The sequence below is a fragment of the Pieris napi genome, chromosome 18 (assembly GCF_905475465.1).
Source record: "Pieris napi chromosome 18, ilPieNapi1.2, whole genome shotgun sequence".
In the NCBI taxonomy this organism is placed as follows: Eukaryota; Metazoa; Arthropoda; class Insecta; order Lepidoptera; family Pieridae; genus Pieris; species Pieris napi.
In genome coordinates this window covers 2,178,485-2,236,298 of record NC_062251.1, presented here as the reverse complement: position 1 = coordinate 2,236,298, position 57,814 = coordinate 2,178,485, and the positions used below count along the sequence as shown (strand labels likewise).

The 57,814-nt window shown below is 34.5% G+C and overlaps 1 protein-coding gene across 2 annotated transcripts; it reads left to right on the top strand.

Annotated features, from left to right (window-relative positions):
* The first annotated feature begins 837 nt into the window (after positions 1-837).
* Positions 838-43,061, top strand: LOC125058607 (eukaryotic peptide chain release factor subunit 1). 2 transcript variants are annotated; one of them, XM_047662713.1, is made up of 9 exons: positions 838-1,291; positions 3,801-3,976; positions 4,691-4,929; positions 6,427-6,657; positions 9,128-9,283; positions 10,499-10,599; positions 11,253-11,346; positions 13,146-13,293; positions 42,598-43,061. In XM_047662713.1, exons 1-9 carry the CDS (start codon positions 1,209-1,211, stop codon positions 42,681-42,683), a joined length of 1,314 nt encoding a protein of 437 aa, XP_047518669.1. In that variant the 5' UTR covers positions 838-1,208; the 3' UTR covers positions 42,684-43,061. The 2 variants fall into 2 exon arrangements, with proteins under 2 accessions (XP_047518669.1, XP_047518668.1); XM_047662712.1 differs by lacking the exon at positions 42,598-43,061 and adding an exon at positions 33,419-33,871.
* The last annotated feature ends 14,753 nt before the right edge of the window (positions 43,062-57,814 follow it).

Here is a 57,814-nt window from a genome sequence, read left to right as displayed (position 1 = left end):
ATTTTACTTTTTTTTGCATGTTCTTCACATGTTATTCTAACGAATAACGATCCACTATTTTTCTTCAATCATTCCCACGGTATTTTTAACGTATTTATATAATGCACAAAAAGTGTTATACTTTTTACTTTTGAGCAAATCACACAAGTGGCGCGGCGGCAGGAGGGATCACTAATTTCCATTAATATGTAACTTGCTAATAGTTGTCTATGAAAAATGAACAAATGGTTTTGACATTAAAAAAAGATTCGGTTCATATTTGCGATCTTGTTATTACAAAGAGTGCAAACATTCTTATCTATAATAATAAGCTAATAGCTCTTACGAAATTTTAACATAAGAAAGTGTTCAATAAAACTACTTACAGTCTCTATAAAGGAAAAGACTCTCTGTTCTTGGGGACGATTTTTTCAACTTTAACCACTGTTTAGCACTTAATAATAAGGTGTATTGACACTAGTTCAGTAATTTAAATTGTGTTTTTTCTTTTCAAAGTTCGCATAAGGCAGGTAATGTCAAGAAATTAAATAGCCTCGGCCCTCGAAATTTACGGGATGGTGAAGTCTTCGATCATAAGTTCCAGCAATATTTTTTTGAATTCTTCTATCGACGTCCTTTACATTCAGGTACCAATGGAGCTCCTCATTACAGTTAGTGATAAGTTATTAATCTCATGTGACAACGGTTTTTAAAAGATAAGCTTTAACAAAATACATACCTTTGAGCTATTTTATTTCTATTATATATCTACCATATCCTATTTTATATCTACCATAAGATTCCTACTATAATCTTAAGCCGTTTTTATTTGCTGCAGTAATTGGCAACACCAAGTTGTTTCTTTCATTTCCTCGATCGACAACGAGCGAAGCGAAGGCGTTCGTTCGATCGCTTGGTCAGGTTCACGTCATCTTTTTATCTTCCAATGTCTGATTTTTGTATCCCACATGCTTAGGGGTAACCGAAACAAGAAAAAATCAAAGAATCCTAGAACGAGAAGAAAAGTGCGAGTGAGATTGGCCGTATTAAATGTAAACTAGAAAGTGTGTGAATTGAGTTGAAGTGTTCGAAGTCCGGTTCTATCTGGTAAAAGTCGGTTCAAGAGTTCGACACCCTTTCTTTATTTTAACTTTAGTGGTGTTTTAAATACTTTTTGTCCTTTATTCGGCAATATTTTAGTGTTAATAGTAATTACATAAACGTCAAAGATGTCTGAAGAATCGTCTGCTGACCGTAACGTAGAAATATGGAAGATCAAAAAGCTGATCAAGAGCTTGGAAATGGCTAGAGGGTGAGTTTTTTTACTTTACAATGTCATGTTATATTCCTTTACAACCTCATATTCCTGCAACGTGTTCATCTTTATAATACCCGCGTAGAGTTTGATGTTACGATTGGCCAAAAATGCCAACTAGGCTGCGTCATTCTTTACATGCGCGTGGTATATGCGCAAAATAACCTCGAAGTCACGCAGTGCATGAAAATATACGCAAAATTCATTGACCTAACAACTTTTACCACTTGCATTATTCAAGTTCGAGTAGTCGGTCCAAAATCAAACATAGACGTCACGGAAAAATCGTCTCTAAACACGTCACAGTGCTCGTGTTTCAATTTCAATGGATTCTTGTCTGCATTATTAATGAGATCATAAATAAAAAAATTCTATACATAAATTTCATTAGTTTAATGGCGATGTAATCGTCTAAATTATAGTAGATATGGTAGAGATTTTCTCACCAAGATGTCTGAAATACTAAAGGATATGTTTGTTATTACACTTTCTTGTTTTTATTTTACTTATGACTAATTATTCATATTTCTGAATGTGCAGTACTTATATACCTCCCTATTACTTATAAAAGGAATAAATTGTTTAATATATAACATTACCCCACAACATAAGCATTATTTATGAGAGATCAGTTCTTTAGTTATCCTTATGACAGCTAATGATAAATATTTGAGATTATTGAATTGTTATACTATTAATTTAGAATGATTAGTGCAGTTCTATCAATAATTTATGTATTTGGGAAGAATTATGAGCCAAAATTGACAAATTACCTTACATACTGAATCAATTTGAATAATAATGAAATATATAATCAATAATTATTCAAAAAGTAAAACATAATAATGGCATTAAAAAGTTTTATAGTAGAAGTTTATTCAATTACATAAATGTAATAATTAAGAACATAATTGGATCCTATCCATCTATGTTCTAATAGTTACCTAATGTGTAAACATTATCTATTCTTGATATTGTGTACATAAGTTATGTAAGTTTGTGTATTAGGCTATAAGATAGATATTCTCTTTATAATCTTGCGATAATTTGCCATGGCCTCGAAAATAACTGAAAATGATTACTACAATAAAGAATTAACCTTCAGCAACACATTAGCATATTAATGTAAAGGTTTGTTAGTTTCTACTGAAATTTAATCAAATGAAAACATCAAGTTATTGGATTGTCATAGATAATGGAAATATATGGTGTTTAAGAGATCAATAATTTTTATTTATGAAATTTATCAAAAAATAATCTACCATGTTAAGTGAAACCCAACTTCAAGTATGTGATGCCAACATTTACATATCTACGCTAACAATATATGCTACAAATATGTTGTTTCTCTACTTATGACACTAAGTATAGGTTTATAATATAAGGAAACTACTTAAGTATAATAACATCGAACAGCTAATAAGTATATGTGTTTGCTATCTATTGCTGGGTATTAACTATTAAATAGGTAGTAAATTAGTTATTTTTATTAGAAATATAATATAAAAAAAGGGTGCGTGTACTTATGTATTTATTATTATTCCCTTACATTAAGTGTAACGTAAATTGTATTATTATTCGAATGTTTTTTTTAAATTATGTCTAATGCCGTAGCATCTTCCGTGGGCAACATCAAATTTCACTCTCATCAATTTTTCATAATGCGCCTATAGAAGTATAACTTCAAAAAGATTAGGTTGTGTAAAATGCAATAGAAAACATTGCCGAGTTTCATTTGATTGCAATTGAATTATAGATTTTCAAGTCTCTTTATTCAACTATCACAATCACAGACAACATACCCTTGCTTTATCTGTTGTTTTACCTTCTCACCTTTGGGAAAGCCATTTTTTATATTTTTTTTTTTTGGTAGTAATATGAAATTGTTGGGAAGTAAAATTAATCTGTAATTGACCAAAGAAGTTTGAATGATAACTAAGTTAGTGTAGTGCAATCTACCGAATAATAATACGTTAAATTGTAAGCAGTACGCTGATGTTCACAATCTTTCGACAGTTTATAATCTCGCGAGATAGATTACAATCTAACGGTTTTTACAATTTTACGTTAACATCTTCACTAAGACATCATGGAATATTACGATCTAGCCTAACTTAAGACTAATTTTAAAATAAAGTAATTTAAGTCTGACCTAATTTATTAAAAATGATATTTAACATAAGAAAGTGTCCAATAACACTACTTACAGTCTCTATTAAAGGGAAGACACTTTGTTCTTGTGTTCTATTTTTTCACCCACTGTTAACACTTAATACTAACATGCACTAACACTAATTCACTAGTTCAAACGGTTTTGTCCTTTTCAATCTTCTCACTAGGCCCGTGGTGTCAATGAGTTGAATAGTCTCGGGAAAGAATGCATATACTTTCAGTAATTTTTTTCATAAAATAACCCATCTACATCTTAATACAAACAGATATCATACCTACCTTTATACATACCGTTATCTTTTGTTCATACCCTTATAAGCACAATTGTTTTCAGAAATGGTACATCAATGATATCTCTTATAATACCACCAAAGGATCAGATCTCCCGGGTATCAAAGATGTTGGCTGATGAATTTGGTACAGCGTCTAACATCAAATCCCGTGTCAATCGGCTCTCTGTACTCGGAGCTATCACCTCTGTACAGCATCGTCTGAAGCTATATACAAAAGGTAATTCATATTATATCAATGTCAATTAATCAGTCTTTTTTAACTTAAAAAACTCATGAAACAGGCAAGATCCTGGAGACACAACTCTAAAATGAAAAAATTCTGCTTCAATTGTCCTCTAATTAGTCTATTATCCTCATGAGACAAACATATTTCTGTTTTCGGCTAGTTGTACTATGCTAATAGTATAAAGAGAAAAACCTTTTTAGTAACTCAATAACTACTGGTTTGATTACAAAAATTACTTCACACATATAATGTTACGTTATCCTCAAGTAGACAAAATATATGAGTCCAACATTCAAAGCAGGGACAGCTTTCTTTAAATATAATATGGCATTATTACTTAATTAACTACCTGATATTTCTTTTGGAAGTGCCATAAATCGATTGATTTGATCGAATCGATTGAATATTTGGAGATTATTGACCCCCCCCCATGTAACTAGCCGTAACGTTTTTCAGTACCCAAGTACAGTACTGTACCCAAGTATAGTAAAACGTTTCGTGACCACCTAGTGACTCTTTAGTTACTATTATGTGGTGTAAGTTGAAAAAAATATTAACAATAACGCGTAATTTAATCCCCGCCCCGCATCGTAACGTTTCTCAAAAGGACGCCCCCTCCCCTCCCAAAATACGTTACGTAATACTTGAACGCTCCTTAACTAGACTAAATTTAGTTATTTATCGTTTTAATTAACCCATTTTCAGTACCACCAAACGGCCTGGTTATATACTGTGGTACAATCGTGACAGAAGAAGGCAAAGAAAAGAAAGTGAACATTGATTTTGAACCTTTTAAACCAATTAATACATCTCTATATTTGTGTGACAATAAGTTTCATACTGAAGCATTAACAGCACTACTCGCTGATGATAATAAATTTGGTTTTATCGTAATGGATGGTAACGGAGCCTTGTTTGGAACACTTCAAGGAAATACAAGAGAGGTGAGTTTTTTACACTTTTATTACTAAATCTTTGTGTATAGAGGACATATAAAGTGAGATTCAGTGTAAAGATAAATATTTTTAAACTCCGCTTTTAATCATGTGTTATGTAAATAAATATGATTACTTTAAATTCCCTTTTATAATACAACATTGGCAGCTGATGGTCTCTTATTGTCAATAATAATAATATACAGTGTAAACTCTTTATAACTTCAAAAGAGATAATAATTTGGTTTAACACAAATACAATACATTCACTCTTTATAACGCCACCATTAAAACTGTCCGGCTATTGAGGTAACACCACTATGTGGAACCAGCTGCCCACTGAAGCATTTCCGAACCAATTAGACTTAGGGTCCTTCAAGAAAAGAGTGTACCAATTCTTGCAAGGCCGCGACGCACTCGCGAGCCCTCTGGCATTGAGAGTGTCCATGGGCGGCGGTATCACTTAACATCAGATGGGCCTCCTGCCCGTTTGCCCCCTATTCTATAAAAAAAAAAAACATTTTTTCCCCAAGTTACATATATAAAATTTAGCTTTTATACTCGAAAGTATAATTATAATTTATTAAAGTTTAGGGGTGTCTGGCAGGGGGTAGCAACTGTCATAAGTGGGCAATGGATGACGAGGTTTCTAAAGTTATCTCTAATATAATATAAAAAAATTGAGCTTTATACTTTAACGAATTTAAGGTACTATTTTATACACCTTTACTACCTGTTACCTACCCAAGTCACCACTACCCAAACTCTATAGTCCCTGGTCGTTCTTACCTGTATAGGGGGTCGCGCACAGAAGAACTTTCAGCTTTTATTAAATAACGAAGGTCTGGCCGTCGGGGGATCTCAGGCAATTATAATTAAAGTCTTACAAGTGTCTGTAAATAACTGTCTTATAAACATTTATGAATTTAATTGATAGCGTATTTTAATTTCTCAATACAAAGAGGTGGTATAGAGAAAGCGATGTTTCTTTTCATTGGTCAGCTCTCGTCCAATACGAGTTGACCAGCACATGATGCGTCATATAACGTCCGTTTCTCTAATTATACGCACTGTTTCGCCTCTCGTCTGACAAACCGATTTAACTGAAAATTGTATAACGTCATTGTACCATTTTCTTAATTAAATAAACCAAATATGTCATTACGATAAAGTACAATATCAATTAATAAGTATTAATAGTAAAGCAATCTTTATAATTGTGGAGAGTCTCCGAGTTCGTAGTTTCGTACCTGGGCTGCGTACCTATGGGCTTTCTATGCCCGTATGGTGAAGGAAAACGTAAGGAAACTGACATACCTCCATAAAGTTGGCGTGTTGGCACAAAACGCTGATCATCCACTTGTCTATTTAGAAACATACAGAAACCTGAGGCCCAGACCTCAAACATTGTTTATTTATGATTGTGGTGTGATAATCTAAAACCCTATAAAATAACTAGGATACTTTATATTGCCTTATTTATTATTGAAATATAATTTGTTCCAGGTGCTACACAAATTCACAGTAGATTTACCGAAGAAGCACGGTCGTGGTGGTCAGTCAGCGTTGCGTTTCGCGCGTCTTCGTATGGAAAAGAGACACAACTATGTCCGGAAAGTGGCTGAAGTGGCCACACAGTTATTTATCAGTCAAGATAAGCCGAATGTGGCCGGTTTGATCCTTGCCGGTTCTGCTGACTTCAAGACTGAGCTGTCGCAGTCTGATATGTTTGACCCGGTAAGTTTTTTAATGTTAAACAAATAGTTTGACCCAGCAAGTTAATGTTAGACAATTGCTTTGACCCAGCAAACTAATTAAGACATACTTTGACCCGACAAGGTAATTTTAGACAAATACTTTGACTAAGCAAAATGTTAGACAAATACTTTGACCTAACAAGTTAGTGTTAGACATATACTTTGACCCAACAAGATCAATGTAAGACAAATTCTTTGCCTCTGCAAACTAATGATAGACAAATGTTTTGACCCAACAAAGTAATGTTAGAGAAATACTTTGACCTACAAAACTAATGCTAGAAAAATGATTTGACCCAACAAGTTAATGTTAGACATATACTTTGACCCAACAAGATCAATGTAAGACAAATACTTTGCCTCTGCAAACTAATGATAGACAAATGCTTTGACCCAATAAACTAATGTTTGAGAAATACTTTGACCTAGCAAACTAATGCTAGAAAAATACTTTGACCCAGCAAACTTATGTTAGACAAATACTTTGACCCAACAAACTAATGTAAGACAAATACTTTGACCCTGTTAATTACTGTTAGACTTTTGTTCCATGGGTCTAATAGAATGAGTCTTAACCAAATACTTCACTTATTGAGTCACGAATGTTTCATTCTAGTTATACTCGACTATTTTTAACTTATTTTTTAGTTAAGTGTATGTCAATTTGAAACTGCAAGTATTTACTTAATTCACCTGTGTTTCTAGATTTCAATCCTAAAAAATACTCGCTCATTACGAAAAATATCTGTTAGACCCTGTTATTAATAATATGAATTGGAAAATGTATCACATTCCTAGGTGCTCCCATCAATTGCAATGGTTGAAAAAAATTAATACAATTTTAAAACCAAATTCTGTCAATAACATTAAATTATAATGTATATAAGCATGCAGTTAACATTACAATATTCGCGTACAATTAATAATGGTTGTCTGTGTGCAGATACGACGTACGCACACATACAAGCCGAAATTGGTACCTCTGTATGAAGATGACCTCCTGGTATCTTTATCTTTTGGTACGGCTGATTTGATTCAGCTGTCACAGTCTGATATATTTGACCCTGTGAGTATCAGCTCGTGTTTATTAGCGCCTGGTACATTTTTATTAATCACTGAGTAAATAACATCCTATTAATTAAACAAAACTGCATGTTTAGGCGATATTAATTAATATAAACAGGTAAAGAAATACATATATATATATCTAATATATAAAATTCTCGTGTCACAATGTTAGTTACCATACTCCTCCGAAACGGCTCGACGGATTCTTATGAATTTTTTTATGGATATTTAGTCAATCTGCGAATTCGGACAACATCTGTTTTTCATCCCTCTAAATATTAAGGGTGGTCCCCTAAATTTTTGTTTTTATTTATTAGACAAAACTTTTTGTATTTATTTTTTTATGATACAGCTTTAAAAAATACATGCAACCCCTAACTTTCACCCCTATTTTTCTATTATAAATGATATACATACGACGTTTGCCCGGCTAGATTTTATCTGAGCTAATTAGAAACATTGGAGAACATACAGTATGGATATATTTGCTCATGTTTATTAGCGCCTGGTACTTTTTTTACTCATTTTTTGAGTCAAAAATCACAAAACTAGGTTTAGTTTAGCTTTTTCTGTGGAGATTTTTTATTAATTAATTTAAAATACATTATTTAAAAAATAAATAAATCTAAAGACAAATTCTAGGTACAACTTAAATAAATAAATTCAAAAATGCACTTTCTAGGGATGTGATCACATAAATCAGACTAAAACATGTATTACTGAATTATATCTACTATCTTCTTTACGAATATAAAAGCTTTCTATGCCTAGTGATTAACACGTTTCGAACCACGTTTGATTCTTGAAGAATCTGTCCAAAGAAACTCCTAGACTAAGGGTATGTTTCACAATGTATGGATAAGTACCAAATAGCTATGCAACACATAATTATTTGGAAGATAAATTGTGCTATTTGACACTTCATGGGACTCATAACTTATGAGGAACTTTATGTGACAAATAGCGCTATCTGACAGTCGTGAAACGCAACAATAGTGTTTCTCCTACCAATAGCGTTCAAGTATTACGTATCGCAATTTTTGGAGATTATTGCCCCCCCCCCCCATGTAACTCTTCGTAACGTTTTTCAGTACCCAAGTATAGTAAAACGTTTCGTGACCACCTAGTGACTCTTTAGTTACTATTAAGTGGTGTAAGTCGAAAAACATATTAACAATAACGCGTAATTCAATCCCCGCCCCGCATCGTAACGTTTTACAAAAGGACACCCTCCCCCCTCCCAAAATACGTCACGTGATACTTGAACGCTCCCTAAGTAATAAATAGCTAATTTGGAACTTATGTAGAACTTATCCGTGCATTGTGAAACAGACCCTTAATGATAAAAATGCAATTATTGATATATTATGTTTGTGTTTCAGCGTCTACAATCGAAAATCATCAAGCTAGTCGACGTGTCGTACGGTGGCGAGAACGGATTTAACCAAGCGATCGAATTGGCCGCCGAGTCACTGCAAAACGTTAAATTTATACAAGAAAAGAAATTAATCGGACGGTACTTCGATGAAATTTCTCAAGTGAGTAACAAACTTTTTTTTTAAATTCTAATTTTAAGAAAAAAAATATATCTTTAATACTAATTTAAAGAAAAAATCGGTTGTCTGTAAAGTCGGTTTACTGACGATAGTTGAATGTCACGAATCGCTCTCACTCAAGTAGGAGAGACAGATGTCGAACACTGAAGAGCGCGGAGTCCGATTGTGCCTCTCTGTCGCTTCGCGCTCTCGCTTGCACTTCAAGCCTTAAATGGAACGCCTCAGAGCGAGGTAACGCCGCATGAGTCATGTTTTTTCGTGCGTGCAGCCGGCTCCATCGAATTATAAGACGTTGTCACGTCAATAAATTACATTCACACAAGTGAGTATTTTTTAAATATGAGGGTAGGAGAAAATTTATGGTTATATGTAGTTTTCATGACAAATTATTTAAAAAAATATGGATTTATTATTAAAAAAAGTGCGTGCATACAAAGTACACATGTCTGAAGTGAAACTTCTTTGGCAAACTAATTTTTAAATCTTGTTCATATATATACAAATCTGAAACTTTAGATTTCCGAGACTTAGATGGAGGGAAAAAGCATGTTAGGAATTAAATGAATTTAATTGTCACTAAAATAATGTGTGGAAACAAATTATATATATTTTTTTTAAATTTATTTCTTAGATAATAATAACACGTAGCATTTTAATTTACAAATCATTTGAGATTTTTATTTTAAAAATAATCACAATCGCTCTCTCCCTTTTCTTTGTCAAAAACGCTGCACATTTTCGTGACGCTAATATTACTATTGCGTTTGCGAAAATATACCGTAAAAAAAATCGTGAAGCCAGAAATAATATATATGTATATTGTATATATGCATTTGAATATTGAGAATTATTCTTGTCTTTGATTAACATAACTCATTTAAATAAAACACTATTTTGACCGGATTGAAGTTATGTATTATTATAAATTTACAATTATTTAACATAATTTTAAATTTATCCGACGTTTCGCGTGCTTTACAGCGTGCGTGGTCACGGTGACAGAAGACAAAAGATGTTGAATGTCAAAAAGTATCACAGCTGCAGAGAAAGTTGCATTATCTGTATTTATTTCCCCGGAGTTGGTATCGACTAAAAGATGGAGGGTTTTATAATAATACATAACTTCAATCCGGTCAAAATAGTGTTTTATTGAGAATTATTTCCAAAGATACTAAAACGGGACTAAAATTATTTCAGGATACTGGAAAGTACTGTTTCGGAGTTGATGATACGCTTCGCGCTTTGGAACTGGGTGCGGTCGAGACGCTCATTTGTTGGGAGAATCTTGATATTCAAAGGTATTTTTTTATATTATTTTCGTGTTTTTATTTTAGCAGTGATGCCTTCATAGTTCGACTTTTATCCCTCGGTGGGTTGGTCCAAAGCCCAGTGAACTTTCTATTTTGGCATTTAACACTCGTAGGGTAAAAACTGGCATACCTTTGACCCAAAAATATATATTTCAGGGTCTGAAATTCAGGCACAGAAGGCGGATCGACTATTTAAAAAAAATCAATCAAATACAGAAATTGTAAAATATATAAATCTAATATATAAAATTCTCGTGTCGCAGTGTTTGTGGTTAAACTCCTCCGAAACCGCTTGACCGATTCTCATGCAATTTTGTGTGCATATTGGGTATGTCTGAGAATCGGACTACATCTATTTTTCATCCCCCTTAATGTTAAGGGTAGTCCACCCCTAATTTTTTTTTTAATTTTTAGATTTATTTTTATTTTTTTTATGACATTCGTTCAGTGACAGTCGTTCTTCTTAGCTTTCTTAAAACAGTAAAGATTTCATCTTTAATAAAAAAAAATATCTAATCTGAGCTGGGAGTCAATTTTCAAAACTGACATATGTCATGTGATTGTCAGCTGTCATAGAGAACAATTGGTGTGGTATGAAGAAGGTTTACATTTGTTTTTATATGTTTAATTTAAATTTTCAGATATGTGCTAAAATCCCACGCGACCAATCAAGAAACAATTCTTCATTTAACACCGGAACAAGAGAAGGACAAGTCGCACTTCACTGATAAAGAGGTAAACTAAAACTAAAGCTTAGGTTTCCTAGAAAAGCGGTGCCGTTAACTAACGGCCATTGATGCACACTCAACGTCTAAAAAACCTCAAAAAATGAGCGCAACATTCTAAATTGTGCGCTCATTTCAAATAGTCTCGCGTCTAATAAGTGGAGTCGATGTTATTTATTTGTGTTTTTTTTTATAAATAAATTTATGTACTTTTGAACTTTTTTGTGTGTTTTGACAAATATATTTACGCTATATAAAGTGTAGGTCAGGAGGTAGCCAATTAAACATTTTTTTTAATGTAAAGAAAAAACTTTTTAACCGGATTAAAGTTATGTATTATTATAAATTTACAACTATTTAACATCCAACACCTTTTGTCTTCAGTCACCGTGACCACGCACGCTGTAAAGCACCCGAAAAGTCGGATAAATTTAAAATTATGTTAAATTCTGTTTTCACTGTGTTGTAATAACAACTTTAAACAATTCGCGTAAGGTTGATTTTGCAATAATATATGTTTGTAACTTATAGAAAGAGACAGAAATAGTGTTTCGGGACACTTTCGAGCGTTACTTTTATTCGAGACTGTGCATCTTGGGGTTTTTGTATATCAATACTAACGGCCGTCATTTTACGGTTGTTAATAACGTCCGTCTTTACTTTGTAACATAATGCAAAAAAGCAATCATTTTCGCTCGTCCAAGTCACGTTTCCACTCATTGTATTAATTAAATATGGGCGACATTTTACGATGCGCGCGCACCGTGACACAAATTTAACAGAATGAAGTTGCCCACGGAAGATGCTACGGCATTGGACATAATTTAAAAACAACATTCGAATAATAGAATTTATGTTACACTTAATCTAAGAGAATAGAAATAAATATTTATTTATTTAATTTTTCAAATGTAAACTAAACTTTATTGACTATAATGACTCCTTTTCCAGTCTTTGATTATTTAATTGTAATTAATTATTTGCATGTAATCAAAAACTATTTTTAATAATGCCAAAGAAGTATAACTTCTTACGCGCGTACATAAGGACACGCACCCATTTTTTTCTTGATGGCACAAGATTTGTTAATGGTCTACTGGAGACATAACTAAATAACTATATAAAAGGTGAACTTTTATCAGTTACAGCGAGTGCTTGTAAGCTAAGCTTTCTATAATCAATCCCTATCCAATTTATTATATTAGAGATTGATATTTCAGTCCATTTCTCATAAAATGTTTTTCCATAACTGATAGATCGTTTTTGTAAAATTTTTGAATTCGACAGATCTAATTTTGTAATTTATCAGTCTAAATTTGGGAAAATCTGGGTTGGAAATAATTTTTGATAAAGATTTTTATAATTTTACTAGCAGACCGGCCAAGCGTTGCTGTGGCTAAGGTTTTAGTTATATTACATAGTAGTAACCTATTCAAAGGAAACGGTAGGAGAACACCAGTCATGGGGACCACCATGCTTTTTTGGTGGTTATGCCATTAAATTGTAGCTTATGTGAAACGTTGGTACTTTCAACACAGTGCCATCTGTTAGAATTGTGACTATCAAATAATAAACAAATATTTTTCAATAAAATAATAATGCGGGTATAAATTGAGATGTAAGCTACCCTATCTTTTAAGTTAGATCAAACTGCACACGGTGTGCAAATTTGATTGATATCGGTTCGGTAGTTTAGGAGTCCATTGCGGACAAACAACGTGACACGTAATTTATATATATTAAGATGAAAGTACGTTAATAATTTATTAATTTATGTTTTTAGTGCTTAATGTTATTCAATTATTTCAGAGCGGAGTCGAACTGGAATTGGTGGAATGTCAGCCCTTGCTCGAGTGGTTGGCGAACAACTACAAGTCTTTTGGAGCTACACTTGAGATTATCACCGACAAGAGTCAAGAGGGGAGTCAGTTTGTACGCGGTTTTGGTGGAATTGGCGGTAAGTAACTTATAAGCTTATAAGTACCTCTCAACTAAACAGCTATATTAACATAGTATAAGATCCCGATATACAACGACCTTCACCGAGATGCTTATTTAATGAAACGTATTTTATATTTAATTTAATATGTCAATAAATATAATCCATATGGGTTGCCTAGCAAATTTCAGTCCAGAGTATGTTTAATTAATATTTAAAAAAAAAAATATTTTTTTATAATTCGCATGTAGTAAATTTTTAAAAATTGTTTCAATCAATATTTTTAATCAGGGTAGTATTATATATGTATCACTATAACCTTCTTTTATACTAAAGATGTATATATACTTTAGTGTCACATAAAAAATATACACATAAATAATTAATTGATTAAAAACAACCTAACGTTTGCATATTCTATGGGCTTCATACTTTCGATTGGTATAGAATTTATCTAATAATCATACCGGTGAAATGTTGAAAATTTTTTTTTTTTTAAATATTAATTAAACATACTCTGGACTGAAATTTGCTAGGCAACCCATATGGATTATATTTATTGACATATTAAATTAAATATAAAATACGTTTCATTAAATAAGCATCTCGGTGAAGGTCGTTGAATATCGGGATCTTAGACCAACATCTCTAACACCGCGGTAAAAAATTATGCGGTTAAGTTGTGCGGGTTTTCCCGCATTGGTTTTTAATACTGTATATAAGCTCCTTATGTGCTCTTGTTTTTTTAATATTAATAACGGCTATGTGTTTGTCCCAATAAGCTGTTTTTAACTCGAGGGTAAAACCCGCAGCTTTATAACAAGACTAGTTTCGTGGCCTCTAATTATTTCCAAACGCTGCACTTCTATGAGATCTTATAATATGAAGAATTAAATAATATTTATTTACACAAATCATATTGGAGCCCATATGGTTGAGAAGGTCATTGACCTCTGGGTCATTAACCTTTTATTAGTAAGCTCTTGGGTACTTATGGTAGCCTGGTACTTTGCTAAGCTAATATGAAAAACTTTGTTTTCTATGTAATTGTTTATTTATTATTTTATTATATAATAATAGTGAAAAATTATTATAGAAAACATTTTTTTTTAAATTGCTCTATTTAGGCTAAGGTTTTTTGTCTGCTAATTAGGATCGATTCAAGGATGTACCTAGTACTAGTATACACCTAAAATACTTATAATTTCTTTATATTATTATTTTCAATTAAACATTCTAGATTATTCTACAGATCGAACAATTTGTTGACAGTTTGTCATAATCGTAGAATAATGACGGATCTGACAAATAGTAAACTTTACAGGGCAGCCATTTCAAAATAATATAATCATGTTAGTGTTTGTCATAACTATTTTAATTCATTATTATGAAAATTGGCATATAACAAAAGGGTTGGCTTTGAAACAAAAAAAAAAACATTAAATGACACTAGAAATTTCTAGAAAAATCACATGTTTCTATCTAATCCGTCATTTTACCGACTGATTAATTTGAAATTTAAAACATGTTTTTTTCTGGGCTCGCGAGTGCGTTGCCGGACTTTTAAGCGTACCAATTCTTAAAAGGCCGGTAACGCACTCGCGAGCCCTCTGGCATTGAGAGTGTCCATGGGCTATATCACTTAACATCAAGTGAGCCTCCTGCCCGTTTGCCCCCCGTTCTATTAAAAAAAAAATGTAGAATCCAAATATGATAAAAAGTGTTTTTTTTTAATCCGACATTGTTCTATGATCATGATGAATTGTATCTTTCATAGATTAAAAGGGAAAATGGTATTAAAAATTAGAAAATAAACCAGGTCAATATAAGAAGAAGGTGGTCTTGTTATTATACTAAGTAACAAGATTTTGTGAAATTATTTATAAGGAATTTTTGATTATCTCGGGGAAGATCCCAACAAAACCCGGCTTTGTCATTCTCCAAGTAGAGTTCCAAGGATATTAAATGTTGTTGGTATTTTGGGTGTATTAGATGCCTCCATGAATCGATTTTAAATTAATAATTATTTTTCCCTTATGCTGCCGTTGGACAGGTATTTTGCGTTACAAGGTAGACTTTCAGTCGCTGCAACTCGACGAACCATTGGATGACGTGGACCTTGACGATTATTAGATTTAGTTTATACGGACAGGGAAATGATGGTTGAAAAGTTTTGATTTTCCAAAAAAAATTAGGTTTTCCTAAAAAAAAAATTTTTTTTGGGAGAGTTCAAGTGTTACGTAACGAATTTTGGGGGGGGGGGGGCTCTGTAAAACGATGAACGATGCGGGGCGGGGATTGTATTACGCGTGATTGTTAATATTATTTTCGACTTTACAGTACTTTACACCACATAATTGGGTGGTCAAACGTTTTACTATTGGGTACGTTAAAACGTTACGGCGCGTTACATGGGGGGGGGGGGGGGATAATCTCCAAAAATTGAGTGACGTAATACTTGAACGCTCCCTTACCTATTAATAATACTTTCGTTTTAAATAACAAATACTTTTTTTTCTGTCCGTGTATAAAAATGCACCATTAGATTTTAAACGTAGTTCTAAGAAGGTTTTAATGACATTCATTATAATGGCGTTTCTGTGAGTAAAATTTAATTAATGTGTGATTTTGTTTAAATTGTATAAAAGATCACTGATTTTACTTAATCTGCATAGAATTATAGCTGTCTCATTCATAAATTATTCAATAGATTAAATTTATACCTAGAGGCCGGCAGACTGTTATAATTTAAATAATTTTCACTAATAAACCATTCTAAACTGTTTTAAATAGAACTGAACTCTACAATTACTACGTCAGTCGACTGACAGTTGTCAAATGTCAAGCTTAAACTGACGGATGTCAAATGTTAGTGTAAACTAAAAAAACTGTTCTGAAAAGAACTGAACTTTACAATTACTGCGTCAGATAACTGACAGAACCTAAATGTCATGCTTAAACTGACAGTTGTCAAAGTTTGACGATTAATTTTGATATTTTATTTTGTAATTTATAATAATGCCATACGGACTTGAATTTACGATTTTACGAACATAAGATTCTAAGTGTATTTATAACTAACACTTTATCGCCGTAAATAATGCTTCTATGAAACGAAATCCAAATCGCCAAGGTATTTTGACAACGTCTAATAAATTGATGAACGCCGGCTGCACACACGAAAAAGCAAGACTCATTGTACGCTCGCGCCACATCTATATATATCTCTCTTACTCTCTTCCACTCTTCTTTGTATCCATACAAATAGTGATAATTCAATTAAAATTAATAACTTTATTTATAATATATGTATGCAATCATTTCATCAATGTTTTGTTATGACGTAAACTATCGTTCGTAAACCAACTTTACATTAACCTCATCACATATCGAAGCAGTTTTTAAAGTTATGTCGATTAAACAACAATGTTTATAGCACCTGTATCTTAATTTAAAAAAATTAAATAACTCTCACCATAGTAGCGTATCAATAAATAAAACGTGTGGCACTCGGGGACTGCCGCGGTAAAGCTATTGCATAGCATTTTTTATCAACTTATGCAATTATAATTATTTATGCAGTATTTGTTTTTCTTTGATATTATTTCAATCTACCACTGTACCAGAGACAGACTAAAACGCCTATATAGTCTGTCTCACTCTAACGCGTACCGACTGCACTACGTCACCGATCTCGTCAGAGAGATGTGAATACGCAATATGCGTTCTGTCACACTCTAACGCGTATTTACCGCACCTATATTACGTCATCGTGTTAGGTTTTTTCGTTACGGAATTCTTGATTCGGTCGCCGCGCTCAAAGCCCGCGATAAAATTTATGCAATAGCTTAAAAATAAAACACACCACTATACTCTTTACTCGTCGAGCGAGCCGTAGCCGCGTATTTGAAGAAGTCTATTTAGTATGAGGGTGTGCAATTATATAATCAATTACCGTCTAAAATTCGTAATATTAGCGCGTTTAATCAATTCAAAAGGGCATTAAAGATATCAGAATGAGCCTAGACTAAAATTGGGACGGCTGATGGCGACCTGTATCTCGTTCGTGTATATTAACCCTTTCCTGCATTTTGGTACAAATATGATCCACACCGTTCTTTGATCAGTATTTCCTATTTGTGTAAATGAATCTTTGTTTTCTGCAAGTAGGATCATAAACAGTACCTATGCTTCCATACTAAATACTAACAACACCATCTCTGGGTGAATAGCTGCGCTAAAAATTAGTTGCAAGTTAGAAGGACATATTTCGACGGTGCCCCGCGTGAATGTGTTTTTCAAAATTAGTTTAAAAATAGTTATCATCGCAATTTCTATTAGTAAAAATACGTAACGTTGCTGAAATATTGCTAGTTATCTGGACAAGGTAAGGTTTTCTGTTTTTTTATGGTTTTACTCTGAGAAAATGTAATTTTTAAGTCTGGACTAAATCTGAGCCAACATGCAGAAATATTCCTTTTACTATTGGTTTATATTTGGTACATCATGCATTAACGTAATACTTGCGGACTGTGGTTTTTATTTCAATGTAAGGGAGTGGGTTCGATTCTCGCATGAAAAACATTTTTAATATATATAATATATAATTAAAGAGATAGAAAATTTATTTTTAACATCAATAAATGATTTAGGCTGAATGCAATTTATGTTAACAACAACCCATTCGGATGGAATACTAAGAGACCCAGTTGAAATACGCCCCAATGATAGTTACCAGTGTGGATATGGAACAGTTTGTTGGTATGATGATGCCTTATGATGTCCACTATTCAGCTGCCTTCAACCAGAGACTACTGGAGTTCGGTATTAGGACACCCTAAAGTGAATTCGTTTATGTCCTGTAATCGCTTTGAAGAAATTAAACGTTTCTTACATTTCAATGATAACTCAACCCAAATTCCCAAAGGTCAGGTTGGCTATGATCCTCTCCATAAACTCAGGCCATTTCTTGTCCAAGTTAGAGAACGACTATTGACTGTTCCGAAAGAGGAATATATGGCCGTCGACGAAAAGAAAATACGAACTAAAAGCAGGTCTACAATGAAGCAGTACCACCCAAAAAAGCCACATAAGTGGGGATACAAGAACTTTGTCTTGAGCGGCAGTTCTGATTTCAGTTACGACTTTGGACTATACACAGGTGCTCATGTTTCTGAAACGGTAGATGGCATTTTGCCGAACATCAGCACTTCAAGCAATGATGTCGTCCGGCTTGCAAGAATCATTTGACAATACATCACTGCCACTTTTCACTTTCTTTTAAGCTGCACTTCTTGGTTATTACAGGATCTAGATCAGATCACACAAATTTTATCACCGCATATTCTTATATTTTGAGATATGACGACAGTCATTGCTTGGCTTTTAAATAGACGCAGAAATTCTGAGACTGATGCATGGTTGCCCCTTAATTTCAAAGTAGCTGTGGCGGAAGCCCTCACTATGACCAATAAGCCCAGCACAGTCGCCCAACGCGGACGGCCATGCTCCAATCTTATCGAAAATACAATCCAAGAGAAGTCCAGAGGAGCTATTGCAATAGTGCCATACCAGGATGTTCGTCTTGACCAGCTGGACCACTTGCCTGTCAGGCAGCGCTGCAAAGTGCCTGAGTGCAATGGTAGATCCCACGTGCTATGCGGGAAATGTCAAGTCAACTTATGCTTGAATGAGAAGAGGAATTGTTTCCTGCTGTTTCATACTACTTAATACTTTTTTTTTGCAATTTCTGCTCATTGTGCCACATTTAAACCAAAGTGGAAAAACCTGTTTTTCTTACGTATTTTTTACTAAATTGTAATTTGATAAAATACGTGTCTTTTTATTTATTTTTTTACGTAACATATATTTTTTTGGCTTGAAAACAAAAAATCATGCAGTAAAGGGTTAAGTTTCTCATGTAAATAAAATACATTTTTTTAAGCTCACGTGTACACAAGATGGCGTCTTTGTTCCGAAAAAAAATTGTTTTTAGATTTATTTTCGTATTAATAATATCCATTATGTATACCAAGTTGATTTTTGTTTGACTTGTGTTTAATATTCAGCCCATATATAAAGCAATATAAATATTCCGATTAGTATTAGCCGTTCAATATAAGTAGAAGCTAGTATTTTCTCTCTAAAACCTTCGCGCGAAAGCCTTTTTTCCAGCCTCGTTACTCTTAAATTTGGCTCAATAGCTATTATTTTCGATATATCTAATCACCTGTTGAGCCAATCTAATTAAAATAAATTGTTGCCTAGGTATATAACAACTCCTGTCAAATTGTCTTGGATTTGACAGCAGTCTTACTTGAGAAGTGTCGATTTTGAATTACACCCTGAAGTTTCAGAGTCGAGACAGAGCTAAGTGTAACTCTTGTCTGTCAAAAACGTCTTGCATTTGACAGAAGTCATACTTAATAAGTATATTTGACTATCATCTAGTTTCATAGTCGAGACTTAGCTAAGTGTGACTTTGTTATGTCAAAAACGTCTTAGATTTGACAGGAGTCGCACTTAATAACTCTCAATTCGTAATATCATCCTAAGTTTCAGAGTCGAGACAGCGCTACGTATAACTGTAGTATGTCAAAAACGTCTTGCATTTGACAGGAGTCTAACATAAGTCTCGAACTCAGGTTTGTCAAAACCGTCTTGGATTTGACAAACACGAGAATTAGTTTCGCGATTCATAGCATAGGACACCGAGAAATTTTATACTATATATATATAAATATACTAAATAGCAATCATAAATTATAGATTCACATCAGGTCAAGCGCGTAGAAATGTTTAGAAACTATAGTCGACGCATTATTAACTGAGGATTCGGGTCATAAATCATATTTATCTGTCTGTCTCGCTCGCACTCAGTGTAGGTGCGTAAGAATTCTAGAGGTAATCATAGAGAAACTGTATAGATCGCAGTGTGACCGTTTTTATCTTTAACTCTAGAATTAAAATCCGAGGGTTTTCCCCATCATCTTCATGTGGGTTAATTATCAGAGCTGGTGTTTGATCTCTTGAACACTTAGACACATCGACAACGCGTGCGCAGGTACCTAAGTATTTAGCTGGTTGCATTGCGTGCACATTCCTACTGTCAGTGATATTAAAGCGTCGAAAATACGAAAAATTTGTTAAAAATTGAATCTATATAGAATAGATAGGATATAAGCTATAAATAAAACAGCATATTATAGGTCGGTTATCGAAAGCTGGCGCGTTCACATTACTCACACTAATGCAATTTCACTATACAGTATGTTTAAAAATATTACTTTTTTGCCGAGCTATATATTTTAGTCTACTCTGGTTTTAGTAAGGTTGGGTGGGTTGTAAATAAATAAAAATGTGTCAAATACATATAAATATTATGTGCATACGAGGGTGGATCCAAAAGTTTTACCATGAACGTAAAAGAGTAGTTTGTGTAAATAATTTTTCATTTTTCGACATAAGCTCCATCTAGCTCAACACACTTCACTTTGACTTCACTAACAATTCTTTCTATACTCCTCTTAGAAACCCCAGTCGCATCTGATGTCAAATTAAAAATATTTTTTTTAAGATGCTTAAAATAATTAAAAACATTGTGCACCATTACACGAGATTGTCCTGGTAATGTTTGAAAAAAGATCAACATAAACAGTAGCAAAAGCAAAACAATAACTGTCTCTTTTATACTCATAAGCTTGACCGCGCGCGAGAGAGACGGACAGTCTTTTCATGATGCATATTCAGTATGACATCACGCCTCGCCTAGTAAATGTGTTGAAGCCGCCAGCTTTAGATAACATACCAATAATAAAAGCGTTTAGAACTAAGTATTAACTAGCATACTTTTTAATACACCAATACTTTTAGAGTTAGGAATGCGAGAACAGTATTTTGGATTACTCATTAGGTGCCTTATAGTAGAAATCTAATCGAATGAAAAAGACCAGGCATTCCTTCTGTGCCTGATGCTGCGGTTTCTAATGCATGCGTCACGATGTTTTCCTTCGCCGTATGATGTTAAATGCGCTTGGTGTATTGCAAGGGTGAAAGGGGATTAGTATATACAAAATACTAAAATTTGGTACAGGAAGTATATTTAATACTCTTTATCTTCTTAGATTTATGGTCATTCTCTTCTGTCCATATTGTTCCAAGTAAGGGCCTGTCATCCATCACACGTGGGTAATTTTGATAGGCCCATTCCCAGTTTAATTATTTCCAGTATTACTTTTCATCTATCCAGGTTTCTGGGCTTCTTCCTCTCCTGTTTCTGCTCTTCTGGGCCATTCCGAGTAAAAGGATATTTTATCTATCTGCTATCACACGTTTTTGATTGGCCTATTCCCAGTTAAATTTCTTCGCATATCCCTTTTAATTTTTCCAGGTTTTTGGACATCTTCTTTCTCTGCCCACTGGGCCCTTCCAAGAAAGGACCTAAATCATCTTTCATCATACGCTGGCAGTTTTGATCGGCCCATTTCCAGTTAAATTTCTTCGCATATCCCTTTTCATTTATCTAGGTTTTTGGACATCGTCTTCTTTCTCTGCCCTCTGGGCCCTTTCAAATAAGGGCCTGTACCATCTTTCATCGCATGCGGGCAGTTTTGATCGGCCCATTTCCAGTTTAATTTTTTCGAGTCATCACTTTTCATCATTGGTTTCTAGACATCCTCTCCTAATTTGCCATTCCTATTAATGGGCTTTTGAACCATCTATCCCACTTGTTTGAGTTGTAACCACGATTGTTATATTTGTAAGCGAGTGCGTGCTCGCCTCACCCCCTCGTCTTGTCACGCTAGTCTATGGTTTGGTTCCGAGACACATGTATCAATCGATATAGTCTCGCTAAGAACGGCATGTTTGGATTGGGCATTTAGATTTTATAACCCTGGTAATTATACACTGTTTTATATAGTAGTTTTTACACTATTATACCTGATCTCGGGGGCATACATGCCAAGGCAAGCATTGTGAGGAAGCGAATGTCACGCAAACCGGTGTGTCAGGTACACATCTGTCAAACAAGACACGAAAGAAATCTGTCAAACAAGACACGAATGAAATCTGTCAAACATGACACGAATGAAATCTGTCAAACATGACACGAATGAAATCTGTCAAACATGACACGAATGAAATCTGTCAAACAAGACACGAATAAAATCTGTCAAACAAGACACGAATGTGGTTTTTTTCGTGTCGATTAAAGTGCAATCTGTTTCAAGACTATATATTGTCGTCGCGTTGTCATAATGTTGTTTTATATATCATTATACGCAATAATACATATAACGTGCCTATATCAATGTTTGTAAGAGATATTTACATAAAAAATATTTATATTTAGCGTAAAAAGGAATCCTATCAATAGTGTACATGATCATAATCTAATTAGGATATCAAGCAGATGTATTAGTGGCTAGAATCTGTATTGGTAATGTCATTTGTCATATCATGAACGCGCCAATACGCAAACAAGATGGCGTCGCGTCTGTGACGTCTTTGTCAAGTTTTACGTGTTAATTGTCGTTCATATTACTTAAATATCGTTATGATTATGAAAAAATCCAAAATCCACTTTTTATCATATTTGTATACATTGACTAAATATTACGGCTACATTAAAAACAAAATTCCATGTGTTTTAAATTTAATCAGTCGGTAAAGTGACGGTTTTGATAAAAACACGGTAATTTAATGTTATTATTTTTATTTTGTTTCAAAACAAACCCTTTTGTTTGAATGGCAATTTTCATAATAACAGAATATGAATTAAAATAGTTATGACAAAAACTAACATGATTATATTATTTTGAAATGGCTGCCCTGTAAAGTTTACTATTTGTCAGATCCGTCACGATATAATCAATCAAAATCAGTCAACGAAATTAAACTCGAATATATTAGTATTATTGTGAAAACATTATTCACTTAATTTGTCTTTGTCGATTCGTTTAATCTGTAGCCATCTTGTGTAACGTGAATAACATAATGTTTTAATTTATGGATTTATTGATAAATTAATGATTAATTAAAAGCCATGTTTTCAATATTACTCTCGTACTTCATGCTAATCAAAAATTTGGGTCAAACGCTGCAATGTAGTACATTTGATAAATATTACTAAAACATCAAATTATATTTAATATATTTGTAAAATCGTAACATAAAGTCGAGTTTCGTATGGCGTTTAGGACAGCTATAATTATATGTTTTAAGTTGAATTAATAATAAAAAAATGAGGCACTGGTGAGCTCTGAGATTATATTCTGATGAAGGGAGCGTTCAAGTATTACGTAACGAATTTTGTGAGGGGGGGTCCTTTTGTGAAACGTTACGATGCGGGGCGGGGATTGAATTACGCGTTATTGTTAATATTATTTTCTACTTACACCACATAATAGTAACTAAAGAGACACAAAGGTGGTCACGAAACGTTTTACTATACTTGAGTAGAGTACTGTACTAGGGTACTGAAAGGGGGATCAATAATCTCCAAAAAATTGCGTTACTTGAACGCTTCCTAATACAAAATTTCCGTTTCCGTATTTTATTACGTAAACTATTATTTGCGGTTTCGTGCAAACGAATTAGTTTTACTTCGTGTTAAAAGCGAGTACACATTGGGCGCTCGGCGTTGCGTTGGTAGGCGAGTACATATGCCAGTCAAAATCTGTTATAACATTGAAGGGAATACTCATATTTGGTCGTAAAAACCGATAGTCCTAGCCGATGTCGTTGTTATTAAGTACTAATTTCAATAGAATTCAGCCGGAACCTTTGATTTTCGTCAATATAACCGATATGTTTTCAACGATGTCGTCACAAACGGTTTTGACTGTTAGGGGGCGTCCATAAATTACGTGAGGTGTTTTTTTTTTTAATTTTCTGTACCTCCCTCCCCCCCTGGTGAGATGTCGTGAGATTTTATTCAACCCCTTCCCCCAATCTCACGTTTTTTCTAAATGTGGATTTCTTACGTAAACGCGTTGGATTGTTATTGAAAAAAGATAAAAAATTGCTTCGTGCTTTTATTTACGACTAAAACAAAATAAGTGAAATGTTGAGCGTTTAGGTATGGAGTTAGCGGGTATTTGCAGAGATGGCCTTTAGGGTCAACCGTTTTCCAAATTTTTTTTTTCAAATAGAAAAAAAATTGCGTGATACTTGCCGAGACCCCCCCTCTCCAACGTAAGATTAAATGAGATTTGACTCGACCCCCTCCCCCGACGTATTAACACGTAAACAACTCACGTATTTTATGGACGCTCCCTTATATATCGGGCTCAGTTGGGAAAATCACCACCAATCTATCATCAGATTGACGAAAAAATTTGCCTAGCTGTTTGATCAACTGGCTGAATATCTTTCAGGCCGCTAGTTAAATGGAGCCGTTTAGTTAGCTAGGCTGTTAATTGAACGGCTAACTTAGTTGGTTGGTTAAATAGACCTCTTAGTTCTTACAACGCGCGCGTAAAAACGTCTAATGTTTACTTGCTGTAATGATCAAGATATTGTCGTGTATTTCAAAAGCTTGTACCAACTAAAGTAAAAAACAATTTTTAGTGAGACGGAAAACTTAAGAAAATCGTGATATTGATACAGTAATTTTATTGACGTTTGACAATTGACCATTTCGGGATAGTTTGGTTATTTGTGACATATTACCATAACCGCATTCCGGGGCGGGTAGTCATAACAGACACATCGTGTCCTCATAACATAATTAATTAAATATAGTTAAAAGTAGAAATATATCATAAATAGCAATAATAAGGCAATATTAGTGAATTGTCCATCTCTGGAAGTGATAGGTGCTTTGTGGAGTACGGAATTTATACAAATAGTTCGACTTTTCAAAACTGATTTTGTGTTGGTGACTATAAATTGTGAACTAAAAAAAAAAAAACTTTGTGTAAGTGAACTGAGATCCCAGATTGACAGTTTTTTCTGTCTAATACGTGTTTATTTTGGATCAACGACCGTTATTGTGAGTTGCTTAAATATAAAGTATAAGTACTGAAACGTACATTACTGTGAAGAGCATTTATTGCAGTGCAATTTTTACTGAGACACTTTTAAAGAGAGCATTTATTGCTGTGCAATTACGGAAACATATTTAATAATAATATAAAGTAACTAATCTAACTAATTGTCAATAGAGGGCAGTGTCCGCAAGATTAATGTAATAAATATTACATAGAAAAAAAAAAAAAATTTCAACCGGTGATACCAACTACCAACCAGTGCTGCTAACTTAGTGTTGCCAACTAAAAATCGATTTTACACACACGTACTAACGCTAACTCACAGCCATGGAGAAACAGCTGGCACGTCTACTAGAAAAAATAATGGAAATTGACGAGAAGCTGAATAAAAACAAAAAGGATACTAGGGACGAATTTCGTGAGCAAACAACTGCCCTTACCAAAAGCCTTACCCAAAGTATGGCGTCGACAATAGAAGAAAAACTGAAACCGTTGGTAGAAGAGAATAAAATACTTAAAAACGACGTGGCAATTATGAAGAATAAGATGCAAAATCTGGAGAGAGAAGTCAGAAAAAATAATTTAATACTCCACGGAGTAGAGGAAAACGAAAGCAATAATGCAGAACTCCTACAACTGGTCCTGAAGGTCCTTAACGAGGTGGGTAAAGATTGCGAGTTGGACAACTTTGATAAATGGGAAATAAGTGAAGCTCGTAGACTTGGCTCTAAAGTCGATCAGAAACGCAGGCCTATTCTCATAAAGTTTACTCTAGCATGGAGAAAAATAGAAATCTTAAAAAACAACAAAAGATTCCCTGCAAACATATACGTGTCTGAAGACTACCCCAAAGAAGTACTGCAGAAGAGAAAAGAATTAAAGTCCCTACAACAAGAAGAAAGAAAGAAAGGAAATCTGGCTCTCATCCGATATGATCGGCTCATAATAAAGGAAACAAACTCAACCAAGGCAACTGAGAAAAGGAAGCGCTCACCATCTAAAACACCAACGCAATCTGACTGCTATGAAGGTACAAGGCAGACGGAGCCAAAGAAAATGATTGTAACCAATGCATTTGAAAAAATGATACGCCACAGAACAAATTCTATTTCAGAAACATCTAACCAATAACAATTAGTACACAGCGGTCCCCGGAATCAAAACAAAAATAAAACCAAAGAACAAATACAAACAACCAACAAAATATACCTTTCCCCAAGCCGGACAGCGGTCTCCGTGGGGAAGCGCGACCGCAGCCCTCCAGCTGACCCTCGAGAGGGATCTCTGAAAATCACATTGGAGCAAACGAACCGGCCAAAACACAACCTTCCAAATCCAAACCCACCAAAGCCCAACCTACTAAAGTCTAAGCAACGAAGTCAAATAAACACCAATATTTATATCGGCACGCTCAACGTACTAACACTAAGAACATGCGATCGACTTATGGAACTGGAAGAGGCGCTCAAGAACATTAAATGGAACATTCTAGGCCTTAGCGAAGTCAGAAGACTAGGAACAGAAATCACTGAACATGACGACTACATTCTATATTCTATTGGAGAGACAAAAGGACACTACGGAGTAGGCTTCATGGTCAGAAAGGAACTCAAGAACAGCATACTAGAATTCACAGGCATCTCAGAAAGAATAGCAATCCTAAAAATAAAGATAACAGGCTACAGAGAACACTGGACCTTGATACAAGTGTATGCACCAACAGAACAAGCAGAAGAAGCCACAAAAGACTCATTCTATCATCAACTATCCAAAACAATAGATGTAACAGAAAAAAACTTAATAATTATGGGAGACTTCAATGGGAAAATTGGCAAGCAAAGATCAGGAGAAGAAAATATCATCGGCGAATACACCATAGGAAAGAGAAATAATAACGGAGAACGACTAGTAAATCTGAGTCACGAAAACAACCTGGCTATCCTCAACACATTCTTTAAGAAAAAACCTAGCAAAAAATGGACCTGGATGTCACCAGACGGTAGCTACCATAACGAAATCGATTTCATAACAAGCAATCAACCCAAAGCTTTCAAAGACGTAAAGGTAATCAACCAGTTCAACTTCTACACCAACCACCGAATGGTCAGAGCAACCTTACACTCCAAAAACCAGGTTAAATCTAGGAAACGCTACAAACGAGTGCTACCTTCTGAGGAATACACCCTTACTACCAAATTAGACGCAAACCATCTGCTAGAATCGCCGAACGCAATGCAGGAAAGATACAATAAAGAAATAAACAGAATGTATCAAGCTAAAAAACCAAAACAACAGACGAAGGAAATATTAAGCACACAGACCAAACAACTAATTTCGGAAAGAAAAGAATTATTCAAGAACAAAAAGGATAAAGACATATTAAAAGAAATAACAAGGATCAGCAAAGAAATTAACAAGAGTATAAAAAAGGATAAAGCAAAAAAAACAATGGACTGCATAATAAATCATATTACTAAAACAGGAGGAATAAGGAAAGCCCTAAAAGAACTACAACCACCTAAACAATGGATACCAAGATTCAAAAAACAGGACAAAAACTTAGTTACAAATAGAAAAACAATACTAGATACTGCAACATCCTTCTTTAAAGAACTGTACTCATGTGACAACAATTCCGAAACATATGCCAACCCTGACCCAGAACACGAAGAACCTATCCCACCTGTTTTAGAAAGGGAAGTCGAATATGCAATCCTGACACAGAAAAATGAAAAATCCCCTGGCCCCGACAACATAACAAATGAGACAATCAAAATTGCACTTCCGGACACACTAACAACATTAACAAACCTATTCAATGAAATATTAGATACTGAATACATACCTACACAATGGACACAAAGCACAATAATCCTAATCCACAAGAAAGGAGACAAAGAAGACCTTAGCAACTATCGTCCTATCAGTCTTATGTCCAACGTGTACAAAGTCTTTGCAAAAATCATTCTCAACCGCATCACCAAACAACTTGACGAACAACAACCTATCGAGCAAGCCGGATTTCGGTCTGGATTCTCCACAATAGACCACATGCACACCTTGAAGCAAATTGTCGAAAAGTGCCAGGAATATGGATATCCCCTGTATCTGGCTTTTGTCGACTACAGCAAAGCTTTCGACTCTTTGGAGCACCCATGCATTTGGAGAGCGCTAAAAAACCAAGGCATTGAAGGGAAATACATTAGACTCATCGGAAATGTCTACAGCCAGTGCTCGGCCAGGGTGAAGCTGGAGATGCTGGGAGAATCATTCCCACTCAAAAAAGGAGTCAGACAGGGAGACCCTCTTTCGCCTAAGCTCTTTACTAGTGTGTTGGAAGAAGTCTTCAGAAACCTACACTGGGAAGATTGCGGTATAAACATAGATGGAGAAAGGATCAACCATTTGAGATTTGCAGATGACATTGTGCTCATAACTGACAACCCGGGAACACTACAAACTATGATCGAAGAACTGGCAACCAAAAGCAAAGAAGTGGGTTTAACAATGAACAAATCAAAAACAAAAGCCATGACAAACAGAACACCAGATACTATTATCCTAGAGAACGAAAACCTAGAATATGTGACAACCTACATATACTTGGGACAACTCATCTCCATGACAGAACAAGCCCATCAGGAAATAGAGAGAAGAACCTCAAATGCCTGGAAAAGATTCTGGTCATTAAAACACATCCTAAAGAATAAAGATTACCCACTTAGGATCAAAAGGAGCATCTTCAACACCTGTATCTTACCTATCCTAACGTACGGCTGCGAAACTTGGACCACTAAGCAAGTCACAAGTCAAAAGCTTGTGACTTGCCAGAGAAGTATGGAAAGGAGCATACTAGGGTACACACGGAATGATAGGAAAAGAGCTGTAGATCTCCGAAGGATCACCAACTGGGAAGATGCAATGACCAGAGCCAAAAGGCTTAAATGGAGATGGACAGGACACCTGCTCAGAGGCCAGAGAGCAAAATGGTCGAAAAAAGTCACCCAATGGACACCTCGCTACAACACCAAGCGAAAGAGAGGAAGACCATGTGCCCGGTGGGCTGACGACTTTAAAAAAGCCACTGGTCCTCTGTGGCAAAGACTTGCCAGGGATAGGAAGGAATGGAAACAGTTGGAGGAGGCCTTTGTGCCACAAAGGCAAGCTATACAAGAGGACAGCTGTGCTTGTTAAACTTTTTTTTCTTTTTTTATATACATTTATATTTTGTTCTCTTGTATTAGTTAAAAATAAAGGCTTTGAATCTTGAATCTTGAAACCATAACCGCTAGTCATTGAATAGGTTTTTAGTATTTAGATATTTGTAATTTGTATTAAATGAGGTTTGAGGCCGTGAATCTTGTGTCAATTTAGATTCGGAAACGCGCTATGTCAAAATCTAATACGTTAGAATAGTAATCTCCATATAACGCGGTAGACGGACCGTATTGTATGAAATCGCGTTGTAGGAATATTCTCGTAATACAGTTTTTATGAACATATCAAAATTCTAACAGGTACGCAAGACTAATTATGGACTTGACAAATCATTATAAATTTCACACTACATAAATGTAACTTGAGAAATCTCAGCTTTATAGGGAAGAATACCGCGTTGTATTGAAGCCTGTAATCGCGTTATATGAAAACGAGTTATAGGGGGATTTCTATGCTGTGTGTTTCTGAATTTCGTTTTAATAAATAATCAAAAAATGATGAGGTATTGGTGATATCTGATGTAAAGTTTAAGCTGGAATTTGTAAAACGCAACAAATCAACGCAATTCATTTACAGTGAACCCTTCTTATAACACGATACTCTTATAACGCGATTCAGACTCTCGTATTATACGGGTAGTATTCCATATAACGCGGGGATTGCACTTTATATTTCTGTACTATGACAACACTTTTCTTAATATTCGCATTAAATGCTCTTTTACGAGAAAAGTTAAACGCGAATCGTTTGTACACAACGCGTTATATTAGTTACGAGCGCGATGTGCTAGAATACTCCTACAACGCGTTTCCTATAACGCGGGACCAATCTACCGTGTTATAGAAGGGATACTGTACTGTTGTTTAAATTAATTGAAAACGAATTGGAGGTTGAATCATTTTAATACATTCGTAAATTGCACAGTAGAATTAATATTGCACTTCTTCTTATTGAGTTACCACTCATGGAGCAGTGTTGGCCTGGTGGAATAACGAATTTGGGGGGGGGGGGGTCTTTTTGTAAAACGTTACGATGCGGGGCGGGGATTGAATTACGCGTTATTGTTAATATTATTTTCGACTTTCCAGTACTTTACACCACATAATGGTAACTTTTAGGTATAAAGAGTCACTGGGTGGCCACGAAACGTTTTACTATTTGGTACAGAAAAACGTTACGGCACGTTACATGGGGGGGGGGGCTTCATGAATCTCCAAGTAATACTTGAACGCTCCCAAAGCTAGCTTAGACCCACAAATCTATGTCAGAGAATTGATTGCCTATAAATGGATACAGAATTGAGGCCCATACGTAAAAGGCTGTAGTGTTAAATAAACCTCATTTAATATAAAAATATAATTTTGAGTGCAATTTATAGATTATAGTTTTATTAAAGTGAGTTCAAAGTTGTATTTTTAACGGGCAATATCAGTGACTAACGAAACGGGCTTTGGTTTTCTCATTAGGAATAAAGGTATTTTTTTTAAATAATATATATAAAATTCTCGTGTCGCGGTCTTTGTGGTTAAACTCCTCCGAAACGGCTCGACCGATTCTCATGAAATTTTGTGTGCATATTGGGTATGTCTGAGAATCGGACAAAATCAATTTTTCATCCCCCCCTAAATGTTAAGGGTAGTCCAGTTCACCCCTAATTTTTTTTTTAAATTTTTGGATAATTTTTTTTATTTTTATTTTTTTATGATACATTTAGTGGGACAGTTAGTGGGACATACACGTTGTATATGTCCCACTAATGGCCATAGGCCTCCTCTCTTAGGCGAGAGGGAATGGTCTGTAGTCCCCATGCTAGCCCAATGCATATTGGAGACTTCACATTCATCCATAGAACATATCTCTTGGGTCTGGGGCCCGTGGCATTTTGCCAGCCCAGCCACCCTATTGTTATGTTTTGAGGTACCACTGTTGTTTAGCGAAGGAAACGTAAATAAAATCTATGTGAGAGCGCTTCGTGGACTTATTTGGAACTAATAAACTTTTAATAGCATCGTATGCTATACAAATTGTATGGAAAATGGAGTTACTGTTCCAAATTCGGCTACCGCTATAGATTTCCATTTTAAGGGTTGTGAAAATGGTTTGGTGTCACGTATGAGGCGTAATAATAATCTGTATACTTATATTAGTTTTCTTTATAACCCATAAATGGCTGGACAATTTTGTATGATTTTTAAAAAAATATCTAGCGATTCATTTGTTATAAATAATGTAGCTGGCACGTCATTAATTAGATTTTTTATTGAAAATTTGCTAAATGAAAACGGAACGACGATACATGGATAAATAGTAAACTAAAACTATTCGATTACGTTTAACTGTGTAGTATATCGAGAATACCCAAAGCTCTGACGATAATCTTAAGTTTCTGATACTGGTCGTTTACTTTTGATTAAGTTATTTAATAGGTTTAGGGTTGGAAAGTATAAATTGAGAATGTATGCTTTTCTTGTATCCATATAAAGTTTGCAAACTAATTGTTTTTTTTTAATCGTGACAAATCCAAAATGGCGAACAAAATTGTTTTAGTACACATGGGACCGTTCAAATATTACGTAAGCATTATAAGTGGGGGGGGGGGCTTTGGTTTTCTTATTTGGTGATTACGTCAACGTAATTATTTACTTTTTTAATATTACCCACACGTTGTCTATGCTTGAAAACGAAATGCATTTTCGAGGATTCCTACAAAAAATTCATACGTTTATGTACTATTATTTTTTGAGAGCTTTGCTTACTTTTGCTGATGGGGGGGGGGGGATAAATTGCAGTAAATCTGCTTACGTAACACTTACGGCCCCATACAATAAGCAATTAAGTTAATAAATAGTTTTGTTCGCTATTATTTCCCCTTTTAAAAATCGTTTGTAGAAAAGATCGCGATTTTGACTAACGTGTATGTGAGTATGTCTAACGCAAGAACTCATCAGTACCAATCTAGTGGATATTATGAAAAAGATACAGGATGTAGATTTTTTCGAATTTCAATAAGAATTAGTAAAAAATAATCAATTTTCTTTTAAAAATGCAAAATAAATTATAACTCTGCGGGGGTTGAGCTTAGAGACCTCCCGTAGAACAATTTTTTGCAGCTGATGACCTCATCTATCCCCTAGTTGCGTTTGATCCACGACTTTTTGACCACCCTGTATATATATGTATCTCCGAAATTTGTAGTTTTTTTATCAAGTTACTTGCCGGGAATTAGCTTTAAATTGTCTTCGGGTCGGATTTCAGAACGAGAACGTTACGACCCGTACGTTAAAATCTAATATATTAAATTCTCGTGTCGCGGTGTTTGTGGTTAAACTCCTCCGAAACGGCTCGACCGATTCTCATGAAATTTTGTGTGCATATTGGGTATGTCAGAGAATCGGACAACATCTATTTTTCATCCCCCTAAATATTTTATTTTTATTTTTAGATATTTTTTTATGATACAGCATTAAAACAATACAAACAACCCTTAACTTTCACCACTCTACGATCAACCCCTATTTTTTTATTATAAATGTTATACATAGCAAAACGACGTTTGTCCGGTCAGATAGTTTTTATATATAGGAGATCATTTTGAAATTTCATATACGCAAATACTTTTTGTAAACTTAATTTTTTAACGCAACACGGAGGCAAGGTAATTTTATTTGCATGTGAGTTCCTATTTTTAACGTTTAACGTGCCGTAGCTGGTTTGGTAGTTGTGTGTTGTAGTTTTCGTTTTAGATACATATTTGCAATTTTTTGTTTGATTCAAAATGATTGCTGGATTTTGTTGTTTTTATTTTGCCGGATTTTAGATATTTAAGAGTATCAACTTTTAAATATTTGGTTTGTTTTCCACGTCCCAGTTGGGGATGGGACGGACAAGTTCTTAGTAATGAAGAATTTTTATTAATACAATTTTTTTTTCAGGTCTACTCCGCTACAAGGTTGACTTCCAATCCATGCAACTGGACGATGAAGAGATAGATAATTTGTATGATGTTGATGATTATTAGATAATTTGAGATGGAGAATAGATAGATTGGGTTAGATAGCTCTTTATAACACACGTAAAAGATTACACGGGCCGACACATAATTTCACTTTGACTTTGAAAATTCTATATTTTAGGGAAAAAATACGAAATGTTTTTGTACCTAGCAGATAGTTTTTCAAAATCTGTTTTGAAATTGAGTATTATTATATTATTTGAGTAAATTTATAAGGTAAAATGAATTTTTGTTTTTGTGCAAAATTAATATAAAAAAATTAACTTTAGAGAAAGAATGACATTTTTTGCCTGTTTTAATCGCAAATTCACCCAAGCGGTCTATTCTCTATGTTTCCATGTCACATCCCTATCTGTTAGTGCTGTACCGGGCGTAATTTAAAATTTTATTACGATTTTAAGGTATTTTTTTTATAGTATTGATCAGAAAAATAAATGACATATGTCATATCAACAACTAAACGGCTGGACCGATTTTGTTGAAATAAGTGTGTTAATAAAAGACGTTGAACTTTTCAATCCTTTTTCGATGTAATTTTGTTACGAAATATTGAATATCGATGGTATGGCACTGAATTTAGTTTTCTGATAAAAATTGTTGATTATTATATAAAAAAAATGTCTACGCGCTGGCGCAGGACACACATTTGTGTCTGCTAGGGGTGTGACAAGAGTGCTAGCGTTGGAAATCTATGCGATATACTATTTGTAACAAAAACCGCTTTTTTTAAGCGATCCTGAAAATTAAGGTATTTTAATAATAATTTTGTATATACGGTTCGAACTAGTACATTAACGCCCGAACCCAATAGTCAATCCACAATCTCAGATTGAAAATCTGAGTTCTAACCGTGACAGTCGATCGATCTATCTGCATCCCAATAACCAAACCCTACGAAGACAATCAATTTTTGGCGACGGATAAAATGCTCTTTGTCGTTCCATTTTACCGAGTTTTCACTCATATTTGATAATCAATGTAAACCAAATAAAGTAAATAAAACCGTTCAAATAACATTAAAATATACATGTGTATGTTTAAAACATAACAAACACTTTTTAATTATTTAAAAAACTGGTGTAAGTTAAAATCTGTTTAAATAATTAACTGTTGATTAGCTTTCGTCAACTGTCATTATCATACAAAGGTCTATTCACGGACACCGATACGACCTCCCATGGATAGCTTGTATCGACAGATGGCTATTACAATCCGTCGATTGGTTATTGGCGTTGTTACAACATTTTATTACTATCTCAGATGGTGGATTATGGATTGAGATAGGTTATTGGGTTCGGGCGTAAGTCGATTCAAAACTGGGTGTGGTTTAGAGGGATTCATATCAAATACCCTATAACCATCAGCGCTACTACCACTACGAACTTGGTATTGGTGCTGGAAGTTGCAGAGTTGTTAATCTATTTAAATTAATATTTCCTAAAACACATTTCGAGTTTCAATGTAACTAGCAACTCTCGTATTATTAATTCACATTTCACGAATGAGAAAATTATTGCGCTCAAATATAAAAACCTTGTTGAAGTGTTGTTTTATTTATTCACCTATACAGACAAAATATGTAACATCGAAGACTAATCATATTTGGTCGTAAAAACCGATAGTCGTAACAGCCGATGACGTTTATTACCTAATACAATAGAATTAATATTATGAATAAGTTTATTTATATAAATAAAGGTAGGTAGTAACAGTCAACAGAACTCACTTATTAGGGGGCGTCCATAAATGACGTGAGGTGTTTTTTTAAATTTTCTGTACCTCCCTCCCCCCCTGTTGAGATGTCGTGAGATTTTATTCAACCCCATCCCCCAATCTCACGTGAGATTTTTCAAAATGTAGGTTTCTTACGTAAACGCGTTGGATTGTTATTGTAAAAAGAAGAAAAAATTGCTTCGTGCTTTTATTTACGACTAAAACAAAATAAGTGAAATGTTGAGCGTTTAGGTATGGAGTTAGCGGGAAGTTGCAGAGATGGCCTTTAGGGTCAACCGTTTTCCTAATTTTTTTTCAATCAGAAATAATATTGCGTGATATTTGCCGAGACCCTCTCCAACGTAAGATTAAATGAGATTTGACTCGACCCCCTCCCCCCCTTAAACACCTCACGTAATTTATGGACGCCCCCTTATCACTTACTCGGTTAACTTATTTTTAACAAAATAATTTGGCCTGTATATTTTTACCAGGCGCTGGGGGGAATAGTAATAACATTGTTCGATATCTTAATTCCATGATAGGTACAGCATCGAGGTTTGAATACCTAGGAAGAAGCAAAATATGAACTATGAATTGATCGATAATTCATTGTAGTGAGTACAATAGGATAGGTGACCAGCCATTCTGACGTCAGAATGGACGGTCACTTTAATTGTTATGGTTCTCCCAAGATACTAAGGAAGCAAATATCTTATAGAAGGAATTGGGAAGTAATTTTTATACTACGTTTTAACGTTCTACACGACTGGTGACCGTCCATTCTGACGCTCACAAATTCAGCCGGGACCTTTGATTTTGGTCAATATAACCGGAAAGTTGTTCTAGACGACAGAATAATAATTCTAATAATGGTGGTAGAATCGAAAGTTTGCATATTCTGCCACAATAGCGTGCAAATTTGTATTAAAAGAAAGTTTACATACTTATATATACTTGAGTCATATCAATTAGTAAATTCTTATATTATTTGTAGTGATAAAATATCACATCTAATATATAAAATTCTCGTGTCACAATGTTCGTTCCCATACTCCTCAGAACCGGCACGACCGATTCTTATGAAATTTTTTATGCATATTCAGTAAGTCAGAATCGGCTACTATTTTTCAAACCCCTAAATTTTTATTTTTTTATGATACAGCATACAAACTTTAATTTTCACCCTATCAGCTAGTTAATATATATTATTACGTACTTATTGACAGAAGGTTCGCCTTGTAGGCTTTTTATGAATTGGTACGCACTTTGACCCTTAAGTCGAATTGGTGCGGATATACTTCAGTGGGCAGCTGGTTTCACATAGTGGTGGGGCAAAAACTGCCTTAAGAAACGCTCAGTTGTGGATACGGGTTGTATTTCGTATTCTTCGACATCCATTGAAGAATCTAATATTACCATGGAGAGTGTTCAGAGAAGTTGTTTGGATAAATACCTACAGCTGAGTTTCATCATCGGACGTCGAGGCAGAATAAGTAATTCCACCCGTATCCGATCCAGCGCTCTGGCATTGAGTGTCCATGGGCGGCGGTATCACTTAACATCAGGTGAGCCTCCTGCCCATTTGCCCCCTGGTCTATAAAAAAGGGGCGTGCGTACAAAGTACACATGTGAGAAGTGAAACTTCTTTGTAAATTAATTATTACTAATGTGAAAGCCCCAATAGATGATCATCTGCCAGTATATGATCACTCCATGTATTTGTATATCTATATTCACACTATACACACTGTATACGTGCTAATGATAATATAATTAAATAAAAAATCTGCGTTTACTGCACAAGTAACCTAATTTAAGTAACCTAATTACATCAACCAATAGCGTGATGCGACGTTCGCTCTAACTCATTCTCTCTCGATCTTTCTCGCTCAATGGATATTTGCTTCATGCTACGTTCGCCGTTTCTCACTCTCAGCTCTCTCAATCGCTCTCCTTTTCTTCGTCAAAAACGCTGCACATCTTCGTGACGCTAATAAGTTTCACTTCAATAAATATATTACTACTATAACCCATGAACCATGGGGGCTGGGGCAAATCATGGGATGAAAAGGGGAGGCCTGCTATGCGATACATAATATTTCTGTTCTATTTGTAATTAAGGCCGTCACCAGGGTGGCTAGGTAGAAGCAAATGCCTCCCTCGAGAATCGATTATATTTTCGCCGCTTCATTTGCCTTCGATACGATGCATATCAATAAATAATTCATGTATTTCGCCAATGTGCGCAACAAATAGAATATCTATTAACTTTATTGATCTAAGCCGTTACTAAAGGCTGTTAGCCGCTCCTACCTGCCCATTAAATCAAATCAAAATCATCTAATATATAAAATTCTCGTGTCACAATGTTCGTTCCCATACTCCTCTGAAACGGCTCGATTCTTATGAATTTTTTTATGCATTTTCAGTAAGTCTGCTACTATCTTTCAAACCCCTAAGATCCACCCTAAAAAATATTTATTTTTTAGACAATGTGTTTTGTTTTTATTTCCTTATGATACAGCATACAAAAATACATACAACCCCTAATTTTCATTCCCCTACGATCAACCCCGTTTTTTATTATAGTAGATAGATTTTTATTGAACTAAAAAATTTTTTCCTAGAAATAATATACATAGCAAAACAACGTTTGTTTTGAAGGCGTAGAGAACATAGATTTACAAGTCGAATGGAAATTCGATATAGTAACAACTCTGGAACAATTTCATTCCACATGGAAGTAGGGAAAGCAATAAATGAAAAACTAGAATTTATCTATCCTTTGGATATACGCTTAGCAATTGCTACTTGATCATGAAGTAGCATTGATTGAACCGACGGTGCACGAAAATAATATAGATTACTAGCTGACCCGGCAAACGTTGTTTTGCCATGTATATTATTTCTAGGATTCTTTTTTAGTTCAATAAATTATATATTATCTACTATAATAAAAAATAGTGGTTCATCGTAGAGGGGTGAAAATTAAGGTTTAAGTATTTTTTTATGTTTAATTTTTTTTTTGGGTGTACACTGTACCCCCTTATTACTTAGGGATTTGAAAGATAGTAGCCGATTCTCAGACTTACTAAATATGCATAAAAAATTTCATAAGAATCGGTCGAGCCGTTTCGGAGGAGTATGGGAACGAACATTGTAACGCGAGAATTTGACGTGACAACATCTTATAATGTGATGGAGCCGGCTGCACGCAAGAAAAAACATGACGCATGCGGCGTTACCTCGCTCTGAGGCGTTACATTTAAGGCTTGAAGTGCAAGCGAGAACAAGGAACGAGTGACAAAGAGGCACAATAGGCCTCCGCGTTCGTTCGTTAAAAAATTGACATAACTGTATGTATGCGTACAAATAAAAGTAACTTGATCAATTCAATTGTGATTTCCATTTACCTCCTCTATATCTATAAAAAATATCTATCAAACAAAAAAAATTTAAATTTTCTTTTGAAAATGCAATCATCCCATCAGTATTTTCTTATGACGTTGTCACGTTCAACTATCGTCAGTAAACCGACTTTACAGACAACCAATTTTTATATATCAGATTAACAAAAGCAAATTTAATAACACAAAGTGAAGTTGATCTCTTGAAGACGGGCTTTGGTATGGAAAGCTACTTGTGTGGACACATTTGCCCCGTCTCACCTTCAGACAAGCAAAAAAGGGGGCGGCCGTAGAGCAGGCCAAAAATAAACGCCTCAAATATAAGTCTTTCCTTCAACTTGGATTTTGTTCCCTTTGTCTTGAGACGTGTGGTTCAAGTGCACAGCTAATTAAAGATTTAAGTTGGCGCCTGGGAGTACCGGTGACCCCAGAGCTGGTGCTTTCCTCAACGAATAAATATCGCAATACAGCGAGGAAATTTCAGCGTTAAAGGTACACTGCCACAAGGACCAAACTTTTTAAACTAGTTTAAATTTTCTGTTTATTATATTTTATTATTACCTGCATAAGGTTAAGAAAAGACTACTGTTTATTTGATTGTTATGTTTAGGTTTTATTAAAATAAATAAAATATTAAAATACAAAACCAGTATTTTAATTATGAAACTATAAGATTAGTTTTAACTGAATATAAATTATTATAAAGACGATGTTATGAATTCGTCGTACTTTTTTAGGCGCTTTAGTATGTAAACTATTCTTTTTTTACACGCTTTATATTAGCTTCACCTGTATGTATGTATGTAACCGACTCCTTCGGACTCGATTTTGACCCACTTTTAACGGACAGATTTAATTCAAATTTTGCGCACCTGTCAAATATCGATGACAATGCAATAATCCGAAAAAAAAAATAAAAAAAATTTAACTAAAAAATTAATAATAGTTTAAAAAAACTAAAAACACGCTTTTAAAGCACATTAAACTAAAAAATGTAACCATAATTTTTTGTTTATTACCATTTTCAGCTTAAATTAGGAATTATTTTTAACTTTTTAGTTTGATGTGCTTTAAAAGCGTGTTTTTTTAGTTTTTTTAAACTATTATTTATTCTTACAATAAAGTTCAGGAAGTGACTTTACATGAATAGCAATCTAGCCATTACGATAATTATGGCTAATTTATTTATTTATACTTCAGGGTGCGACTAATCTGAGGTAGTAGGTTCGGACCCTGGCTGTGGAAAGGAAGCGTTCAAGTATTATGTAACGAATTTTGGGGGGGGGGGGGGGATTTTTGTAAAACGTTACGATGCGGGGCGGGGATTGAATTACGCGTTATTGTTAATATTATTTTCGACTTTCCAGTACTTTACACCACATAATGGTAACTTTTAGGTATAAAGAGTCACTGGGTGGCCACGAAACGTTTTACTATTTGGTACAGAAAAACGTTACGGCACGTTACATGGGGGGGGGGGGGCTTCATGAATCTCCAAGTAATACTTGAACGCTCCCAAAGCTAGCTTAGACCCACAAATCTATGTCAGAGAATTGATTGCCTATAAATGGATACAGAATTGAGGCCCATACGTAAAAGGCTGTAGTGTTAAATAAACCTCATTTAATATAAAAATATAATTTTGAGTGCAATTTATAGATTATAGTTTTATTAAAGTGAGTTCAAAGTTGTATATTTTTAACGGGCAATATCAGTGACTAATGAAAAGGGCTTTGGTTTTCTCATTAGGAATAAAGGTATTTTTTTCTAATATCTACTATATAAAAATTAGTCGGGTTTTCCTTCCTGACGCTATAACTCCAGAACGCACAAACCGATTTCTACGGTTTTACATTCGTTGGAAAGGTCTCGGGCTCCGTGAGGTTTATAGCAAAGAAAATTCTGGAAAAATTTCAACAGAAAAGCGGGATCACCAAACGAAATGTTACATAAAACGAAGCCATCTGGTGGCGAAACGGAGTTCGCCGAGTTTGCTAGTTCTATATAATTGGCCTTGTGGGTTTAGCTTGCGACTATCATCTTAGACCCAAAAGTCGACATTAGTGGGACATACACTTTGTATATGTCCCACTAATGGCCATAGGCCTCCTCTCTTAGGCGAGAGGGAATGGTCTGTAGTCCCCACGCTAGCCCAATGCGTATTGGAGACTTCACATTCATCCATAGAACATAATATCTCTTGGGTCGGGGGCCAGTGGCATTTTACCAGCCCTGCCACCCTATTGTTATGTATTGAGGTACCACTGTTGTTTAGCAAAGGAAACGTTAAAATCTATGTAAGAGCGCTTCGTGGACGTATTTGGAACTAATAAAAGTGCATAGAATCGAATGCTATACAAATTGTATGGAAAATTATGTTACTGTTCCAAATTCGGCTACTGCAAAAGATTTCCATTTTAAGGGTTGTGAAAATGGTTTGGTGTCTCGTATGAGGCGTAATAATAATCTGTATACGTATATTAGTTTTCTTTATAACCCATAAATGGCTGGACAATTTTGTATGATTTTTAAAAAAATATCTAGCGATTCATTTGTTATAAATAATGTAGCTGGCACGTCATTAATTAGATTTTTTATTGAAAATTTGCTGAATGAAAACGGAACGACGATACATGGATAAATAGTAAACTTAAACTATTCGATTACGTTCAACTGTGTAGTATATCGAGAATACCCAAAGCTCGAATGAATTAATCTATAGTTTCTGATACTGGTCGTTTACTTTTGATTAAGTTATTTAATAGGTTTAGGGTTGGAAAGTATAAATTGAGAATGTATGCTTTTCTTGTATCCATATAAAGTTTGCAAACTAATTGTTTTTTTTAATCGTGACAAATCCAAAATGGCGAACAAAATTGTTTTAGTACACATGGGACCGTTCAAATATTACGTAAGCACTATAAGGGGAGGGGGATCTTTGGTTTCCTTATTTGGTGATTACGTCAACAGTAATTATTTACTTTTTTTACACATATTACCCACACATTGTCTATGCTTGAAACGAAAGGATTCCTACAAAAAATTCATACGTTTATGTACTATTATTTTTGAGAGCTTTGCTTACTTTTGCTGATGGGGGGGGGGATAAATTGCAGTAAATCCGCTTACGCTTAATACTTACTGCCCTATACAATAAGCAATTAAGTTAATAAATAGTTTTGTTCGCTATTATTTCCCCTTTTAAAAATCGTTTGTAGAAAAGATCGCGATTTTGACTAACGTGTATGTGAGTATGTCTAACGCAAGAACTCATCAGTACCAATCTAGTGGATATTATGAAAAAGATACAGGATGTAGATTTTTTCGAATTTCAATAAGAATTAGTAAAAAATAATCAATTTTCTTTTAAAAATGCAAAATAAATTATAACTCTGCGGGGGTTGAGCTTAGAGACCTCCCGTAGAACAATTTTTTGCAGCTGATGACCTCATCTATCCTCTAGTTGCGTGTGATCCACGACTTTTTGACCAGCCTGTATATATATATATATGTATCTCCGAAATTTGTAGATTTTTTATCAAGTTACTTGCCGGGAATTAGCTTTAAAATGTCTACGGGTCGGATTTCAGAACGAGAACGTTACGATCCGTACCTAAATTTTTTTATATATAGGAGATCATTTTGAAATTTCATATACGCAAATACTTTTTGTAAATTTAATTTTTTAACGCAACACGGAGTCAAGGTAATTTTATTTGCATGTGAGTTTCTATTTTTAACGTTTAACGTGCCGTAGCTGGTGTGGTAGTTGTGTGTTGTAGTTTTCGTTTTATATTTGCAAGTTTTTGTTTGATTCAAAATGATTGCTGGATTTTGTTTTTTTATTTTGCCGGATTTTAGATATTTAAGAGTATCAACTTTTAAATATTTGGTTTGTTTTCCACGTCCCCGTTGGGGATGGGACGGACAAGTTCTTAGTAATGAAGAATTTTTATTAATACAATTTTTTTTTCAGGTCTACTCCGCTACAAGGTTGATTTCCAATCCATGCAACTGGACGATGAAGAGATAGATAATTTGTATGATGTTGATGATTATTAGATAATTTGAGATGGAGAATAGATAGATTGGGTTAGATAGCTCTTTATAACACACGTAAAAGATTACACGGGCCGACACATAATTTCACTTTGACTTTGAAAATTCTATATTTTAGGGAAAAAAATACGAAATGTTTTTGTACCTAGCAGATAGTTTTTCAAAATCTGTTTTGAAATTGAGTATTATTATATTATTTGAGTAAATTTATAAGGTAAAATGAATTTTTGTTTTTGTGCAAAATTAATAGAAAAAAATTAACTTTAGAGAAAGAATGACATTTTTTGCCTGTTTTAATCGCAAATTCACCCAAGCGGTCTATTCTCTATGTTTCCATGTCACATCCCTAGCTGTTAGTGCTGTACCGGGCGAAAAATTTTATTACGATTTTAAGGTATTTTTGTTATAGTATTGATCAGAAAAATAAATGACATATGTCATATCAACAACTAAACGGCTGGACCGATTTTGTTGAAATAAGTGTGTTAATAAAAGACGTTGAACTTTTCAATCCTATTTCGATGTAATTTTGTTACGAAATATTGTGTGCTGCGGAATCTATATCGATGGTATGGCACTGAATTTAGTTTTCTGATAAAAATTGTTGATTATTATATAAAAAAAATGTCTACGCGCTGGCGCAGGACACACATTTGTGTCTGCTAGGGGTGTGACAAGAGTGCTAGCGTTGGAAATCTATGCGATATACTATTTGTAACAAAAATCGCTTTTTTTAAGCGATCTTGAAAATTAAGGTATTTTAATAATAATTTTGTATATACGGTTCGAACTAGTACATTAACGCCCGAACCCAATAGTCAATCCACAATCTCAATTTCAGACCGTGACATTAAATTGTAAGCAGTTCGTTGAGGTTCACAATCTTTCGACAGTTTATAATCTCGCGAGATAGATTACAATCTAACGGTGTTTACCATTTTACGGTGACATATCGACAGATGGCTATTACAATCCGTGGTTATTGGCGTTGTTACAACATTTTATTACTATCTCAGATGGTGGATTACGGATTGAGATAGGTTATTGGATTCGGGCGTAAGTCGATTCAAAACTGGGTGTGGTTTAGAGGGATTCATATCAAATACCCTGTAACCATCAGCGCTACTACCACTACGAACTTGGTATTGGTGCTGAAAGTTGCGGAGTTGTTAAGCTAATTAAATTAATATTTCCTAAAACACATTTCGAGTTTCAATGTAACTAGCAACTCTCGTATTATTAATTCACATTTCACGAATGAGAAAATTATTGCGCTCAAATATAAAAACCTTGTTGAAGTGTTGTTTTATTTATTCACCTATACCGACAAAATCTGTAACGACATCGAAGGGACTATGGTAGGGGAGCCCAAGAGGGGATTTCGGGATTTACTAAAGCGCGGCAGATTAATATATAGGGGGATACCTTGTACCCGTTTAAGTACCTCCACAAAATATGAGGCCCATATACAAGGCCGCCCGTGAAGGAGACAGGATCAGATTAGTAAAAAAAAAATTTACCATCAGAAATTCCTGAGCGCGTCAGATTAAGGTAGGGTGAGTTAAATATAATTTGAGAGTGACGGAAAAAAAGGGGAGGGCAACAAAGTTGTAAAAAAAACGTCATCTCGACATTCTCGAGCGTAGCTAATTTTTTTTTTATTTTGAAGGAAATAATTCAAGGATAATGAAAAATATATAATCTGACGATTTCCGCAAGCCGAAATAACAAAAATTCGTCGATAAAGTTTAATGCGTGCAGCTGCGTGATGCCTACATTTCCTTAAACCGATCGGAATCTACTAAACGGCGTTCTAAATATTTCCCTCAAAATTACATTTCCTGTGAATTTGAACCGATTCGGACCGATAGATTTTGATAAATTTTGAAAAATCTTAAAAAAATTTTTTTTTTTTTAAAGTGGTTTCTTTATCGATCAACTTCTAAAACTAATCCGCCTTTGAGCTTGAAAAACCACGTCGATCGCCAACAAGCTGGTCAAAAGCGGTTGATTCGTTCGAGAGATATCGTGAACGAAAGAAACCCGAAAAAGTGTTTTGTCGGGATTACTCCGAAATTTGTGGTTCGATCAATTAAAATTGCAAAACTGCGTCGAAAGCCGCCAACCGCGTGAAAATTGCTTGATCCATTCAAAAGTTATTGCGGTTTGAAAATTCCAAAAATAGTGTTCTATGAAACTTCTATCAGACTTTCGAGCTGGGAGAGCTCAAATGCATAGAAATGTTATTTCTTTGAACTCAGCGAGCTCAAAATATCAATTTTAAGCGCCCAGGAATGGAATTAGCGGGAAGTTGCAGGGATGGCCCTTTAGGTGAACCGTTTTTCTAATTTTTTTTGTCAGATCAGGCGAATCCCTCTAGATAATCGTCAGATTATGAGACAGTACGTTTAGAACATAAAGATGAACCACATATATCTTAATCTGACGCGCTTGAGTATTTCAAAATTGCGATTTTTTTTTGCAAATTATGAAAATGGCCGTGGGTTTGCGTCCCATCGAAATCGTCAGATTAGTGAATGAGAGCTTTTTTTTGGTGCACTTAACACTCCCTTAGAAAATCTGACGCGCTCGATAATTTTTTTTTTTTTCATTTTCAACCCTTAAATACAACCACCCGCATCATGCAAACGATCAGATTAACATACGTACATTATTAAAAATACGTAGGGCATTGATGCTATCAATATCTGACGCGCTCGAGGATGTCCATGCAACAGTTTTTTTTTACATATTTAACAATCTATAGCCGCTTCCCCCACCGATGAAAAGGTATATATCATATAACATTTTTTTCTTATTATCTAAGCTTTGCATCCCAATAGGTCTCTACGACGCTCGAGTAAATCCCCATTTAGCATCGTGGGCTCCCCTACCACTAATCATATTTGGTCATAACAGCCGATGACGTTTATTACTAGACATCGGATTATATGCACTACCAAAATGCCAAAATATGCATGTTCTAAAAAAGGGCAAATATGCACAATAAAAATGCAATTAGAATAAAAAATAAAACTAATAATTTATTACATAGAATTAATTAATAAACTTATTTATTATAATTCTTGTGACAGTAAACAATAATATATTTTTCCATGTTTTCTTGAACAAACTTGTGACGTTTGTCACTTAATATTAATTTATTGGCTGAAAATGACCTTTCTACGTCAACTGACGTTACCGGACAGAACTTACAATTTGGCGCCATTTCTGCAGAGACCTCTTCAGGCAGACTTTGTCCGGTGCCGTTGATAAACGCGTCAATTTTTTTTATCCCTTAATAACCGGGGTTTTTATACAAAACTGCATTTAATTTGCCTCGAACTTTTTGCGATAGTGAACTCGGAAGGGCATTACTCTGTTCAATATTTTTTTCTATTGTTTCCAAGGACTGGCATAGAGGAAAGTTTTTTGTTTCTAATTTCTCAATCGCATCGGGTATATTACTGAAATGTGTTGAGATAATAGCAATATTTGCCAAACACGTATACTTACCTAACTATTGAAATAAGCACTATCAATGAAAAAGTACCAAAATATGCAATAATGCTGTAAAAATAGAATCCGATGTCTATTTATTACCTAAGGGAGCGTTCAAGTATTACGTAACGAATTTTGTAGGTGTCCATTTTTTAAAACGATACGGGGTGGGGATTATTGAATTTTGCGTTATTTTTAATATTATTATCGACTTTCCACTACTTTACACCACATAATGGTAACTTTTAGGTACAAACAGGTGGTGTAGGTGGTCACGAAACGTTTTACTATTGGGTACAGAAAAACTGTACGTTCCATGGTAATAATATTAGATTCCTCATTGGACGTCGAAGAATACGAAATACAACCCGTATCCAGAACTGAGCGTTTTTAGGCAGTTTTTTGCTGCGTACCACCACTACGTGGAACCCTGTTCTATAAAAAAGGGGCGTGCGTATAAAGTACACATGTGAGAAGTGAAACTTCTTTGTAAATTAATTCTTATTATTGTAAAAGCCTCAATAGATGATTATGTTACAGTATATGATCACTGCATGTATTTGTATATCTATATTCACACTGTTTACACACTATATACGTGCTAATACTGCACAAGTGAACTAATTTAAGTAATTTGTCACTACTAAACGAATACACCATACAATAGCGTGTATGCGTGATGCGACGTTCGCTCTATCTCATTCTCTCTCTCGATCTTTCTCACTTGCTTGCTCGCTACTCTCGCTCCATGGCTATTCGCTTCATGCTACGTTCGCCCTTTCCCACTCTCTCAATCGCTCTCTCCCTTTTCGTCAAAAACGATGAACATCTTCGTTACGCTAATATTTTTACGCGAAGAAGTTTCACTTCAAAAATCTACTATAACCCATGAACCATGGGGGCTGGGGCAAATCATGGGATGAAAAGGCTAGGCCTGCTATGCGATGCATAATATTTCTGTTATATTTGTAATTAAGGCCGTCACCAGGGTGGCTAGGTGGAGGCAACTTCCTCCCTCGAGAATCGATTATATTTTAGCCGCTTCATTTGCCTTCGATACGATGCATAACAATAAATAATTCATGTATTTTGCCAAGGTGCGCAACAAATAGAATATCTATTAACTTTATTGATCTCAGCCGTTACTAAAGGCTGTTAGCCGGCCCTACCTGCCCACTAAATCAAATCAAAATCATCTAATATATAAAATTCTCGTGTCACAATGTTCGTTCCCATACTCCTCCGAAACGGCTCGATTCTTATGAAATTTTTTATGCATATTCAGTAAGTCTGAGTATCGGCTACTCTTTATCTTTTTTTTGTTTTAAAAAAAATATTATTTAGTTTTATTTCCTTATGATACAGCATACAAAAATACATACAACCCCTAATTTTCACCCCTCTACGATCAACCCATATTTTTTATTATAGTAGATAGTTTTTTATTGAACTAAAAAAATGTTTCCTGGAAATAATATACATAGCAAAACAACGTTTGTTTTGAAGGCGTAGAGAACATAGATTTACAAGTCGAATGGAAATTCGATATAGTAACAACTCTGGAACAATTTCATTCCACATGGAAGTAGGGAAAGCAATAAATGAAAAACTAGAATTTATCTATCCTTTGGATATACGCTTAGCAATTGCTACTTGATCATGAAGTAGCATTGATTGAACCGACGGTGCACGAAAATAATATAGATTACTAGCTGACCCGGCAAACGTTGTTTTGCCATGTATATTATTTCTAGGATTCTTTTTTAGTTCAATAAATTATATATTATCTACTATAATAAAAAATAGTGGTTCATCGCAGAGGGGTGAAAATTAAGGTTTAAGTATTTTTTTATGTTTAATTTTTTTTTTGGGTGTACACTGTACCCCCTTATTACTTAGGGATTTGAAAGATAGTAGCCGATTCTCAGACTTACTAAATATGCATAAAAAATTTCATAAGAATCGGTCGAGCCGTTTCGGAGGAGTATGGGAACGAACATTGTAACGCGAGAATTTGACGTGACAACATCTTATAATGTGATGGAGCCGGCTGCACGCAAGAAAAAACATGACGCATGCGGCGTTACCTCGCGTTGCGTTAAATTTGAATGTACACATTCGGAAGTACTGAAAAAACATTTCTCCGTCATCAACTAAGTGCCTGAATAATGTCCAATATTAACACTGATATTTGTACGAGAATGAACCGATGCCTTACGAGTGTATTAAAAAGATTTCTGCCGTGTCACATACGGGCATCATACGGATTAAATACGGGTTACATACGGGTTGTAAACGGGTTCAGAACGCTGTCGGCCCGCTTCAGTGGGCGAAATAGAGCGTACCGGATTGCTTTCCGTGCTGGATACGTTCCTAGCACGGTCATGGTATGCTACGGGATAGTGGGCAGACACCTTTAGGCTTTCAAGCCTAAAGGTGTCTAACTTCAGTGCAAGCGAGAACGAGGAACGAGTGACAAAGAGGCACAATAGGCCTCCGCGTTCGTTCGTTAAAAAATTGACATAACTGTATGTATGCGTACAAATAAAAGTAGTTTGATCAATTCAATTGTGATTTCCATTTACCTCCTCTATATCTATAAAAAATATCTATCAAACAAAAAAAATTTAAATTTTCTTTTGAAAATGCAATCATCCCATCAGTATTTTCTTATGACGTTGTCACGTTCAACTATCGTCAGTAAACCGACTTTACAGACAACCAATTTTTATATATCAGATTAACAAAAGCAAATTTAATAACACAAAGTGAAGTTGATCTCTTGAAGACGGGCTTTGGTATGAAAAGCTACTTGTGTGGACACATTTGCCCCGTCTCACCTTCAGACAAGCAAAAAAGGGGGCGGCCGTAGAGCAGGCCAAAAATAAACGCCTCAAATATAAGTCTTTCCTTCAACTTGGATTTTGTTCTCTTTGTCTTGGGCCGTGGGGTTCAAGTGCACAGCTAATTAAAGATTTAAGTTAGCCCCTGGTAGATAGTCCCAGTGATCCCAGAGTTGGTGCTTTCCTCAACGAATAAGTATCGCAATACAGCGAGGAAATTCCAGCGTAAGAGGTACACTGCCACAAGGATCAAACTTTTTAAACTTGTTTAAATTTTCTGTTTATTATATTTTATTATTACTATGCAGGTTAAGAAAATAGTACTGTTTATTTGATTGTTATGTTTAGGTTTTATTTAAATAAATAAAATATAATAAATATAAAAACCAGTATTTTAAATTGTAAGACAGAATACAGATTAGTTTTAACTGAATACAAATCATTCCAAAGACGATGTTATGAATTCATCGTATTTTTTTAGACGTGTAAACTAATCTTCTTTCTTACAATAAAGTTCAGAAAGTGTCTTTATGGTAGGGGAGCCCAAGAGGGGATTTCGGGATTTACTAAAGCGCGGCAGATTAATATATAGGGGGATACCTTGTACCCGGTTAAGTACCTCCACAAAATATGAGGCCCATATATAAGGCCGCCCGTGAAGGAGACAGGATCAGATTAGTAAAAAAAAATTGACCATCAGAAATTCCCGAGCGCGTCAGATTAAGGTAGGGTGAGTTAATTACATCCTAAAAAGTGTATATTCCACTAATCTGACAATTTGAGAGTGACGGAAAAAAAGGGGAGTGCAACAAAGTTGTAAAAAAAAACGTCATCTCGAGATTCTCGAGCGTAGCTAATTTTTTTTTATTTCGAAGGAAATAATTCAAGAATAATGAAAAATATATAATCTGACGATTTCCACAAGCCGAAATAACAAAAACTCGTCGATAAAGTTAAATGCGTGCAGCTGCGTGATGGCTACATTTCCTTAAACCGATCGGAATCTACTAAACGCCGTTCTAAATATTTCCCTCAAAATTTCATTTCCTGTGAATTTGAACCGATTCGGACCGATAGATTTTGAGAAATTTTGAAAAATCTTAAAAAAAAAAGAATTTTTTTTTTGTAAAGTGGTTTCTTTATCGATGAACTTCAAAAAACTAATCCGCCTTTGAGCTTGAAAAACTACGTCGATGGCCACCAAGCTGGTCAAAAGCGGTTGATTCGTTCGAGAGATATCGTGAACGAAAGAAACTTATTTATTCGGATTACTCCGAAATTTGTGGTTCGGTCAATTGAAATTCGACGCAATTTATCATCCTCAAAATTACTTATGAGGATGATAAAATTGCGTCGAATGCCGCCAACCGCGTGAAAATTGCTTGATCCATTCAAAAGTTATTGCGGTTTGAAAATTCCAAAAATAGTGTTCTATGAAACTTCTATCAGACTTTCGAGCTGGGAGAGCTCAAATGCATAGAAATGTTATTTCTTTGAACTCAGCGAGCTCAAAATATCAATTTTAAGCGCCCAGGAATGGAATTAGCGGGAAGTTGCAGGGATGGCCCTTTAGGTGAACCTTTTTTCTAAATTTTTTTTGTCAGATCAGGCGAATCCCTCTAGATAATCGTCAGATTATGAGACAGTACGTTTAGAACATAAAGATGAACCACATATATCTTAATCTGACGCGCTTGAGTATTTCAAAATTGCGATTTTTTTTTTGCAAATTATGAAAATGGCCGTGGGTTTGCGTCCCATCGAAATCGTCAGATTAGTGAATAAGAGCTTTATTTTGGTGCACTTAACACTCCCTTAGAAAATCTGACGCGCTCGATAATTTTTATTTTTTTTTCATTTTCAACCCTTAAATACAACCACCCGCATCATGCAAACGATCAGATTAACATACGTACATTATTAAAAATACGTAGAGCATTGATGCTATCAATATCTGACGCGCTCGAGGATGTCCATGCAACAGTTTTTTTTTACATATTTAACAATCTATAGCCGCTTCCCCCACCGATGAAAAGGTATATATCATATAACATTTTTTTCTTCTTATTATCTAAGCTTTGCATCCCAATAGGTCTCTACGACGCTCGAGTAAATCCCCATTTAGCATCGTGGGCTCCCCTACCATTCAGTGGCGTAGCTACCAAGGGGCTAGGCGGGGCAGTGCCCCGGGGCCCTCAAGCTCAGAGGGCCCTCGGATCCTCACCAGAAATCTCGATCATTCTGAACTTTTGGAAATTCGTCCCATTTTCAAAATAAATGTGACAGGTTCAAGTTTAGATTCAAGTTAAGATTTTTTTTGAGAACGGTTAAAAAATTCATGCTGTATCAGGAGTAAGTACTTAAGCTAAATTCAATAAACTTTTTTGTACTGGTCAATATAGTGGTTCAATTTTATTTGATTTTACCACTCATATTGATGTCCGTAAAAGTCAATAAATCGTGTCAAATCTAAAGATTTCGGCTACAGCTCATTGTATAAGTTATAACGCGAATTAGATAGCAATTGAATCTAAACCGCATCAAGCCTGGATTTAAGCGAAGTCATTGATACTTTTGCGAAAACTTAAGCTAGGAAAAAATTGTAAATATAATTGTTATTTAGTCAGTTGGTAGGCCCGACCTTTATATAATAAACCCTTGAATCTTCTGTATTTCATTTTATTGCCCTGCACACAAAAAAGCGCTTAAGTAGCTTAGCATTTTTAAAGTAGGTATTTGATATTTTTATTTGATAAAACCTAATTAGTTTACATAGCAGTGGGCCCCCATTTTTTAATTTGCCCCAGGGCCCTTGGTCACCTAGCTACGCCACTGCTACCATTATATGATATGATATGATATGATAACAATCTAGCCTATACAATAATTATGGCTAATTTATTTATTTATAAGTTCTACAACAAACTCAAAATAACTTTATTAATATAGGCAAACAAGTACACTTATGCAGCTAGGTGAGGGGTACCGGGTTCAATGCCCGGTTCGAGGGCAAGTTTTAATTTAATTTAAATTTGTTCTCGGCCTTTGGGAGGGTTGTGCGGTACCGGGCGAGTGCCTAAACCGTACATGGAGGACACGGTCGAATTTCTAAAGACAAGCACGAATTATAAGAAATCCTATACTTGACGATGGCTAATGCGCAAATCGTGCTAGAGCCATTAAAAAAAAATCACTTATGAACGTCAACAGAAAAGATGTTAATTGATTCTAAATTTACATTTACTACCACTTCGCAAGTCAAGGGCGTAGAATGTATTTGGTGATAATTGATTTCCCTTGGGAGTTTGTTGTAAAAACGAATACAATTTCCATATAAGGAGTGGTGTATCTTCTGGAACCTGGTTGGTCGTACGCTTAGATTTAGCAGCTGGTTCTACATAGTGGTAGCAAACAGCGCTTTAAACATATAGATGCGGTCCTTAGGGCCTTAACACACTGGCGATTAGCGAGCGATTTTAAAGCGACGAGAGCTCGCGGCGTACCTTCCGCGTTTCGTTCACTCAGTAGCAAAATGAATTCTGACGAGGAAACAATACTGCTTTGTTATATTGTCTTTTTGTTTGATCCCATGTAACAGGATGATTTTGAATAATAATTATAAATAACTCAATATTACAATTATTTTCCAACGACGCCATTAGGGAGCGTTCAAGTATTACGTAACGCAATTTTTGGAGATTATTGCCCCCCCCCCCCCCATGTAACTCGCCGTAAAGTTTTTCAGTACCCAAGTATAGTGAAACGTTTAGTGACCACCTAGTGACTCTTTAGTTACTATTATGTGGTGTAAGTCGAAAAAAATATTAACAATAACGCGTAATTTAATCCCCGCCCCGCATCGTAACTTTTTACAAAAGTAACCCCCCCCCCCTCCCAAAATTCGTTACGTAATACTTGAACGCTCCCTTATTTGATCTCGCTCGAACTCGCGTCTTTGATACGACTGACTGACTGAGGTGGGGCTGGGTGGGCGAGTGTTCAAAATGGCGTGCACGCTGCGCAATCGCGCCGCTTTCAAATCGCTCGCAAATCGCCAGTGTGTTAAGGGCCTTAGGCAATGGATAAGGAGGAATGTGAACGCACGTACATATTATACGTAATAATATGTAGGTCCTTTCATGGCCTAAGCTTCTCTGAAGCTTTCATAGCGGTACCGATCCCCATTTCAGTATGTTAAAGAATACCGACGCTATTTGAATACCTTTTGCCTCAGATTTCTGTGTCGTGATGATTTATTTAGCTACTACTCATATATATCAATTGTATTTCAATTAACCTTTGTATTAGCTTTTACATTTTTATTTAAACATATTTTTATTTGTTCTTTAGATTTTACTTTATTTTATTTTAGTTATAGTTACATGGTATTTTGAGGCTTGTTAGCGATAAGGCCGCCCGTTGCCTTATAACTTTTGTAATCTGCCTTTTTATTTTTGAAGTTATACTTCTTTAGGCGCGATATGAAAAATTGATGAGAGTGAAATTTTACGATGCGCGCGCACCGTGACACAAAATTAACAGAATGAAGTTGCCCACGGAAGATGCTACGATATTGGACATAAATTAAAAGCAACATTAGAATAATATAATTTATGTTACACTTAATGTAAGAGAATAATAATAAATATTTATTTATTTAATTTTTCAAATGTAAACTGAACTTTATTTACTATAGTGACTCCTTTTCCAGTCTTTAATTATTTAATTGTAATTAATTATTGACATGCAATCAAAAACTATTTTTAATAATGCCTAAGAAGTATAACTTCTTACGCGCGTACATAAGTACACGCACCCTTTTCTTTATGTGTATGTTTCCTCAAGATGGTTTCCTTTACAAGCCAGTGCTAAATGCGCACACAGAAAGTCCATTGGTATAGTCCTTTTCATGAAAGAAGTCCCCCAGACGCGGCGCTGCAATCGCATGCCGTAATGTTGCCATTTATGAGTAAAAAATTTACCTATTTTATTTACATTTAGCAGATGTAATTTATCAAATATTATTTTCTGCATACTTCGATGAAACAATATTTCTGTTATGTAAAAAGTATATTTTTATTTACTTTTATTAGCGGTGTTCTACCTAGTTACAGGGAAAAGATGAGAAAATAGGGTAAAGAAAAGCAATACAATTTTTTATTCAGAGTTTTATTGCATAATTGTTGGGTTAAAATTTTTTTCGAAGTACACGCCGCTGTTGTTACTATACCTTCGTTTGTAATTCTTGTTATAGTTTTCTCTGACACACCTGCAATTAAATTATGAACAATTAAAAATAATAATAATACAGTTATTATTATTAGTTTATATGCTTATGTAATATGTAATATATGTTTTAATTTCAGTTACCTAGTTTCATCACGTTAAGTATTTGTTAAATTTTGTCGCAAAAACGAATTTATATCATAAAAGTCCCATCAATACAGCAAAAAATTATTAAATGGCAACTCTAAAAAGTACCTGTTATGGCGGCAACTCTCTTCCGAACATTGTTTAGTGGTATTAAAACACCTTGATTCTTATGTTCCGCTTCACAGAACTCTTTCACCTTTAATATCATTTCTCGAGCCGAACTTTTTACAACTTTTGGCATTGTAATCAATCTTGAAAATGCACTAAGCTAGTTAAAAATTCACAAAAATCTACCACAACAAACGAACTTGATAACATCGACGAATGACAACATTGCCGACCTGTCAAATTTAGTTCCAAAAATCGCCGCGGGACTTCTTTCATGAAAAGCACTATACACGAGTAATTAAACGAAGAAAACAATTTATTTCGATAGATTAAATTAAGGTAACCACAGGTACATAGCAGAGAGTGTCACAGTACAGATAGAGGCGGGTTTTGCCAAAGGCACACACTAACGCCCGAACCCAATAATTAATCCACAATCTCAGATTGTTTTCATCAGACCGTGACAGTCGATCGATGTCCTATCTGCATCCCAATAACCAAACCCTACGAAGACAATCCAGTTTTGGCGACGGATAAAATGCTCTTTGTCGTTCCATTTGACCGAGTTTACACTCATATTTGATAATCAATGTAAACCAAATAATAGATAGCTTGTATCGACAGATGGCTATTTCAATCCGTCGATCGGTTATTGGCACACTTGTTACCACATTAAGATTACTATCTCAGTTGGTCAAAAATGGATTAAGATAGGTTATTGGGTTCGGGCGGTAGAAATTAAGATGATAGAAATATATATGAAGTTAAAGGCTTTTATTATTATTAATCGCGTACAAAAAGTTAACACGTAGTTTTATTGGTTTAAAAGTAGCCTTGACATTTCCGTACAGTATAAAAAACATTTGACTATTCAAGATCACTTCTTACGTCAATCACAGTATTTTTTTAAATTTTATATAATTTTAATAAAATCACTTATTTTTACTCGATATTGTAACTGTTATTGGCCATTCATAATGTCATAATTAAACCTTTCAGTTGATTCATATTTATAAACAAACTGTCGAACAGAAATTAAATTTTCGTCACGCATAAATGAAAGTTCGGAATTCATAAATCGTAGAAGTGACGGATCTGACAAATAGTAAACTTTACAGGGCAGCATTTCAACATAAGATAATCATGTTAGTTTTTGTCATAACTATTTTAATTCATATTCTGTTATTATGAAAATTGGCATATAACAAAAGGGTTTGTTTTGAAACAAAATAAAAATAATAACATTAAATTACACAGTTTTCTAGAAAAATCACATGTTTCTATCAAATCCGTCACTTTACCGACTGATTAATTTGAAATTTAAAACACATGGATTTTTTTTATGTAGCCGTGATATTTAGTCAATGTAGTCTCCAAATATGATAAAAAGTGGATTTTGGATTTTTTTCAAATCCGACATTGTTCTACGATCATGACGAAATGTTTTAAACGACACTTATTCACGCTTAACGTTTCTAGACCCTTGGGCTAAGTTGGACTTCCATACGTCAAATCTAATACATTTTTGTATGTGTTTCGAAGCCTCAAAACACTGCCAAGGAGTCTCTGGATGGCTGTTACCAAATAGTTCATGTATAAACAATGTTTTTGTTGCTACAGTAGTAGAAACGTTTATTGAGTGTTGTAGTAAACTCAAACTCAAAATAACTTTATTAACTAACTCAAACTCATAATAATTTTATTAACTAACTCAAACTCAAAATAACTTTATTAACTAACTCAAACTCATAATAATTTTATTAACTAACTCAAACTCAAAATAACTTTTATAACTAACTCAAAATAACTTTTTTAACTAACTCAAACTCAAAATAACTTTATTAACTAACTCAAACTCAAAATTACTTTATTAACTAACTCAAACTCATAATAACTTTTTTAACTAACTCAAACTCATAATAACTTTATTAACTAACTCAAACTCATAATAACTTTATTAACTAACTCAAACTCAAAATAACTTTATTAACTAACGCAAACTCATAATAACTTTATTAACTAACTCAAACTCAAAATAACTTAATTAACTAACTCAAACTCAAAATTACTTTATTAACTAACTCAAACTCATAATAACTTTTTTAACTAACTCAAACTCATAATAACTTATTAACTAACTCAAACTCATAATAACTTTATTAACTAACTCAAACTCAAAATTACTTTATTAACTAACTCAAACTCAAAATTACTTTATTAACTAACTCAAACTCAAAATAACTTTATTAACTAACTCAAACTCAAAATAACTTTATTAACAAACTCAAAATAACTTTATTAACTAACTTAAAATAACTTTTTTAACTAACTCAAACTCAAAATAACTTAATTAACTAACTCAAACTCAAAATTACTTTATTAACTAACTCAAACTCAAAATAACTTTATTAACTAACTCAAACTCAAAATAACTTTATTAACTAACTCAAACTTAAAATAACTTTATTCATATATGTAGGTACCAAGTAGACTTATGAACGTCAACAGAAGAGATGTTAAACTGATTCTAAATTTACATTTACTACCAGTTCTCAAATCAAGGGCGTAGAACGGACGAAGAACTGGCAATAAACTCACCGCCACTCTTTAATCGCCAAGTTTTTTGTTTTACACAAGGTTTGTAAGGAGCTGCAACCATTACACCATGTTCCACATGACATATTAAGTAATAAATAATATTAAATTAAAAACAAAGATTTGTCCTCTATCAGCAGGAGGCATGGTGAAATAGGAGCACGCACTAACATTGCCCCCAGATAACCGTTTATATATTGGTATGCTCTTTGAAGGACCCTAAGTCGAATTGGTTCGGAAATACTTCAGTGGGCAGCTGGTTCCACCTTCGTACGTACTTTCGGCTTCATTTGGAATAATAATTTATTGACTCATAAATATCGAATATAATAACAAAAAACGTGAATGACGCAAATCGAAAGTCTAGTATTTTCAGGGACATTTTTTATTACGATTACCAAAAACTGTTATTGCAATTTCCATCTTCCGGCTTCGAACGGCATTTATAATAATATTTTGGTTGCAGTGATGAAATAAAAAAAAAGAAATTTTGTTTGTTCATTACAATATTGTTAATATATTTACGGTTATATTTATAACTAGTAGACTCGGCCAAGCGTTGCTGTGGCTAAGATTTTTGTTATATTACATAGTAGTAACCTATTCAAGAGAAACGGCAGGAGAACACCAATCCACCATGCTTTTTTGGTGGTTATGTCATTAAATTGTAGCTTATGTGAAACGTTGGTATTTATTTTGATAAGGATCCTGAAA

Excerpts from the sequence above, each read along its gene's own strand:
- LOC125058607 (XM_047662713.1), top strand. The coding sequence starts at position 1,209 with ATGTCTGAAGAATCGTCTGCTGACCGTAACGTAGAAATATGGAAGATC. Across the intron at positions 1,292-3,800 it reads AGCTTGGAAATGGCTAGAGG|AAATGGTACATCAATGATAT; the intron begins GTGAGTTTTTTT and ends AATTGTTTTCAG. Across the intron at positions 9,284-10,498 it reads ACTTCGATGAAATTTCTCAA|GATACTGGAAAGTACTGTTT; the intron begins GTGAGTAACAAA and ends AAATTATTTCAG.